The 72,089-nt window shown below is 41.6% G+C and overlaps 1 protein-coding gene, 1 non-coding gene and 1 pseudogene across 6 annotated transcripts; 1 reads left to right on the forward strand and 2 right to left on the reverse strand.

The window, feature by feature from the left end:
• The first annotated feature begins 6,441 nt into the window (after positions 1-6,441).
• Positions 6,442-6,548, forward strand: LOC119621059 (U6 spliceosomal RNA). Its single transcript, XR_005237585.1, has one exon. It is a non-coding gene; the product is annotated as a U6 spliceosomal RNA (small nuclear RNA).
• On the reverse strand, positions 6,530-51,646 carry YIPF6 (Yip1 domain family member 6). Of its 5 annotated transcripts, none has more exons than XM_073013600.1 (7): positions 51,333-51,461; positions 38,404-38,532; positions 36,957-37,035; positions 31,452-31,494; positions 28,759-28,884; positions 27,333-27,490; positions 6,530-6,686 (listed from the first exon to the last, which is right to left on the reverse strand). In XM_073013600.1, exons 1-7 carry the CDS (start codon positions 51,387-51,389, stop codon positions 6,547-6,549), a joined length of 732 nt encoding a protein of 243 aa, XP_072869701.1. In that variant the 5' UTR covers positions 51,390-51,461; the 3' UTR covers positions 6,530-6,546. The 5 variants fall into 5 exon arrangements, with proteins under 5 accessions (XP_072869701.1, XP_072869702.1, XP_072869703.1 ...); XM_073013601.1 differs by having other exon boundaries at positions 51,299-51,394; XM_007991941.3 differs by lacking the exon at positions 6,530-6,686 and adding an exon at positions 8,761-14,496.
• A 17,226-nt stretch (positions 51,647-68,872) lies between these two features.
• On the reverse strand, positions 68,873-70,067 carry LOC103232110 (nuclear distribution protein nudE-like 1 pseudogene; annotated as a pseudogene).
• Between the last annotated feature and the right edge of the window lie 2,022 nt (positions 70,068-72,089).

The following is a 72,089-nucleotide window of genomic DNA, read 5'->3' on the forward strand; positions in this document are numbered from 1 at the left end:
CCCCTTGCTTGGCTCCCTGTAATAAATGCCTCACTTTCTCTTGGTGCAAACCTCAATGTTTGGCTTTGCTGCCCCAGGTGGGCAGATCCGTGCTCACTTCTGTAACAACACTGGAAATCATCTGTGTTAGTCTGTGTCCTCTGAAAAGTAGATGTCAAGATTGGCTTAAATATGCTGGAAATGTATTAAGGAAAATCTTGTGAGAGAAGATGAGTGGGGAGCTAAGGCAGATTGGGAGAGCCATCAGACCATCATGTAGGTCTGATTCCTAGTGAAGAAGAGAGGGAAGAAGAAAAGTTGGATGGAAGCATCTCAGATTGCAGTGCGGTTCTGAAACAAAAGTGCAGCAAGGCTATTGAAGAGTCCTTAAAACCGAAACCACCCATCAGAGTAGCCCCATTATCCCAGGAATGGGCCTGTCAGTATGCCTATCCCACTTAGTCACTGCAGGGAGCAGCTCATGGGAAGCGTGACTTTGGTGAGAATGTGAGATGAATTTTAGAACACAGATGAAACATCCATTAACAGGAGAATGATTCATATAATGAGATGCTACTCGACAATTAAAAGGAACAGACTAGTGATACACACAAGGATTGGCCGCAAGAACATGCAGAGTGAAATAAATCAGACACAAAAGACCACATGAAATTCTAAAACAGGAAGAACTGATCTAAAGTGACAGAAAGTAGATAACTAAATACCTGAGGCCAGGGATTAGAAGAGAGTTATTACAAAGGGACACGAAAGACTTTTTAGAAACAAAAATATTCAATATCATGAATATGGTGGTGAAAATATTCAATATCTTACATGACTTTTAACAGTTATCAAAACTCATTAGTCTGTACATTTAAACATGACTACTCACTGTATGTAAATTATCCTTAAATTTATTCAAACAAAGAATTATGACAGAGTGCTTGCTGTACTCAATATCAAGTCTCCCTTCTTTAATAGCAATACTCCAAGTTTATTTGGGATAGCAATGCATGGAGCTAAAATAGTACATTTCTCAGCCCCCTTCCCTCCCTCCCCCATAGCTAGACATGTCCATGCGACTAAGCTCCCTAGCAATGACATGTAAGTAGAAGTGCTGTGTTTAACTTCTAAGAAGTAGCTTAAGGGGAGCTAAGTTAGCCAGAAAATAACATCCCTTTTGTCCTCCCCTACTTCTAACTGCTGCCTGGCAGGTAGGTATAATGAACTGGCCTCTCACAGCCATCTTGGACCATCAGGAAGGAAACTAATAATGAGGATGGTGGGACCAGGAATTTGGAGCTTCTTAGGTCCCAAATGACCAGAAAACCGCCATACCAGCACTGGACCTCCCACCTTTAGACTTTTTTATATGAGGGAGAAATAAGCCTCTATTTTATTTAAGCCACACTTATTTTGGATTCTTCTGTTACATGCAGCCTATATTCATCTAATTCTAATTGAATGCATTCTCTAGAACCGGATTGAGTTCAAGTCCCAGCCCTGCCACTTACCAGCTGTGTGGCCTTGGGTGAGTCATTTCACCTCTGAGTCTCTGCTTCCTCATTTGTAAAATGGTGCTAATAATATATATCTTGCAGGGCTCATATGAAGGACTCAGTGAAAGCATACACTAAATATCTAGAACATAGTTTCTCCCTTGTCAGCAGAGGAGCAGGCTTCCCCTTTCCCAGAGAAGAGTGCCAACATACAGAGTGAATGGCTTCATGGCCTATCATCTTCACCTCAACACATTAGATAAAAATGCTCCATCCTTGGGCTCTCACAGCCTTTGGCCATACCTCTTTAAAGTGTTTTCCACATTGTAGTTAAATGTATCTCTTTACCTGTCTATCTTCCCCTATTCCCCAGAGATCAAACTTCCACTATCCCTTCTACCCAGCTGATATAATTTAGATGTTTGTCCCCTCCAAATCTCATGTTGAAATGTGACCCCAAACATTTGGAGGTGAGGCCTGGTGGGAGGTTTTTGGGTCATGGGGGCAGATCCCTTATGAATGGCTTGGTGTCTTCCTCTTGATAATGAGTGAGTTCTTGTTCTATTAGTTCACATGAGACCTGGCTGTTAAAAAGAAGAAGAAGAAGAAGAAAAAAAAAAGCCTGGCAACCAGGCACAATAGCCTATGCCTGTAATCCCAACGCTTTGGGAGCTGGAGGCAGGAGGATCACTTACATCCAGGACTTCCAGACCAGCCTGGGCAACGTAGTGGAACCCCCATCTCAACAACATTTTTTTTTTTAAATTAGCCAGGCATGGAGGCATATGCCTGCAGTCCCAGCTACTTGGGAGGCTGAGGTGGGAGGATTGCTTGAGCCTGGGAAGTTAAGGCTGCTGTGAGCCATGATTGCACCTCTGCGCTCAGCCTGGGCGACACAGCAAGTGAGACTCTGTCTCAAAAAAAAAAAAAAAAAAAAAAAAAGAAGAAGGCCGGGCATGGTGGCTCATGCCTATAATCCCAGCACTTTCGGAGGCCGAGGAGAGGGTGGGAGTGGATCACCTGAGGTCAGAAGTTCAAGACCAGCCTGGCCAACATGGCAAAACCCCGTCTCTACTAAAAATACAAAAATTAGCCAGGCATAGTGGCACGTGCCTGTATTCCTAGCTTCTGGGGAGGCTGAGGTGGCAGAATCACTTGAACCCAGGAGGTGGAGGTTGCAGTGAGCTGAGATGGCGCCACTGCACTCCAGCCTAGGTGGCAGAGTGAGACTCCATCTCAAAAAAACAGAAAAAAAAAAAAAAGATCCTAGTTCCTCTCTCCTTTTCTTTTGCTCCATCTCTCACCATGTGACACACCTTCCTCTATGAGTAAGATTCCTGAGGTCTCACCAGAACCTGAGCAGATGCTGGTGTCATGCTTATACAGCCTGCAGAACTGCGAGCTAAATAAACCTATTTTCTTTATAAATTACCCAGCCTCAGGTATTCCATTACAGCAAGACAAAACAGAATACTATGCTAGTCTTCTAGAATGACACTTCTGAGTCTAATTAACTGAACAAATACTGTGCCTACTATGTACCAAGTTTTGGGCTAGATTTTGAGGACAAAGAGGTAAATTAGACATGATTCCTGTCCTTTTATATCTCATGATCTAGTAGGAGATATGGACAAGTTAGCAGGTGAGTATAATTTAACATAGTGTAGTTAAGTACAATGACAGATGTGAACTTAACCACAAGCGAATGCAAGAAAATGTCAGCTCTGTGAAAGTGGGGACTCTGTCTCGTTCACTATTAATAGGCACTCAGTAAATATTTGTTAAATGAAGGAATGAATGGTATTATGATGGCACAGAAGAGAATACCTAAGCCAGGTGAAATAGCAGAGGAGGTGAAAAGGGAGGAGAGCAATTGGCCTGCTGGATGAGGTGAGGCCCGGATGACTTTTACAGGAAAAGTGGGGTGTGGAGGGCACTTCAGAGGGACAGCAGGGAGGTGAGAAGTAGCACAGCAAGCGCTTGGGAACAAGTAGTTCGTTGTTGCGGGAGTACAGAATTCAAGGCTGGAAGAGAGGAAAGCTAGGGCCAGATGGCAGAAGGTCTTGCAATCAATGGCATAAGAGGCTTCAGTTTTGTCCCAAAGAAGATGTGAAGGTGAGAGGTGAAGCCAGCTGGACTTCCTGGGTCGAGTGGGGACTTGGAGAACTTTTCTGTCTTAGAAGAGGTTTGTAAAATGCACCAATCAGTGCTCTGTAAAAACGCACCAATCGGCACTCTGTAGCTAGCTAGAGGTTTGTAAAATGCACCAATCAGCACTCTGTAAAATGGACCAATCAGCAAGACATGGGCAGGGACAAATAAGGGAATAAAAGCTGGCCACCCCAGCCAGCAGTGGCAACCTGTTCAGGTCCCCTTCCATGCTGTGGAAACTTTGTTCTTTTGCTCTTCACAGTAAATCTTGCTGCTGCTCACTGTTTGGGTCCGTGCCACCTTTAAGAGCTGTAATACTCAGCGAGAAGGTCTGCAGCTTCATTCTTGAAGTCAGCGAGACCACAAACCCACTGGAAGGAAACAACTCTGGACACGAAGACAGTAGGGCAATTTAAACTGAAGAGAGATAGGGTCAAATATACACTTAAAGTATGTCACTCTGACAACAGTATGAGAAATGGATTTGAGCAGGGCAACATGGAAGCAGATTACTTAGCTAGTTGTTTCTACAGGCCAAAAAAGAGAAGATAAGAACCTGAACCAAACCGTGGCAGTGGGGACAGGGAGTAAGATACGGAGTTGAGAAATGTTTATTGGGTAAAATTAGCAGGATTGGTGACTGAATGGATATAAGAAACTGACGGGGGAGTTAAGGGCAATTCTCAGATTACTGACTTGGGTAACTAGGTATAGTAGTGGTTCTCCAAAATAACGAACATAGGAGGAGTAGGGTTTGGGGGACCTGCCCAGTCTAGTTGAGACGTGATGAGTTTAAAAAGTGATGGGACATTCAAGTGACTGTCCAGCAATTATTTCTGTATCATTCTAGAATCATATGTCAGAGTCATAAACTGGAGATTCCAGAGTTATCAGAACTCCTCAAGCTGATTTACTGGCTGATCCATCTGAGGATGGAGTTCACTGCCTTCAGGCACAGCTGGACTCAGGCTCAAACCTCATGAAGCTTCCCTCAGTGCCAGCTTCTCTTCTTGTGATAAACTCATTCTCTTCTGCTATTGTGATGAAAAAGTTGGCCACTGACCACCCCAGGCTTGCATCTTTACAAGTCATAATACAAAAGGAAGACAGTCTGGCTTCTTAGGTCTAGCAGAAAAAACCTAGAAAGGCCTTTGATTGGCCCAACTTGGCTTAAGTATTTATTACTTAATCACTGTGATCAAGGAAAGGAGGTAACATGGCTCAGTCTAGGTTAGTCTAGTAAGGGAGGAATTCTCCAAAGGAACTAGAAAGAAAATGAAAATGCATGCTGGGAAGAAAAAAAAACAATAGTTTGAATAGTTTGAATGGTAGTTGAAATTATGAGAGTGAATTTTGATATCTAGGGAGAATTTGTAGATTGAAAAGAGCAGAAGGCCGAGAAAACACTCAGTTTCAAGGGGCAGGTGGAAGAAGAGGGGTTCTTTAATTAAGAAATAGACTACTTTGACAATCAAGAGAGTTAGCTGTCATGGAAGACAAGAAAGAAAAGTGTTTCCAGGAGGAATAGGAGTTAACAACAGCATCAGTGCAGTAGAGTAAGGTAAGGACTTAGCAATTTTAGTGAGAGCAGCCACTCTCTGAGAATGTTCATGACATGGGCATGAAGCCAGACTGCATTTGGTTGATAAGTGAACATGAATGTAGACAAGCTTTTTCGAGAAGTTTGGATGAGAGCAGGTTGGCATCTGGATGATGGCTGGAAGGGAACACATTCCCACTCTTGGTTCTGAAGCTATAGCACCAGCCCCACTACCCTGGATTGTATTTCTCCTTGGATTCTGGATGCCTGCCTGGACTACATTAGCTGAGTTCCTGATCTCAATTTTCAATCTTTCTTCCACTCCTGCCTGCTCCAACCATTCAACATATTACCCAGGGCCATGCCTACCATTATTGCCCATGAATTTCCCATTCTTTCTTTGGCTTGATTACTTGTTCCTTCTCACCATGCCATGTAGTTGGAACTATCAAAGCTGCATCCTATTGACAGCTAGTACTGATAGCAGAGACCAGCGTCTTAGCCATTTTTGAATCCTATCTAGTGTAGTAGTAGAATGTTCAATAGCTTATTGAATGTGTGAACACTTCATCATCCATGCCTCTAGCCACTTATTCTTCTCTTCCACCTCACAAGAGGTTTCTCTCCTTTCTCTAAAGCTAAATCTACCAACTATATTCCGAATTCCAGCCCTTTTCACTTTCTTTAGGGTGTTGCTCCTTCAACAAACTCTTTTCCTTAGAGCATATCACTTTTTCTCATGAGCTCCTTCCTTTTTCACTGTTAAATATGCACATATCCACTGATGAAAAAAAAAATTGTGGGCTGGGCGTGGTGGCTCACGCCTGTAATCCCAGCAACTGGGGAGGCTGAGGCAGGAGAAGAACTTGAAACCTGGAGGCAGAGGTTGCAATGAGATCACGCCACTGCACGCCAGCCTGGGCGACAGAGCAAGACTCTATCTCAAAAAAAAAAAAAAAGAATTGTGAATTTGTGTTTTGTTTGTTTGTTTAACCTGCATTAGGTTATCATCCTTTTAGCTACTGTACTCTCACGTAGTAGAAAGAGCAGCGAACCAGAAATGAAAAACTAAGTTTTAGTCTGGTTCCTTCCAACAACGTTGGCTAAATGACTTTCCCTCTCTGAGCCTCAGTTTTTCATTGGTAAAATGAGCAAATTGAACCAATTATCGCTCACATTCTTTTAATCTCTAATGTTCTGTGCCTGATCTGAATCTACAAATAAGGAACAAAGACTGGGAGCCTCCATCTCCTACCTATCAATACTTTTGGAGTGCTTACTTAGGCAGCATATATACTAAAATCGGAACAATGGGGAGAACATTAGCATGGCCCCTGCAGAAGGATGACACACACATTCGTCAACACTTCCATGTTTTTATTTAAATAAATAAATAAAATATTTGGCTGTATGGTGTCTCACGCCTGTAATCCCAGCACTTTGGGAGGCTGAGGTGGGTGGATTGCTTGAGTTCAGGAGTTCAAGACTGGCATGGGCAACATGGTGAAACCCCGTCTCTACAAAAAATACAAAAATTAATCGGGCATGGTGGTGACAGCAGAGCAGAAAGCACCAAGGCTTTGGAGTTCATACAGACCTATGTTCACATTCCACCTCTGCCACTTACTGTGGGCAAGGTATTGAATCCAAACTTCTTCCTCTTCTGAAAAATGGAGGGAATGATCTCACAGGGTTAGTGTTAGACGAAGACAGCAATGTGAAAATCCATGGCAGGTAAGTGTTAGCTTCGTAACTTCCTCCTCCTCATCTTTCTGGCTCCTTTTCATAAGCCTATCACCCAGCACTGTGGTTGTCATCAAGACTGTGCCTGGACAGTGTTCTCTCAATATTCATCACATCTGTAAGCTCAAATTTACATTTATAGCAATGACTTCTATAATACTACCCTCCAGGTGCCAATTTTCAATGGTTTGTAGAATATCACCACTGTGACAGCCAAAGTCAGTGCCTCCACAACTGTTAGCCCACCATTCTTCCCGACTTCAGACTTACAGCTTAGAAATATATTCACACTCTTCTCTTCCCTCTACCCTCCTCCCAATCCAATTTCCCACTATGTCCCCATTTATTCCTTTGAGGTCACTTTCATCAAGATATTCCCCTTGAAGTCACCCTATTTCCCACCACAGTAAGACCTAACTTCACAATTCCCTGGTTTTCAATACCTACTCTCAATAATTTGGTCTCATCTTAGCCAACTAATTTCTTCCATTTCCCAATTCAGTTGAATTCACTTCAACTTTTGCATTCTCATTAGAAAATGAAAGATTGTATTAACATGAGGAACAACCAATTGCATCCTTGAGACTGACTTTGTAACCCAGGACATACTTCTCTGAGCCTATTTCTTTAGCTATAAGATAATCACTTTATCTACTTCGCAGTGACATAAAATAAAGGCAGCTAGGAAAATGAAGTGTCACAATGCATTGTGATTATGTACAGAACAAGGTGCCACACTCTCACACGTGCACGTGAACAGCTGTACAGACAGACCTGCTTGTTCCCTCTTATCTTTGCTCGTAAGTGTTCTCTACCACTGGGAATGCCCTTCCTCTTCTACTCTTGGATGATACAAATTCTCTCAATACTTACAGACTTCTTGTTTTTACTGATCACTCTGCTATTTTATTTGGTACCAAAAATAAAAGCCATTACATTTTTCAACTATTATGTGTGTAGGGCAATGCGGAATTTTGTTTATCCAAGTAGTTTATAAGTCAAAAGTGGGAACAGGTATAGTCCTCAGCAGAAAGCTGAAAACCCAGTTTTTCTTACCAAGCGCCTAAATTGCCTGCTTGGCCTAGCTTAGCTTCATTTAAGTGGGTAGGTATGGTTTTAATTTAGCAAAGAACCAATATAGAAAACCCTCCCCCCTCAAAAAAAATAATAAAAATAAAAATAAATAAAAAACAGGCTTTGCAGTCATAAAACCTGTGTTTGAATTCCGGTTGTACCATTCACTATGTGACTCTGGGCAATTTAACCTGAGTCCCAGATCTCTCAACTGTTTTAAATTTTTATTTATTTATCTATCTTGACACAGGGTCTCAGCCTGCCACCCAGGCTGGAGTGGCACCATCGTACCTCACAGCATCCTCCAACTCCTGAGCTCAAGCAATCTTCCCGCCTCAGCCTCCCGAGTAGCTGGGACTACAGGCACACACCACCGAGTCTGGCTAATTTTTGGTTTTTTGTTTTTTTAAAGAAACAGAGTCTCCCTATGTTGCCCAGGCTGATCTTGAACTCCTAGGCTCAAGAGATCCTGCCTCCTCAGGCTCCCAAAGCACTGGGATTACAGGTGTGAGCCTCGAAACCCAGCCAGATCCAACTTTAAGGATAACGCCTCTGATCTCAAAAGGCTGCTGTCATCAGAGGAGATACTGTTTGTAAAGCAACTAATAAAGTGCCTGGCATGGTATACAGCATTTGCTCAATGTGACTTCCCTTTCTTACTTGCTCCCTGCCCAATTTACAAAGCATTCAATATCGTCAGATGGCAATATATCTGAAATCAGATGTAGCAAATCTCTGTGCCTTCAGTACAAGAATAGGCACACACAAATTCTCTTTTTCCAGTGTTTTTATTTGCACATTAAATAGTCACAAATCTTTTTACAGATTTTTCATAGATTTATTATATATAGAAAAAAATCAAGATTAAAATGGAGTATTGAAAAGGACCAAGAAATTACCAGCAGTGATGGCAAAGTACAAAGGCTCTGAGAGAACAGAGTAAACAAGAGCAGCTCAGCCCAGCGCAGCGTGTGGCCACTTCCCACCAGGCAGAACACTTGACTTCATTAAGGCAAAGCCTTTACTCTGTTACTTTTTCCTCCCACGTAGTTTAACCCAAATAGAAAGGCATTCTATTCTCACACTACTGTTCTCTAAGGTCCTAGGAATATAACTGGTACTATAAGCAACCAGATGCATCCCTTGACTATTAATACCTGAATAGACAAGTTAAACTGTGATGCATTAACCATCCCTCTGGGAGAATTAAAAAGAGGCAGAAATTGATTCTTAAGACTGAGAAAAAGGGGTATATGTGTGTGGTGGTCGTGGAAGCGGGAGAGAAAAGAGGTTCAAGGAGGGATGAGGGCAACAAACCTAACTCCTTCCAATGTCCAACTGTTCTTATGTTCTCAGATGCTGCTGATACAGTGTTCCATTACTCCGAAAACAAATGTTATCTACATCCAGTCAGTTCTAGGGTACAAAGGCTAACGATAGGGAAAATACCTTGGGGGAGGGGTGTATTCATTTCAGGTACATAACACAATAGGGAAAATACCTATATTTGTACCTAGGGTACAAATGCTAACAATAGGAAAAATACCTTGGGGGAGGGGTATATTCATTTCAGGTACATAAAAATGGAATTCAAAATTGTGTCCTACTATGTTCTCATCTAATGTGTTATTACTATTGTAAATCAAATTACTGTGTGACCGTGGACAATTTACTTAACCTCTCAGTGCCTCAATTTTCCACAAAAAATGAGAATTGTAGCACTGGGATTACAGGAGATGCATGGGAAGCACGGAAGAATAGTGTCTGGCCAAATCAATAGAGACAGAAAGCAGACTGGAGGTTGCCAGGAGCTGGGATGAAGGGAGAATGGAACTGACTGTCGACAGACCTGGGGTTTCTTGGCGAAGTTATGAAATGATCTAAAATTAGATGGTAGTGATAGTTATGCAATTTTGTGTGTGAATATACTAAAAAACACTGAATTGTACATCTTAAATGGTGAATTTCAGCCAGGCATAGTGGCTCACGCCTGTAATCCCAGTGTTTTGGGAGGCCAAAGCAGGCAGATTGCCTGAGTCCAGGAATTCAAGACCAGCCTGGGCAACATGGTAAAACCCTATCTCTACAAAAGCTATAAAAATTAGCCAATTAGGTGTAGTGACTCATGCCTGTAGTACCAACTACTCGGGACACTGAGGTGGGAGGATTGCTTGAGCCCAGGGAGGTCGAGGCTACAATGTGCCATGATTGCTCCACTGTACTCCAGCCTGGGTGACAGGGTGAGTCCTTGCCTCACAAAAATAAAAATAAAAAAAACAAAAGGTGAATTTCATGGTAAAGTGTATCTCAATAAAGCTGTTATTTTAAAAATTCTTAAAAAAATAGAATAGTGCCTGGCACACAGTAAGTGCCAAATAAAGGTTAGCTATTATTATTAGTAATATAATTGTCATTATTATTATTTGGCCATTCTGTGGCCTAAGTAAACCCCAAGAAATTCTCTATTTTTAATAAAAGCCTACAGAATCTAGAAAAGTGTTTCTAATTTATATACATCAATTAACATTTATACATTTATCTCCATCCAAATGTCTCAGAAACAGTCTAAGAATCACAATTTCAGTGTTTTGCACTGCGCTAAAACAGCTGCATGCAATGGATATCTTATCAAATCATGACAAGCTTTAGATAAATTCTAATGACTTGATGTTACCCAAGAACTTGAACTGACGGATTTTCATTGTCTCCAGGAATGAACAGGCAGTCCAAATACTGTTAGTAGTTACATTATATAAAGTACACAATTAAATGTCTAAATACAGGCTTGCTAGCCTTCTAATCACATTTTGGGAGATACTGTTTATAAAAAGACAAATACAGTAAACAGTAAAATGCTTACTAGTCCCATGTCCTGTGACCTCACCTTGCCCAACAACAGGAAAACCCCACCACAATGAAAAGATCAAAATCAACTCATGTAATAAATCTCTTCAGGGGCAAAAGACTAAATGATTAACGGTTGACTTTTAAGACTATACCACACATTCAAATATGTTGGCGTCAATTGAGTTTTTATACTCTGAACAGCTATTAAATCCAGTCTTTACCCATCCTATTGCTAAAGAATATGACAACAGAGTCTTGGTCTCAGAAGTAGGAGCAGCAAGTGATTACTCATGATGGCAATGATGCGCCACATTCTGCAGTGATGCTCACATGCCTGAATTTCATCTGAAGCATGAAAGTTCCCAATTCCTGCAACAGGGTTTCCTTTGTTGGAGTCCCCTGTCCTTGCTGTCTTCACTTCTATAATCAGCTATGTGCCTTTGCAGCAAATCAGGAAAAGCTGTGTTGAGGGTTACAACTTCCAGACATTTAGGTCTTAACTTCCATCACAGAAAGCAATGTACTTTTTTGAATATATTAAGAAAACATTTATTCATCCCTTCAAGCCACTCACTTTCAGAAAGACAATTGAACATCCATTTTATCAACCTTCATTTAACCCTTTTCTTGTTTAGAAAAAAAAAAAAAAACTGCCAGCGCTAATTTACATAAACATGCTCTTTGAGGCTGAAGCAAATCTGATTTTCAAAGTGAAAAAAATATAAAAACTGAGTTATTTCCAAACAGAACATCAGAACTGTCTATTTCAAGAAAAGTGGATTCATCAAATGAATCTTCAGCCAACAACTGTTCGAGAATGATGTAAACATCATGTATAGGCATGCTACGTTTTCTAGGATTTGACATTTTCAGTGATCAAGAATTACTATATTTTGTAAATAGAAATACCGCTATTAAAAAAAAAAAAAGAATGCTATAAATAGAACAATGTCTTTTGCTTGCAAAGTCAATGTACCAGAATGATGTGAAAATAATAAAAGCGAAATATTTCGTGGCAAAGTTATCTTGGGGTAAATGCTACAACTACAAGTGCCACTGGCGAGTATTCTCAGGGCAAACAGAAAAAGGGTTAAATCAAGTAAAATCATTCCCTAAGTCACCCAAGAGCAAAGATCAATATCTAGAACAAGCTGTCTTAAGTCCTGATATGTACAACCCACCCACCACGTACATCTACATGAACCCCCCCCAAAGTTTTGGCCTTAGGAATTTCTGACCAAACAATTAGCCCGAGTAAAATTCAATAAACACTTTTAATTCCCCCTTGAGAAGCATGGTTACTTCTTTAATTTTACATTATAGTCATTGAGACAGATTACAAAACAACTTGGGCAGAGAGAGAGTTTTAGCAGGAAGTAAGAGAATTTCAGACATTGAGGCCGGGCGCGGTGGCTCAAGCCTGTAATCCCAGCACTTTGGGAGGCCGAGGCGGGCGGATCATGAGGTCAGGAGATCGAGACCATCCTGGCTAACGTGGTGAAACCCCATCTCTACTAAAAAAATACAAAAAAAAAAAAACTAGCCGGGCGCGGTGGCGGGCGCCTGTAGTCCCAGCTACTCGGGAGGCTGAGGCAGGAGAATGGCGTAAACCCGGGAGGCGGAGCTTGCAGTGAGCTGAGATCCGGCCACTGCACTCCAGTCTGGGCGACAGAGCAAGACTCCGTCTCAAAAAAAAAAAAAAAAAAAAAAGAAAGAGAATTTCAGACATTGGAAATGGATAATAATTTAGAACCAATTTCAAAATGAGGATCAGTTCCAAAGTATTTTCTTTACTAATTCAAGATTGAAACATTGGCTCTGTCCACACAAAGGTTTATTTTACAATTTAAAAGGTAAACTGCAATGAATAGAAATATATAAGCAAAAACTCTGGACAAGGCTGGAACCAAGGGGACCCACTTTGCAATGCTTTGTTGTTATCATTCCAAGAACCCATTTGGCCCTATGTTCACTTGGTTAATGTGGGGATGGAGAAAATAGGATTTTGGAATAATATATCTATGTGTAGGTAGTCTTTAAATACAAAATGAATAAATATTTAAATTATATGATAAAGAAAAATTGGGGAATAAGAAAGTCCTATGTTTATCAACTAATAGTATATTTACAATGAGTGTTTTCTGCCTGACACCTAATCTTTGTCTATTAGAGTTCCTCAATGTGCAATTTATAGAAGGCAACAGTTCATATTGCCTTAAAGGAGCCCTGTTTAGATCAGAATCAGCCTGTCCCAGATGCTCTGCTCCCTGAAAAACGTTCACACCTGTGTGCATAAATAGCTGAGAGTACAAGTAGGTACACATGTGCAAAATGCACTTGTCTAAAGGGGAGCTAATAGCTTGATAAAGTCTAAAATCAAGACAAAAAAATTGCTATTCCCCAACCCAAAAAACACATCTAATGAGAAAACTGCTAAGCCCACTATGAAAAGGCAGCAGCTGTAAACTCATCCCATCCCACGTCATGCTCTAAGTATCTAGCTGTCCTATTAATCAGCCATCAGAACACTAAATCCCTCCCTGTTCACATGGTTAAATGCAGACTTCTGATTTAGCTTTACTTTCTAGTTAAGAGGCCAGACTACAGAGAATATTAAAGAGCTCCTTTTAACTATACTGCATCCAAACTGCCTCATTCCACCCTAAGAGAAGGTGCCCACATGATAATATGCACTAGAGATCTACCAATCTCAGTTTCTGAGGTCTTCTTCTTGGATAAATTCCAGCATTGGAACATTCACAATTTCAGTCAAAGGAAAATTACATGTTGACTACTAACATTTTAGACTGCATATTCAAAGCTAAGGCGCAAGATTAAGACTAGAGTGCCAACCTAGATGCTGTTAAACATGGCAAAAAGGTGACTGCACAAAGGGACCAAAGAGGCTGATTCTTTAGAGGCCCTTTGCTATTTTTTTCTTTTAGCAACAAGTGTAGAATTTCCTCTGATCAAAATCTGAATATTGGTTAATGCATGTTTTCTCATTCTCCATGTATGAACCCCCTCCTAACCTCTCTCATTGCCTTTTTAAGCTTAAGAGAGAGAAATAAAAGAAAATGGATATAGACCATTTATTTTTATTTATGAAAAGAGAGGCATATTCTAATAGTCATAAGGCAATGTGTTTAAGAGCTGCACCTGAACTGGTATTCTCAAAACTGAAAATAGTTATCAACTCTATTCAACTTGTAAGATGTATCCATGTGCTTCCCAAGTCACTAGTTGTCACTCAAATGGACCACGGTGACTCCATGATGCCTTAAGGAGGCATTATATACTGTGTGTAGTATGCACATGTATTTTTAAAGAAATGCCATTAAGAGAGAAAAGAACAGCCTTTCAAACATCAGTTCCTCACATAAGTGGTGACACTGCTATATGGCTCCCTTTTAATCTTCTCACCTACTCAGTTACCAAATACCTCCAAAATTAGACAAAATAGGGCCAGAGACAAAGCTCCACGGTGAATTGCATCTTTCAGATGTGCTTTCAATTCACTGGTTTTTAGTTTCCCATTCCTGATTTACTGAGGAGTAAAGGTGAGAATCATCCAACTGATGACAAAGTAAAACAGGAAAACAGGATAAACAGCTAGGGCTCTGCGGTTTGGAGGCTGGCTATCAGCAAGGAAAGCTGTGGAGGCTAAACAAAACAAGACAAAACAAAAAGGAATGTTTAATACAGTAATATTGTCACAACTACTAACATTTACTAAACATTCATGAGCTTGGCATCATTTGGAACATAGAATTACACTAAAAGTTTAGTACACTGGTGATCCTCAGAGATAAAGGCATTCTGCAACACAGTTTTTCAGAGAGCCAAGGGCTTTTTATTTCAAGTACTAAACCATTTTGGATGGAAATCTTTCTAAAAGGAGTTTTTTACCCTTTTCTGGAAAAGTTATTAAACTATACTGAAAAGGCTTACAAAGATGTGTAAGGTTATTTGCTCCTATGGTAAATGGCCTCGTGCTGCTGTGCTTTTTGAGCTAACTGTTCTTCTGAAATATCAGCTGTTTTAAATGCCATCCTACTCTTGTCCATCTAAGAAAAACCTACTCATTATTTTACTAATCAAGCATCACCCTTCTGACCAGGTGCAGTGGCTCATGCCTATAATTCCAGCACTTTGGGAGGCCAAGGCAGGTGGATCACCAGAGGTCAGGAGTTTGAGACCAGCTTGGCCAACATGGTGAAACCCCATCTCTAATAAAAATAGAAAAATTTGCCAGGTGTGGTGGAGGGCACCCGTAATCCCAGCTACTCGGGAGGCTGAGGCAGAAGAATTGCTTGAACTCGAGAGGCAGAGGTTGCAGTGAGCCAAGATGGTGCCACTGCACTCCAGCCTGGGTGACAGAGCAAGGTCCAGTCTCAAAAAACAAAATAAAACAAAACAAACAAAACAAAGAATCATTCCTCTCACTGGGTGCTATGGCTTATGCCTGTAATCTCAGCTACTCGGGAGGCTGAGGTGGGAGAACTGATTGAAGCCAGGAGTTCAAGGCTGCAGTATGTTACGGTTGTACCACTCCACTCCAGACTGAATGACAGAGTGAAACCCCATGTCTTTTAAAAAAAAACCAAAAAAACAATAGGAGGTGGCTGGCAAGATGGCCAAATAGGAATAGCTCTGGTCTGCAGCTCCCAGTGAGATAAACGCAGAAGGCGGTGATTTGTGCATTTCCAACAGAGGTACCCGGCTCATCTCACTGGGACTGGTTAGTTAGTGGGTGCAGCCCATGGAGGGTGAACTGAAGCAGGGTGGGGCGTCGCCTCACCCAGGAAGCACAAGGGGTCGGGGAACTCCTTACCCTAGCCAAGGGAAGCCATGAGGGACTGTGCCATGAGGAACGGTGCATTTCAGCCCAGATACTACACTTTCACCACTGTCTTCACAACCCGCACACCAGGAGACTCCCTCGGGTGCCGACGCCACCAGGGCCCTAGATTTCAGGCACAAAACTGGGCAGCCATTTGGGCAGACACCAAGCTAGCTGCAGGAGTTTCTTTTCATACCCCAGTGGCATCTGGAACACCAGTGAGAGAGAAGTAGTCACTCCCTTGGAAAGGGAGTTGAAGCCAGGGAGCCAAGTGGTCTAGCTCAACGGATCCCACCCCCACAGAGCCCAGCAAGCTAAGACCCACTGGCTTGAAATTCTCACTGCCAGCACAGCAGTCTGAAGTGGACCTAGGATGCTAGAGCTTGGTGGGAGGAGGGGCGACCACCATTACTGAGGCTTGAGTAGGCGATTTTTCCCTCACAGTGTAAAGAAAGCCACAGGGAAGTTCGAACTGGCCGGAGCCCACCACAGTTCAGCAAAGCTGCTGTAGCCAGACTGCCTCTCTAGATTCCTCCTCTCTGGGCAGGGCATCTCTGAAAGAAAGGCAGCAGCCCCAATCAGGGGCTTATAGATAAAACTTCCATCTTCCTGGGACAGAGCATCTCTGAAAGAAAGGCAGCAGCCCCAGTCAGGGGCTTATAGATAAAACTCCCATCTTCCTGGGACATAGCACCTGGGCGATGGGGCAGCTGTAAGCACAGCTTCAGCGACTTAAACATTCCTGCCTGCCAGCTCTGAAGAGAGCAGTGGATCTCCTAGCCCAGTGCTTGAACTCTGCTAAAGGACAGACTGCTTCCTCAAGTGGGTCCCTGATCCCCATGCCTCCTGACTGGGAGACACCTCCCAGCAGGGGTCCACAAAAACCTCACAGAGGAGAGCTCTGGCTGGCATCTGGCAGGTGCCCCTCTGGGACGAAGCTTCCAGAGGAAGGAGCAGGCAGCAATCTTGGCTGTTCTGCAACCTCTGCTGGTGATACCCAGGCAAACAGGGTCTGGAGTGGACCTCCAGTAAACTCAAGCAGACCTGCAGCAGAGGGGCCTGACTGTTAGAAGGAAAACTAACAAACAGAAAGGAATAGCATCAACATCAAAAAAAAGGACGTCCACACAGAAACTCACCCGAAGGTCACCAACATCAAAGATCAAAGGTAGATAAATCCACGATGATGAGGAAAAACCAACACAAAAGGCCGAAAATTCCAAAAACCAGAATGTCTCTTCTCCTCCAAAGGATCACAACTCCTTGCCAGCAAGGGAACAAAACTGGATGGAGAATGAGTTTGACAAACTGACAGAAGTAGACTTCAGAAGGTGGGTAATAACAAACTCCTCTGAGCTAAAGGAGCATGTTCTAACGCAATGCAAGGAAGCTAAGAACCTTGAAAAAAGATTACAGAAATTGCTAACTAGAATAACCAGTTTAGAGAACATAAATGACCTGATGGAGCTCAAAAACACAGCACGAGAACTATGTGAAGCATATGCAAGTGTCAATAACTGAATCAATCAGGCAGAAGAAAAAACATCAGATATTGAAGATCAACTCAATGAAATAAAGCGGGAAGACAAGATTAGAGAAAAAAGAATGAAGAAGAATGAACAAAGCCTTCAAGAAATATGGGACTATGTGAAAAGACCAAACCTACCTTTGACTGGTGTACCTGAAAGTGACGGGGAGAATGTAACCAACTTGGAAAACACTCTTCAGGATATTATCCAGGAGAACTTCCCCAACCTAGCAAGGCAGGCCAACATTCAAATTCAGGAAACACAGAGACCACCACAAAGATACTCCTCAAGAAGAGCAACACCAAGACACATAATTGTCACATTCAGCAAGGTTGAAGTGAAGGAAAAAATGTTAAGGGCAGCCAGAGAGAAAAGTCAGGTTACTCACAAAGGGAAGTCCATCAGACTAACAGCAGATCTTTCAGCAGAAGCCCTATAAGAAGAAAGTGGGGGCCAATATTCAATATTCTTAAAGAAAAGAATTTTCAACCCAGAATTTCATATCCAGCAAAACTAAGCTTCATAAGTGAAGGACAAATAAAATCCTTTACAGACAAGCAAATTCTGAGAGATTTTGCCACCACCAGGCCTGCCTTACAAGAGCTCCTAAAGGAAGCACTAAACATGGAAAGGAAAAATTGGTATCAGTCACCGCAAAAACATATCAAATTGTAAAGACTATTGACACTATGAAGAAACGGCATCAACTAATGGGCAAAATAACCAGGTAGCATCATAATGACAGGATCAAATTCACATATAACAATATTAACCTTAAATGTAAATGGGCTAAATGCCCCAATTAAAAGACACAGACTGGCAAATTGGATAGAGTCAAGACCCATCCGTGTGCTGTATTCAGGAGACCCATATCACAGGCAAAGACACATATAGGCTCAAAATAAAGCGATGGAGGAATATTTATCAAACAAATGGAAAGCAAAAAAAAAAAAAAAAAAAAAAAAGGCAGGGGTTGCAATCCTAGTCTCTGATAAAACAGACTTTAAACCAACAAAGATCAAAAGAAACAAAGAAGGCCATTACATAATGGTAAAGGGATCAATTCAACAAGAAGAGCTAACTATGCTAAATATATATGCACCCAATACAGGAGCACCCAGATTAATAATGCAACTCCTTAGAGACCTACAAAGAGACTTAGACACCACACAATAATAACGGGAGACTTTAACATCCCACTGTCAACATTAGACAGATCAATGAGACAGAAAGTAAACAAGGATATCCAGGAATTGAACTCAGCTCTGCACCAAGCGGACCTAATAGACATCTACAGAACTCTCCACCCCAAATCAACAGAATATACATTCTTCTCAGCACCACATCACACTTATTCCAAAATTGACCACATAGTTGGAAGTAAAGCACTCCTCAGCAAATGTAAAAGAACAGAAATTATAACAAACTGTCTCTCAGACCACAGTGCAATCAAACTAGAACTCAATTAAGAAACTCACTCAAAACCGATCAACTACTTGGAAACTGAAAAACCTGCTCCTGAATGACTACTGGGTACATAACAAAATGAAGGCAGAAATAAAGATGTTCTTTGAAACCAATGAGAACAAAGACACAACATACCAGAATCTCTGAGACACATTTAAAGCAGTGTGTAGAGGGAAATTTATAGCACTAAATGCCCACAAGAGAAAGCAGGAAATATCTAAAATTGACACCCTAACATCACAATTAAAAGAACTAGAGAAGCAAGAGCAAACACATTCAAAAACTAGCAGAAGGCAAGAAATAACTAAGATCAGAGCAGAACTGAAGGAGACACAGACACAAAAAAAATCTTCAAAAAATCAATGAATCCAGGAGCTGGTTTTTTGAAAAGATCAACAGAATTGATAGACTGATAGCAAGACTAATAAAGAAGAAAAGAGAGAAGAATCAAATAGACACAATAAAAAATGATAAAGGGGATATCACCACCGACCCCACGGAAATACAAACTACCATCAGAGAATACTATAAACACCTCTACACAAATAAACTAGAAAATCTAGAAAAAATGGATAAATTCCTGGATACATCCTCCCTCCCAAGACTAAACCAGGAAGAAGTTGAATCCCTGAATAGACCAATAACAGGTTCTGAAATTGAGGCAATAATTAGTAACCTACCAACCAAAAAAGACCAGGACCAGATGGATTTACAGCCGAATTCTACCAGAGGTACAAGGAGGAGCTGGTACCATTCCTTTTGAAACTATTCCAATCAACAGAAAAAGAGGGAACCCTCCCTAACTCATTTTATGAGGCCAGCATCATCCTGATACCAAAGCCTGGAAGAGAGACAACAAAAAAAGAGAATTTTAGACCAATATCCCTGATGAACATAGATGCAAAAATCCTCAATAAAATATTGGCAAACCAAATCCAGCAGCACATCAAAAAGTTTATCTATCATGATCAAGTAGGCTTCATCTCTGGGATGCAAGGCTGGTTCAACATATGCAAATCAATATACACAATCCAGCATATAAACAGAACCAAAGACAAAAACCACATGATTATCTCAATAGATGCAGAAAAGGCCTTCAACAAAATGCAACAGCCCTTCATGCTAAAAACTCTCAATAAACTAGGTATTGATGGAACATATCTCAAAATAATAAGAGCTATTTATGACAAATCCACAGTCAATATCATACTGAATGGCCAAAAACTGGAAGCATTCGCTTTGAAAACTGGCACAAGACAAGGATGCCCTCTCTCACCATTCCTATTCAACATAGTGTTGGAAGGTCTGACAAGGGCAGTCAGGCAGGAGAAAGAAATATAGGGTATTCAATTAGGAAAAGAGGAAGTCAAATTGTCCCTGTTTGCAGATGACATGATTGTATATTTAGAAAACCCCATTGTCTCAGTCAAAAATCTCCTTAAGCTGATAAGCAACTTCAGCAAAATCTCAGGATACAAAATCAATGTGCAAAAATCACAAGCATTCCTATACACCAATAACAGACAAACAGAGAGCCAAATCATGAGTGAACTCCCATTCACAACTGCTCACAAAGAGAATAAAATACCTAGGAATCCAACTTACAAGGGATGTTAAGAATCTCTTCAAGGAGAACTACAAACCACTGCTCAACGAAATGAAAGAGGACACAAACAAATAGAAGAACATTCCATGCTCATGGATAGGAAGAATCAATATCGTGAAAATGGCCATACTGCCCAAGGTAATTTAGAGATTCAATGCCATCCCCATCAAGCTACCAATGATTTTCTTCACAGAATTGGAAAAGAACACTCTAAAGTTCATATGGAACCAAAAAAGAGCCCGCATTGCCAAGACAATCCTAAGCCAAAAGAACAAAGCTGGAGGCATCACACGACCTGACTTCAAACTATACTACAATGCTACAGTAAACAAAACAGCATGGTACTGGTACCAAAACAGAGCTATAGACCAATGGCACAGAACAGAGCCCTCGGAAATAATACCACACATCTCCAACCATCTGATCTTTGACAAACCTGACAAAAACAAGAAATGGGGAAAGGATTCCCTATTTAATAAAGGGTGCTGGGAAAACTGGCTAGCCATATGGAGAAAGCTGAAACTGGATCCCTTCCTCATACCTTATACAAAAATTAATTCAAGATGGATTAACGACTTAAATGTTAGACCTAAAACCATAAAAACCCTAGAAGAAAACCTAGACAATACCATTCAGGACATAGGCATGGGTAAGGACTTCATGTCTAAAACACCAAAAGCAATGGCAACAAAAGCCAAAATTGACAAATGGGATCTAATTAAACTAAAGAGCTTCTGCACAGCAAAAGAAACTACCATCACAGTGAGCAGGCAACCTACAGAATGGGAGAAAATGTTTGCAATCTACTCATCTGACAAAGGGCTAATATCCAGAATCCACAAAGAACTCAAACAAATTTACGAGGAAAAAACACCCCATCAAAAAGTGGGCTAACGATATGAACAGACACTTCTCAAAATAAGACATTTTGCAGCCAAGAGACACTTGAAAAACTGCTCATCATCACTGGCCATCAGAGAAATGCAAATGAAAACCATAATGAGATACCATCTCACACCAATTAGAATGGCAATCATTAAAAAGTCAGGAAACAACAGATGCTGGAGAGGATGTGGAGAAATAGGAACACTTTTACACTGTTGGTGGGACTGCAAACTAGTTCAACCATTGTGGAAGACAGTGTGGCGATCCCTCCAGGATCTAGAACTAGAAATACCATTTGACCTAGCCATCCCATTACTGGGTATATACCCAAAGGATTATAAATCATGCTGCTATAAAGACACATGTACACGTATGTTTATTGTGGCACTATTCACAATAGCCAAGACTTGGAACCAACCCAAATGTCCATCAATGATAGACTGGATGAAGAAAATGTGGCACATATACACCATGGAATACTTTGCAGCCATAAAAAAGGGTGAGCCCTACAAAAGTCCCTTTGTAGGGACATGGATGAAGCTGGAAACCATCATTCTCAGCAAACTATCACAAGGACAAAAAAACCAAACACCACATGTTCTCACTCATAGGTGGGAATTGAACAATGAGAACACTTGGACACAGGAAGGGGAACATCATACACTGGAGCCTGTTGTGTGGTGGGGGGAGGGGGGAGGGATAGCATTAGGAGATATACCTAACGTAAATGATGAGTTAATGGATGCAGCACACCAACATGGCACATGTATACATATGTAACAAACTTGCACGTTGTGCATATGTACCCTATGTACCCTAGAACTTAAAGTACAATAAAAAACAAAACAAACAAAAATAAATAAAATTAACATTAAAAACCAAAAAAAAAAAAAAAAAAACCAAAAAAACAAAAAACAGACCTACAAAGAGACTTATACTCCCACATAATAATAGTGGGAGACTTTAACAACACACTGTCAATATTAGACAGATCAACAAGACAGAAAATTAACAAGGATATTCAGGACTTGAACTCAGCTCTGGACCAAATGGACCTAACATGCATCTATCCCAAATCAACAGAATCTCTACCCCAAATCAACAATACACACCCCAAACCAACCCAATATGCACCCCAAATCAACAATCTCTCCACCCCAAACAGAATATACATTTTTCTCAGCACCACATCACACTTATTCTAAAATTGACCACATAATTGGAATTAAAATACTCAACAAATGCAAAAGAATGGAAATCATAACAACAGAATGAAAAGAATGGAAATCATAGTCTCTCGGACCACAGTGCAATCAAATTAGAACTCAGGATTAAGAAACTCACTCAAAACCACACAACTACATGGAAATTGAATGACCTGCTCTTGAATGACTACTGGGTAAACAACGAAGTTAAGGCAGAAATAAACAAGTTATTTGAAATTAATGAGAATAAAGACACAACATACCAGAATCTCTGGGACACAGCTAAAGCAGTGTTTAGAGGGAACTTTATAGCACTAAATGCCCATAGGACAAAGCGAGAAAGATCTAAAACTGACACCCTAACACCACAATTAAAAGAACTAGAGAAGCAAGAGCAAACACATTCAAAAACTAGCAGAAGACAAGAAATAACTAAGATCAGAGCAGAACTGAAGAAGATAGAGACATGAAAAACCCTTCAAAAAAATCAGTGAATACAGGAACTGTTTTTTTGGAAAGATTAACAAAATAGACCACTAGCCAGACTAATAAAGAAGAAAAGAGAGAAGAATCAAATAGACACAATAAAAACTGATAAATGGGAGATAACACTAACCCCACAGAAATACAAACTACCATCAGAGAATACTATAAACACCTCTACACAAATAAACTAGAAAATCTAGAAGAAATGGATAAATTCCTGGACACATCCTCCCTCCCAAGACTAAACCAGGAAGACATCAAATCCCTGAATAGACCAATAACAAGTTTTGAAGTTGAGGCAGTAATTAATAGCCTACCAACCAATAAAAGCCCAGGACCAGACAGATTCACAGCTAAATTCTACCAGAGGTACAAAGAGGAGCTGGTACCATTCCTTCTGAAACTATTCCAAACAATAGAAGAAGAGGGACTCCTCCCTAACTCATTTTATGAGGCCAGCATCACCCTGATACCAAAACCTGGCAGAGACACAACAAAAAAAGAAAATTTCAGGCCAATATCCTTGATGAACATCGATGTGAAAATCCTCAATAAAATACTTGCAAACCAAATCCTGCAGCACATCAAAAATCTTATCCACCAAGATCAACCCGGCTTAATTCCTGGGATGCAAGGCTGGTTCAACATACGCAAATCAATAAACGTAATTCATCATATAAACAGAATCAATGACAAAAACCACATGATTATCTCAATAGATGCAGAAAAGGCCTTTGATAAAATTCAACACCCCTTCATGCTAAAAACTCTCAATAAACTAGGTATTGATGGAACGTATCTCAAAATAATAAGAGCTATTTATGACAAACCCATAGCCAATATCATACTGAATGGGCAAAAGCTGGAAGCATTCCTTTTGAAAACCAGCACAAGACAAGGATGCCCTCTCTCACCACTCCTATTCAATGTAGCGTTGGAAGTTCTGGCCAGGGCGATCAGGCAAGAGAAAGAAATAAAGGGTATTCAATTAGGAAATGAGGAAGTCAAATTGTCTCTGTTTGCAGATGACATGATTGTATATTTAGAAAACCCCATCGTCTCAGCCCATAATCTCCTTAAGCTGATAAGCAACTTCAGCAAAGTCTCAGGATACAAAATCAATGTGAAAAAATTACAAGCCTTCCTATATACCAATCATAGACAAACAGAGAGCCAAATCATGAGTGAATTCCCATTCACGATTGCTACAAAGAGAATAAAATACCTAGGAATACAACTTACAAGGGATATGAAGGACCTCTTTAAGGAGAACTACAAACTACTGCTCAAGGAAATAAGACAGAACACAAACAAATGGAAAAGCTTTCCTTGTTCATGGATAGGAATAATCAATATCATGAAAATGTCCATACTGCCCAAAGTAGTTTACAGTTTCAATCCTATCCCTGTCAAGCTACCATTGACTTTCTTCATAGAAGTAGAAAAAACTACTTTAAATTTCATATGGAACCAAAAAAGCGCCCATATAGCCAAGACGATCCTAAGCAAAAAGAACAAAGCTGGAGGCATCACTCTATCTGACCTCCAACTATACTACAAGGCTGTACTAACCAAAACAGCACAGTACTGGTACCAAAACAGATATATACACCAATGGAACAGAGACATCAGAAATAATGCCGCCCATCCAAAACCATCTGATCTTTGACAAGCCTGATAAAAACAAGCAATGGGGAAAGGATTCCCTATTTAATAAATGGTGCTGGAAAAACTGGCTAGCCATATGCAGAAAACTGAAACTGGACCCTTTCCTTATACCTTATACAAAAATTAACTCAAGATGGATAAAAGACTTAAATGTAAAACCTAAAACCATAAAAACCCTACAAGAAAACCTAGATAGTACCATTCAGGACACAAGCATAGGCAAAGACTTCATGTCTAAAACACCAAAAGCAACGGCAACAAAAGCCAAAATTGACAAATGGGATCTAATTAAACTAAAGAGCTTCTGCACAGCAAAAGAAACTATTATGAGAGTGAACAGGCAACCTACAGAATGGGAGAAAATTTTTGCAATCTACCCATCTGACAAAGGGCTAATATCCAGAACCTACAAAGAACTTAAACAAATTTACAAGACAAAAATCAAACAACCCCATCAAAAAGTGGGCAAAGGACATGAACAGATACTTCTCAAAAGAAGACATTTATGTGGTCAACAAACATGAAAGCTCATCATCACTGGTCATCAGAGAAATGCAAATCAAAACCACAATGAGATACCATCTCACGCCAGTTAGGATGGCAATCATTAAAAACTCAGGAAACAACAGATGCTGGAGAGGATGTGAAGAAATAGGAACATTTTTCCACTGTTAGTGGGACTGTAAATTAGTTCAAGCATTGTGGAAGACAGTGTGGCGATTCCTCAAGGATCTAGAACCAGAAATACCATTTGACCCAGTAATCCCATTACTGGGTGATACTATACAGACACATGCACACCTACGTTTATTGCTGTACTGTTCACAATAGCAAAGACTTGGAACCAACCCAAATGCCCATGAATGATAGACTGGATAAAGAAAATATGGCACATGTACACCATGGAATACTATGCACCCATATAAAAGGATAAGTTCATGTCCTTTGCAGGGACATGTATGAAGCTGGAAACTATCATTCTCAGCCAACTACCACATGAACAGAAAACCAAACACCACATGTTCTCATTCATAAGTGGGGGTTGAACAATGAGAACACATAGACACAGGGAGAGGTACGTCACACACCAGGGCCTGTCGGGGGTTGGGGGGCTAGAGGAGGGGTAGCATTAGGAGAAATACCAAATGTAGATGATGGGTTGATGGGTGCAGCAAACCACCATGGCACATGTATACCTATGTAAAAAACCTGCATGTTCTGCACATGTGTCCCAGAACTTAAAGTATAATAATAATATAAAAACATATATATATATATATTAGCCAAATAAATAAATGAAAATAATCAGCCGGGTACGGTGGCTCATGTCTATAATCCCAGTACTTTGAGAGGCCAAGGCGGGTGGATCACCTGAAGTCGGGAGTTTGAGAACAGCCTGGCCAACATGGTGAAACCCCATCTCTACTAAAAACACAAAAATTAATCAGGTGTGGTGGCACACAGCTGTAATCCCAGCTACTCGGGAGGCTGAGGCAGGAGAACTGCTTGAACCCAGGAGGTGGAGGTTACAGTGAGCCGAGATAGTGCCACTGCACTCCAGCCTGGGCGACAGAGTGAGACTCCGTCTCAAATACTAATCATCATCATCACCATCACACCTCTGGGAAATCTTTCCTGAATAATCATGTTCCCATGTATAAATCTCCATCTCCCACCTAGAACACCTATTGCCTTTAAGTGCTTTCATGTCGGGCTGCTCTGTTAGATTTTGAACTCCAAGGACAAAGACCATGCCTAAAATTATGCCTGACACATAGTTTGTGACTAATGTTTGCTGAATTAAAGTTGCTCTCTCCTATGATTCTACTTCGTGATCACCTGTGAGCCTGGATACTGGATAACTAAGTAAGTATAATTACATGTATGGTAATTATGAGATTCTCAGTGAGAGAATGAGGGCCTGTCCCCATGGGAAAAGCACCCAAGCTTAATATACAGTCTTTGGAATATCAATTCTGGCTCTCTCAGACCTTTGTTGGATTACTTGTTAGCTTTCAACCATGTTCCAGAGCAATGAGATGTTACTACACTTAAAAATATTAAGCAGTCTGTCTATCCATTAAAGCAGAAGCTAGTGAACACTTCTAAATTTAAGCTGGAATCTTAAGAGAACTTTAGGAATGTAAAAACAATGAGCACATAGCATTCATTATCATTGCTATAGGCCCTTCCTAGTCTTTAGCAAAATGTTCTACTGAAGCAGAAAAGTGCTATATAATGATGCTTACAATCTACACTGAAAGGCAGTATAGTACAGTTCTTAAAGGTTCATGACTGCCTGGTTTGCAATTTGACTCTTACTCACTAGTAATGCAACCTAGGGCAAGCTGCCGAACTTCTCTGTAACTGTTCTTCATCTATAAGATGGGACTAATAATAGTATTTCTTAAACGGTGCCTGGCCTTTGATAAGCAATCCATAAATGCTATTATTTTTATTTTAATTACTTTGTCAGGAAAAGATCCCAGTCATTTCACAAGTCACCTAATGCCTTTTATATACCAGGACTGGGCTAAATGTAGTGTAATCCACTCTCCCAACCTTTTTTTTTTTTTTAAGAAAGAAAAAAGATGTGACTCTCCATACCTTATAAGTCCAGATATCCAACTCAGATAAGATAGACAGCAGCCCCATCGTTGCCTACTCAGGAAAGAGGGTTCTATGGATAATACTGTCAAGAATCGTATTACTCACATCTAACTTTGGACTTATACTGCTCCTCATCTGGTCTTCATCTTTAAATCATGTTTTTGTTTGTTCTGTTATTGTGGAAATAAGTATATACTTACCAACTATAGACCAGGCAAACATCACAATCACCACAAAAAGCCGAACCATGAAGTTTACAGGTCCTGGATCAGCCAAAAGTACCAGCCGGCAAATCAGCATTGCTACTGTCAAGGGAAGTATACAGTAACCCAGTACACAGAGGCTCTGAAAAAAAGATCTTAAAAACAAAATACATTAATAAAGATCATAAATACAGCTGATGGGTGTTATGACACAGCTTATTACATAGATTTCTCTATATAATGGACTGTTTCCTCCTTCTTGGTACATAACATCTACATCCTAACACTAATTATTAAGTACATGCTTTTGGCTGGGTGTGGTGGCTTACGCCTATAATACCAACACTTTGGGAGGCCAAGGTGGGTGGATCACCTGAGGTCAGGAGTTTGAGACCAGCCTGGCCAACATGGTGAAACCCCATCTCTACTAAAAATGCAAAAAAATTAGCCGGGCATTGTGGCGGGTGCCTGTAATCCCAGCTACTCAGGAGGCTGAGGCAGGAAAATCGCTTGAACCCGGGAGGTGGAGGTTGCAGTGAGCTGAGTTCGTGCCACTGCACTCCAGCCTGGGTGACAGAGCAAGACTCCATCTCAAAAAAAAAAAAAAAAAAAATTAAGTACATGCTTTAATTTTCTTTCCCTATACTCTTCCTCCTCTCCTCTCAGATCCCTTAAAAGTCAATCATCTAACACCAGATGATCTGCTCTAGTTCCTACAGATATCTTTCTCTGAACCTCTAAGATGGTGGTTCTTAATCCTTTCTAGTTTATAGACCTATTATACTTGAGAATTTGTTGAAAGCTATGGACCACTTGCCCCCCAAAACGTATATACTCTTCTTACACAAAAAAGTCTGCCTATGATTTCAGGGCCTGGAGAGGGTATCTGAAGCTTATTAAAGGACCTCAGATAATTTAAGACAATTTAACTCAACAAGGTTATCTCTGTCCAGTAGTAGTGGTTTTAAGAACACTTCTCTTTGGCCCTTATTTAGTTCGATTTTTCTTTTTAAAAAAATATCAGGCCAGGTATGGTGACTCATGCCTGTAATCCCAGCATTTTGGGAGGCCAAGGTGGGAGGATCACTTGAACCCAGGAGTTCAAAACCAGCCTAGGCAATACAGTGGGACCCCATCTCTAAAAAAAAAAATTTTTTTTTAATTAGCCAGGCATAGTAGCACATGCCTGTAGTCCCAGCTACTCAGGATGCTGGGGCAGGAGGATCCCAGCTACTTGGGACGCTGAGCCTGGGAGACAGAGGCTGCAGTAAGTCATGATCACACCACTGCACTCCAGCCTGGGTGACAGACTGAGACCCTGTCTCAAAAAAAAAAAAAAAAAAAATCTAACTAGCCTGTCTTCCTTAATCTAAGATATACTACCTGGCAAGGGGGAAAAACAATGCATTTTAATAATACTCACATGTTCCCTCCAAGAAGCTTTGAGTTGAGGGTGATGGTAACTGCACCAAACCAGACAATGACAAACACCTCTGCAAACTGGGGCCCTCCATCTTTTTCACTATCTACAGAGTCTCTTTGCAGCATTCTGAGAAAAGGAAACAGCATAAGAATTGCTTAATCTTTTACTTAGGGCAACACAGTTAAGGCATGGGTTCTCAAACTTTGAATCAGATTGCTGTGCTATAACCTCACCCGAAGATCTGTAATATGTAGGTTGTACTAAAAGGAAAATGACACAAGTGTTTGGCAAGGCTCCCTTACTGCAAATTCCAAATGCCTCAGGACTACAAGGGGTGCTCCATTTGACCTTGTTGAATTACTGAAGACCTTTTTTTTTAAGCGGTGGTTATAAACTGAAGGGTCAAATGTACCTCACAGATATGAGGTTTTGGGCTTATATAATATTTAAGATGATTTTGAATTTAAGTTGACATTATTTTATTTCACATAAGAATATGAATTTCTAGATCTTCTTGAAAAAATGATTAGACTTTCTAACACTGAGCCTGCATTCCAACACTGCAACAATTAAATGTAGCTGACATAAGTGCAAAGGGCTTACAGTCACCATATCACTACTACGTGCATTTAGGTTACTACTCTAGCCTTTAGACATATCTGAATTTGCAATTCTTGGGTTAAGGTTTCAGTTGAGATATTTAAAAACGGAAATAGGCCAGGTATGGTGGCTCAGCCTGTAATCTCAGCACTTTGGGAGGCCAAGGCAGGCAGATCGCTTGAGGCCAGGAATTCGAGACCAGCCTGGGCAACATGACGAAATCCCCGTCTCTACAAAAAATAAAAAAATTAGCTGGCCGTGGTGGTACATGCCTATAGTTGTAGCTACTAGGAAGGCTGAGCTGGGAGAATCACTTGAGCCTGGGAGGTTGAGGCTACAGTGAGCTGTAATCACACCGCCGACTCTGCCTAGGTAACCGAGTGAGAGTGCCTCAAAACAAAATAAAAATAATAAACAAAAATGGAAATGGTCTATAAACCTTTTTAGTTGTTGATTTTTAAAAAAATCAAAACATACAGATTATTACTAAAGGGTTTTGCTTTGGAATTGAGTAGTTGAACAACCACTTAACTATTCTTTCTTTGTCTAAGAATTTTACAGATGTAAACTGTTTTGAATATTTGGACTTGGTGTTATTACCAAGAAAAATAGTAATTGTAAGCTCACAACCTCTTCTTATTAAACAGTATAGAGAAGTCACACTGTAAGTCTTTCTTGCCCTGCTATGCTACTTGGCAGTACGCACAGGCTTTTGTATTCTATGCTATGCATATTCCATTCCAAGTCCTGACAACCAGATGCAACGAATGGCCAGCACTCATCACTTGTTGCCTGGAATCCCTATTGCTTCAGCATGGTATGATGGAAAGAATATTAACTAGCCTGGAAAGCAAGAGACCCAGATACTGATCCTAATTCTGTCACTAGATATGTCACTTGATGTCCTGGGACTCCAGTTTTCTCTGCAACTAAGTGGGGTTAAACTACGTAATCTATAAGGTTAATCTTTCAAAAGTAAAAAAATATATATATATGCTCAGGACATCTAATATAAACCCCTCCATCAAGGCATTAGGCTGCATCCCTTGACATAGTTACTAAAAGCATAAAAAATAGTACTCAACATTATTACCTAAATTAATATATGCTCAATTTAAATTTAAAAAATTAGAGAAGTCAGCAAGAAACTTAGTGAATTTAGACCCACAAAGGGTTAAGCCTGGAAAGGACCCTCAATCATCTCCCTTTACAGATATGGAAGAGGAGACCCAGAGTGACTAGGTGGGAAGAGATGTGTAATGAACCCTAGAGGTACAGAGTAGATAGTGAGGAAACCTGAGGTTGAATCTCAGGTCTACCACTGATTATGTGATCTTGGTTAAATCCTCAACCTTTGTGAACCTGAGCTTATTTGTCAAAAAAAAAAAAAAAAAAAAAAAAAAGAAAATAATTTTAATTCTTGCTATGTGGCTAAAGTAAGAGAAAGTATTTCAAAGTTTTCTGCAAACTGGGAAAAATTATACAAACATTGGTTATTAGTAGCCCAAAGTCACATAGCTAGCTGACAGTAGAGTCAGAATGCGAACTCCGAACTGAATTCCAGGGCAGTATTTTTTCCCACTCTATCAATGGTTATATTCCTCTCTCTAGTGTAACCTTTCTCTCCTTCCTCTGTCCTCTTCCTTTACATACAACGTGTATGAAAAAGTACAATGCTCTGAAACACGATCTTGCTTTTCACTACTACTTCTGATTTATTCTCATTCTCATTCATATTTTTAGTAAGATTACAGAGAATTACGTTTGCAAACAAAGGGTGCTTAAACCTTAATTCACTTAGTTTAATAATGGGGAGGAACAAGAGAGTAAATAAGTAAATAAATATTTGTTGAATAGACATGGTTAAAACAGACTAAAATGTCATTGGTTAAGGAAGGTGAGCCTAATTTCATCATTTTTTAATTGATTTGGAAAGTGACGTTAGAGGCTTAAATACCTAAGGAGTACAACATGTCCAACATGTCATACAAGTCCTAAATGAAATATTCAATCAAAATCCCCTACAATTTTGAAAATCCACAAAAAAGTCTAGTCTAGCTCAAAGGACAAAGAAAGAAAATGCAAGTACTTACAATGCGAGTGTCACACAAAGGATCAAAGGGCCCCACAAATCCCCTAGGAGACAAGAAAAGACAGAAGCAAAGGTAATATTTTCTATCTTTATTCCAGTATCTACCTCTCTCCCTCCTGGAATTCAGACATCAAGGCTCTCTTTGCCTGCCTAAGCCTTCCTACCTCTCCTCTCCCACTACCTGCCCTCCCTGTCCCCTAATCCTGAATGCACTTCTTTACATAGACTTTAAGTTTTGTTTACTTCATATCCCACAAATCACCCTTCCCTCCTCCCCATCTACTAAGCCACATACTGGCATCCTATAATTAAAGACCAATGGACAAACAATCAGAAGACCTAGGTTCCCTACCCCATACTCTTAAGAAAAAAGACTATAGCCAAGGCACTTTACCGATCAGAGACTGCACTAGACAAGGCAAGTATAATCATGCTCAGTTCACAAATACAAAAAATGAAGCTGAGAAGGAAATGACTTGCCTAGTTTTATATGTGGAGGTGGGACCAGAACCTAAGGCTACTGATTTTTTTTTTTTTTTTTTTTTTTTTGAGATGGAGTTTGGCTTTTGTTGCCCAGGCTAGAGTGCAATGGCGCAATCTCAGCTCATAGCATCCTCTGTCTCCCGGGTTCAAGCGATTCTCCTGCCTCAGCCTTCCAAGTAGCTGGAATTACAGGCACCCGCCACCATACTTGGCTAATTTTTGTGTTTTTAGTAGAAACAGGGTTTCACCATGTTGGCTAGGATGGTTTTCAACTCCTGACCTCAGGCGATTCGCCTACCTTGGCCTCCCAAAGTGCTGGGGTTACAGACGTGAGCCACCGCACCTGGCCTGATTCTTTTTTTTTTTTTTTTTTTTTTTTTTGAGACAGGGCCTCACTCTGTTGCCCAGGCTAGAGTGCAGTGGTGCGATCGTGGCTCACTGCAGCCTTAACCTCCCAGGCTCAGGTGATCCTCCTACCTCAGCCTCCTGAGTAGTTGGGACTACAGGCACATGCTACCACACCCAGCTAATTTGTATTTTTTGTAAAGATGGAGTTTTGCCGTGTTGCCCAGGCTAGTCTTAAACTCCTGGCCTCAAGTGATCCACCCGCCTCAGCCTCGCAAAGTGCTGGGATTACAGGCATGAGCCACAACACCCGGCCTGGTCTTTTGAGTCTTCGACCAAAGTTGTTGCCACTCTGTCGTACTGCTTCCCTTTTATAATTAGTATACTGAATTAATACAGAGTTGCTGTTCTTCTAGGCAACAAAACAGCCCAGTATTGGTAATTTCACAAGGTTAAACTTTAACAAATAACATATGAAGGCTTTCTGAAAACTGCAAAAGGCTATGAAGGCTCTGCCAGCATCAGGTCTAGCAAACATGGTCCTCAATCAAAAGCTGCAGGCTGGGTGCGGTGGCTCATGCTTGTAATCCTAGCACTTTGGGAGGCTGAGGCGGGTAGATGGCCTGAGCTCAGGAGTTTGAGACCTGCCTGGGCAACATGATGAAATCCCATCTCTATTAAATACAAAATATTCACTGGGCATGGTGGCACGTGCCTGTAATCCCAGCTACTCAGGAGGCTGAGGCATGGGAATTGCTTGAACCCAGGTGGCAGAGGTTGCAGTGAGCCAAGATCGTGCCACTGCACTCCAGCCTGGGTGACAGTGCAAGACTCCGTCTCCAAAACAAACAAACCAACAAAAACAGCTACCGAGTGATTTGGTCAGGTTCGGTAGCTCATGCCTGTAATCCCAGCACTTTGGGAAGCTGAGGCGGGAAGACCACTTAAGGTCAGGAGTTTGAGACGAGCCTGGCCAACATGGTGAAACCCCGTCTCTAACTAAAAATACAAAAAAATGAGCCAGTTGTGGTGGCACATACCAGTTATCTCAGCTACTCGGGAGGCTGAGGCAGGAGAATCGCTCAAACCCAGGAGGCAGAGGTTGCAGTGAGCCAAGATCACAACCTCCACTCACTACACTTCAGCCTGGGTGACAGAGCAAGACTCTGTCTCAAAAAAACAAACAAAATAAGCTTCTGAGTGATTTGTATGCCAACAGTTTAGTAGCACACAGCTTAGAGCACAATTACCTTCCTCAATTCATTCCAAAAAGGCACATATCCCACATCTAACTTTAACCTCACATGTATATAACCTTACCCAAGAGACGTACGCAAATTTATATACTTAATATTATTTATTTTTTAATTATGTAAGTAATTTTGACACCATTGTGGAAAGTTTGGAAAAGACATAAAAAACCATAATCCTACCACTTCTAATAAAACTGCTACTAATTTCATTACTTTTTTTTTTTAATTGCTCAACTTAAAAACTGAATTCAAGTGTACTGTCATGTGCCACATAATGACATTTTGGTCAATGACAGTGGTCCCATAAGATTATAATGGAGCTAAAAAATTCCTATCACCTAGTGACATCTAGTACAACACATTACTCACGTGTCTGTGGTGATGCTGGTATAAACAAACCTACTATGTTGCCAGTCATATAAAAATATAGCACAATTATGTACACTACATAATACTCTACTTGATAATGATAAAAAATGACTATGCTACTGTGGTTTAAGTGTTTACTATGGTATACTTTTCATTGTTACGTTGAAGCATACTTCTACCTAAAAAGTTCAGCCTGGGTAACAGAGCAAGACCCTGTCTCTAAAAACACGTGTTTTTTGTTTGTTTGTTTGTTTTTTCTTTCTTTGCTTTGTTTTGAGACAGAGTTTCCCTCTTTTCACCCAGGCTGGAGTGCAATGGCGCAATCTTAGCTCACTGCAACCTCCACCTCCCGGGTTCAAGCAATTCTCCCGCCTCAGCCTCCCGAGTAGCTGGGACTACAGGCGTCTGCCACCACACTCAGCTAATTTTTGTATTTGTAATAGAGACAGGGTTTCACCATGTTGGCCAGGCTGACCTGGAACTCCTGACCTCAGGTGTTCCACCCACCTTGGCCTGCCAAAGTGCTGGGATTAGAAGCGTGAACCATCGTGCCCGGACAAAAAAATTTTTAAAAATTAGCTGGGCATGGTGTCACAGGCTCCAGGCATGGGAGCCTGAGGTGGGAGAATGGCTTGAGCCTAGACATTTGAGGCCATAGTGAGCTATAATCACGCCACTGCATTCCAGCCTGAGTGACAGAGCAAGATCATGTCTCTAAAAAAAGAAAAAAGTTAACCATAACACAGTCTCAGGCAGGTCCTTCGGGAGATATTCCAGAAGAAGGCATTGTTATAATCGAAGATGGCAGTTTCATGCGTGTTCATGCCCCAGAAGACCTTCCAATAGTATAGATACAGAGGTGGAGGACAATTGTACTGATGATCCAGTTCTGATCCTGTGAAGGCCTAGACCAATGTGTTTGCATTTGTCTTCGTTTTTAACAAAAAAGTTGAAAAAATAAAACATTGGCTGGGCACAGTGGCTCCTGCCTGTAATCCCAGCACTTTAGGAGGCTGAGGTGGGCAGATTGCTTGAGGCCAGGAGTTTGAGACAAGCCTGGGCAACATAGGGAGACCCCCATCTCTACAAAATATTTAAAAACTAGCCAGGCGTGGTGGCACATGCCTACAGTCCCAGCTACTCAGGAGACTGTGGCAGAAGGACTGCTTGAGCCCAGGAGTTTGAGGCTGCAGTGAGCTATGATTATGCCATTGCATCTCCGCCTTGGTAACAGAGTGAGACGCTGTCTGTTTTGACAGAACTCTGATAAAGAAAGCAGTCATCAGACTAAATGATAGGCTTGAAAATGAAACTGTCAATAAAGGTACTAATAATTTGTTAAATGTTTATGGGTATTTACTATTATATTAACATTTAGGCCAGGGGTGGTGGTTCTCGCCTGTAATCCCGGCACTCTGGGAGGCCAAGGCAGGTGGACCATTTCAGGTCAGCAGTTCGAGACCAGCCTGGCCAACATGGCAAAATCCGTCTCTACTAACAATACAAAAATTAGCCGGATGTGGTGGCGGGCACCTGTAATCCCAGCTATTCCAGAGGCTGAGGCAGAAGAATCGCTTGAACCCTGGAGGCAGAAGTTGCAGTAAGCTGAGATTGTGCCATTGCACTCCAGCCTGGGCAACAGAGCAAGACTCCATCTCAAAAAACTAACAAACAAAAATTTAAACATTTGTCTTTCCCTTGGAGATCATTAATTCTTTATGTGTCAGCAGCTTCCAGGAATATTATGCAATATATGTAAATATTATAAATTAGCATCCTCCAGAAATGCATTTTGTAGTAACCACTAGAGCATTTTTAAAAATTTATATGGGCCGGGCGCGGTGGCTCAAGCCTGTAATCCCAGCACTTTGGGAGGCCGAGACGGGTGGATCATGAGGTCAGGAGATCGAGACCATCCTGGCTAACACGGTGAAACCCCGTCTCTACTAAAAATACAAAAAACTAGCCAGGCGAGGTGGCGGGCACCTGTAGTCCCAGCCACTCGGGAGGCTGAGGCAGGAGAATGGCGTGAACCCAGGAGGCGGAGCTTGCAGTGAGCTGAGATCTGGCCACTGCACTCCAGCCTGGGTGACAGAGCGAGACTCCATCTCAAAAAAAAATAAAAAATAAATTAAGAAAAATTTATATGTATGCTATATATTTTATATATATATATATATATATATTTTTTTTTTTTTTTGAGACAGGTCTCGCTCTATCACCCAGGCTAGGGTGCAGTGGTGCAGTCATGACTCACTACAGCCTTGATCTCCTGGGCTCAAGCAATCCTCCCACCTCAGCCTCCCAAGCAGCTAGGACTACAGGCATGCGCTATCAGGCTTGGCTAGTTTTTTAATTTTTAGTAGAAATGAGGTCTTGCCATGTTGCCCAGGCTGGTCTCAAACCCCTGAGTTCAAACAATCCTCCTGCTTCAGCCTCCCAAGTGCTGGTATTACACATATGAGCCACCATGTCTGGACACTGTATATTTATTGATGAGGTATATTTATTGATGAGGTATATTTATTGATGAGGGCAATATAATAAGCAAAATCTTTCAGTCTCTGAGATTCCAATCTAAATTTTTAATTTCTGCCTGTAATCCTAGCACTTTGGGAGGCTGAGGCAGGTGGATCACCTGAGGTCGGGAGTTGGAGACCAGCCTGGCCAACATGGTGAAACCCGTCTCTACTAAAAATACAAAAAAATTAGCTGGGCGTGGTGGCAGGCACCTTTAATCTCAGCTACTCAGGAGGCTGAGGCATGAAAATTACTTGAACCCGGGGGGCGGAGGTTGCAGTGAGCCAAGATCACACCACGGCACTCTAGCCTGGGAGTCAGAGTGAGACTCTGTCTCAAAAAAAATAAAAATAAAAATAAAATAAAATAAATGTTTAATTTCTGCCAGAAGTTTGATTTACATATCATTTACATATTTTTTTCATCCTACAAAATGATGTCAGTTTTATTACCACAGAGCCTTTGCCTCATAAAGTACTTATGATAAGGCACGGTGAGATAGATTAAGCAAACCCTTAAAAACTTCATATACTTACAATCTCTCAAAAGAGTATTACTTTTCCTTGGGTACAAAACATGCATGAATTTTTTCCCAACAGCTTTTAGATCACGCATCTGAAAAACAGAAACAACCTGTTGTATTGTGATGACCAAGGTTGTCAGCAGCCTTACTTAATTTGCTAAAATTTCTTTTATTTCAATCTCCTGTGAACTCTTCATTGAATTTTGCAGATAATTCCAGTTCAACTCCTTCACTACACAAACAAACCAGAGAGGTAGGGTATGCTTTTTCTATTAACTTCTTAAGCCAACTTTTAACACTTTTCCACATCTTTTTTGATCTGTTCTGTTTTGATGTTGAAAACAAATCCATAAAAAAGAAACACAGCCCTCCCAATAGGCTGCTTGAAGAAACTAAAACAATTGCACTATAAAAAGCTGCTCTACAAAACACAGTATGCGACATTCAGTTCATAGAAGATGAGGTCTCAAGGGTCAATTAGCCTGCTCTCTAGCTACCACATTCTTTGCAATATATGAAATAAATTTCTAACATTCCCAATTTAATTGGTAAACAAATCCTAGAAGCCAGATTAAAAAAAAAAATCACGAAACTGGAGGAAGGGTTCAGTAATACAAATACAACCTCTCAAAGTACCACTGAGCTAATTCTGTTTTAGTTTTTTCACCTAGAACTTTATCCATGTTATTAAACACTTTGTAAACATAATTTTTAATAGTTGTTTAGCATCCCATCACAAAGATACAACATAATTTACCTAACCAATACCTCATCTATGGTTCATTTATTTCTAGCTTTCCCCTATTACAAAGAATGCTATAATAAACATCTTTGTATATTGACACTTTCATGTTGAAAATTTTTGTTTTACATTTTAAAACTTTCCTTATACTATATTTGGAGAAGTATGATAATATATTGGTTTAAAAAGATTTGGACATTTTAAGATTTTTTTTTTTTTTTTTTTTTTTTTTTTTTGAGACAGAGTCTCGCTCTGTTGCCCAGGCCAGAGTACAGTGGTGTGATCTCCGCTCACTGCAACCTCCACCTCCCAGGTTCAAGCGATTCTCCTGCCTCAGTCTCCCAAGCAGCTGGGATTACAGGCGTGCGCCACCATGTCCGGCTAATTTTTGTATTTTTAGTAGAGATGGGGTTTCACCATGTGGGTCAGGTTGGTCTTGAACTCCTGAACTCAGGTGATCCGCCCGCCTTGGCCTCCCAAAGGGCTGAGATTACAGGCGCGAGTCACCATACCTTGCGGTTTTAAGATTCTTAATATGCATGATAACCAAACTGCTCTCCAAAAAGGCTGTACCAAATTATTCTCTAGAATAAAATATTAAACTTCAGTATATAAAACATATTCAAAACCAGTGAACCAAATGAAAATATTGCAAAGTACTATCAGTTACTTAGTCCCAGGATACTGAACAGAAGTTCTCTCAACTAGTCTAACTTACGATTGTATTGCGAACAGATTCATTTAATGTGGAGCTGTCAAACTCCCGGATGCGAGATTTCATAGGAATGGTGATTTCTCCTTCTACGGGGATGTCTTGTGAGATGGATATATCTGAAAGGCCTGCAAACTGAGAGGAGTCACGGGGAAAAAAGTAAGCCTGTAATAAACTGTAGCATTCCTCATATATAACATCATTTCCTAGAGAGTTAGGGCCATGTATTTTGTAGGGTTTTACATAGGAAAGTAGGTGTTAGCTCAACAGACATTACACAATGCAGTTAACAATAATTCTCAAATTTATTTCTTTAAAGATTAAACATAATGAAAAAACTAAAGTAAATGTCATAGACACCTTCTTGCCCACCAACATTTAGCATAAAATCTTCACATGGCGCAAGCTAGCAAAATTGAGATAATAATTGTAAAGTTATTAAAAAGTGACCTTTTAGCAATCACTGTCTTAGAATGGCTGCATTTCTGTTGCACTTCTGCTCCCCAGCAGGCTCTAGTGGCCTCTGCTGGCTAAAAATGAGCATTACATGAACCATAAAAGCAAGTGGGAGGAAAAGGGAAATAGCAAAATATACCTTGATTACACTCTTTATAGGTTACCTGGCAATTACAGAGCAAATACAATTTTCAAAGTGAATAAAGAATGTGAACTTTTAAATTCATACTCATCTGCTAAATTTTATTACAACCGAAACTCGAATCTACAAATTCCTAAGAAAATAGAGGCAATGCCTTCTCATACAGTTTTTGGACCAGTAGGCACAATTTTTAGTGGGCAACAGTTGCAGATAGAGGAAACACAACACAGTATACTGAAATTTTAGAAAGAATGAGGATGTTCACAGAATTTGTAAAGGGTTGGGTGCGGTGGCTCATGCCTGTAATCCCAGTACTTTGGGAGGCCAAGGTGAGCAGATCACCTGAGGTCGGGAATTTGAGACCAGCCTGACCAACATGGAGAAATCCCATCTCTACTAAAAAAACAAAATTAGCTGGGCGTGGTGGCGCATGCCTGTAATCCAAGCTACTCGGGAGGCTGAGGCAGGAGAATCGCTTGAACCCAGGAGGTGAAGGTTGCAGTGAGCCGAGATCACACCATTGCACTCCAGCCTGGGCACCAAGAACAAAACTCCATCATAAATAAATAAATAAAATGAAATAAAATAAATTTCTTAACCACATTCATATTTCTTAACTATAAGAAACATTCCATAGGATTTTTTTTAAAGGTTTCCTATAGAGGAAAGAAAGGAATAGGATAGAGCAGACAGGGAGAGAAACTAGGCTTTTTTCAATACATATTGTTCGTATAAATGACTTGCAATCATATAAACAGTTCACACAATTATGAAACAAAATTAAAATTTGAAGGAAGCAATCCCTGAAACTGAGAGAAAAATTAAACCAATGAAACTACCACGTATTGAAATAAACACACAACCACAAAGATAGCACCTATTTCAAGTGACTATATAACACTGTAATTTGACTTCTAAGATCTAGGAAGCTGGAAAGACCATTCCCCAAGTAGAACAATGAGAAAAGGCTAGATACTTTACTTTATTATAACTTTCCCTGAATTCATCTGAGACCTGAGTTGTAGGGAGACCAAGTAGCCTGGATGAAATCTAAAGAACGCCAGGTGCTTCCACGAAGAGACATCAGCAGTGGCTCAACGGTAGCAAAGCATGAGGAGAAGACAATGCTGCACACCACACCACACAGATGAGTGAGAATTCAACTAAAATTTTAAATAAATTGCTAAAGTCCAAGTATGGAAGAGCACAAGAGTACAGAACCCCTAGAAGCAACAGGCGCAAGGGGAGTTCACACCCTCTTGCAGGCTCTTCTCTAGAAAAAAGCCCCTAGAGAGAAAGAGCCTTAAAGCCACTTGGACAAAAACAAGTTGCTTTCAGAACACAGGCAACAACTCACTGAAGCTGGTGAAAGGGAAAAGGAAAAGCTCTCTACTACTAAGGGATGGACAAGAAACCATCCTGGGCCCAGACCGTTAAGAGTTTCCTTCAGGTAGGAGGGGGACAGGATCACCAAGAAAGTGCCACCCAGGAGACCCAGGGACACATGGTATGCCTAAGGCAGAGACTAGACTATGACAACAAAGAATCCCCTTTCCCTGGCCCCTATCACCAGGCTAGCAAGTATGGAGCAATAAACAACAGCAGTCTACTGCTGGAGGAAGGGCTAGAGCTTAGAAAGAGATTCACCATGAGATGCAAGGGCAAAGACAGAAGCTGAGTATAGAACATGAACATTAATAAAAACATTGGGGCTGGGTGCAGTGGCTCATGCCTGTAATCCCAACACTGGGAGGCTGAGGTAGGAGAATTGCTTGAGGCCAGGAGTTTGAGACTAGTCCGGGTAATATAGTGAGACCCCCATCTCTACAAAAAAATGTTTTTAAAAAATCAGTTGGGCATGGTGGCATGCAACTGTGGTCCCAGCTACTGAGGAGGCTAAAGTGGGAGGATCACTTGAGCCCAGGAGGCCAAGGCTGCAGTAAGCTATGATCACGCCATTGCACTCCAGCCTGGGTAACAGAGTGAGACGCTGTCTCAAAAACAAAACAAAACAAAACAACAACAAAAAACAAAACACTGGGACAACATAGTACCCCTACCCCTAAACACAAGGTAACAGCAGAGGAATCTGAAGCTGGTGATGCACTGAAGGTACCCATAGCAACAACGAAAAAAGAACAAATGAAGCTCAACTCCTGACTAGACTGACTTAACCCCTACTGACTGACAACTCAGTAGCAGAGGTGTGCCACTTCTGGCAGTGTATACATGATGTCTAGCGTTCAATATCAATAACAAATTATCTCCCCCATATTCACATAAAAAAACAACCCACTACGAGACAAAGCAATCAACAAAACCAGACTCTGAGATGACCAAGATGTTAGAATTATCAGAAAAGAAATTTAAGATTACTATGTTTAATATGCAAAAGGCTCTAGTAGAAAAGGTACATGCATGAATGGTGATGAATTTCTGCAAAGAGATGGAAACTGTAAGAATCAGATGGCAATGCTAGAAATACATGAACATAGTAACAGATGAAGGATGCCTTTGCCAGCCTTATCAGTTAACTCAATACCAAAGATTTCAGAGCTAGGTCAGTCAAAATTATCCAAACTAAAACAAAAAGAGAAGAGTAAAAGAACAAAAGATAAAAGAATAGAGTATGTAGGAACTATGGGAAAACATTAAATGGTCTTATTATGTAAATAATTGGAATCCCAGAAGAATAGAAAGATAACGGCTCTGAAGAGATATAGGCCAACTGCAGTGGCTGATGCCTGTAATCCTAGCACTTTGGGAGGCCGAGGCAGACAGAATGCTTGAGCCCACGAATTCCAGACCAGCCTGGGCAACATGGTGAAACTCCATCTCTACAAAAAAATATTTAAAAATTAGCCAGGAGTGGTGGCACACACCTGTAGTCCCAGTTACTTGGGAGGCTATGGTGGGAGGATCACCTGAGCCCAGGAGTTCAAGGCTTGCAGAGCCCAAGATCATGCCACTGAACTCCAGAGACTCTGTCTCAAAAAAAAAAAAAAAAAGAATAGCTGAAAATTTTCCAAAAATAATGAGATATCAAATGACAGATGCAAGCTTAAGAGAACCCCAATCAAGATGAATACCAAACTACAAAATGAAAAAATCCACAAACCTAGACACAAACTACTGAAAACCAAAGAAAGAGAAAATCTTGAAAGTAACCAAAGAGAAAGGCATTGAATTCATAGGAACAAAGATAAGAATTATAATAAAAGGCCGAGCATGGTGGCTCACACCTGTAATCCCAGCATTTTGGGAGGCTGAGGTAGGCAGATCACCTGAGGTCAGGAGTTCAAGACCAGCCTGGCCAACATGGTGAAATCCCATCTCTACTAAAAATACAAAAAGAATAGCTGGGCATGGTGGCAGGTGCCTGTAATCCCTGCTACTTGGGAGGCCGAGACAGGAATCACTTGAACTCGGCAGGCGGAGGTTGCAGTGAGCCAAGATCACGCCACTGCACTCCAGCCTAAGTGACAGGGTAGGACTCCACCTCAAAAAAAAAAAAAAAAAAAGAAAAGCCATCCCTAAAAAAATATAAACAAACAAATAAAGAAAGACATCTCACCAGAAACTATGCAAACCAAAAGAAAATGGAGGGACACTTCTGGAGGGCTAAAAGAATAAAACTATTAACACAGAATTCTAAACCCAGCAATACCTATTAAAAACAAAGGCAAAGTAAAAACGCTTTCAGACAAGCAAAAGCTAAAATATATTCTACAAGAAATGCTAAAGGAAGTTCTTCAGAAAGAAGGAATATGATATCAGAAGGAAACTTGGATTTACATAAATAAATGATCTCCCAAAGTGGTTAAAATGAAGGCAAATATGACATTTCTTCCTATTTTTAATTATTCTAAAAGATAATTGCCTAAAGCAGGGGTCACCAACTTTCTGTAAAGGGTCAAACAGTAAATATTTCAGGTTTTAAGAGTCATATGGTTTCTGCTGCAACTGCTGAACTCTGCATTGTAGCATGAAAGCAGCTAAAGATAACACACAAATAAATAAGTGTAGCTCTGTTCCCAGAAAACTATACTTAGAAAAACAGGCAGTGGGCCAATTTTTAAATTATAAAAATATAATTTAGGAGATAATTGGAAATTTGAACCCTAATAAGATATATTAAGAAATTATTAATTTTTTACACGATTATTGTGGTTATGTTCTCTCTAAAAGCAGAATTCTAATTTGGGAACTGTGGCACACACCTATAGTTCCAGCTAGTTGGGAGACTGAGGTGAGAGTGTCCCTTGAGGCCAGAAGTTGAAGGCTGCGGGTGCTACGATCATGACTGTGAACAGCCACTGCACTCCAGCCTGAGCAACATAGCAAGATGACAACTCTAAAATAATACAAAATCAGAAAGAAAAAAAAAAAATCCTTATTTATTTATTTATTTATTTATTTATTTATTTATTTATTTATTTTTTCGCAACAAGGTCTTGCTCTGTCATCCAGGTTGGATTGCAGTAACATGATCATAGCTTACAGCAGCCTCAATCTCCCAGGCTCAAGCAATTGTCCCATCTCAGCCTTTCAAGTAGCTGGGACTGTAAGTGGTGCCACCACACCAGGCTAGTTTTTAAATTTTTGGTAGAGACAGGGTTTTGTCATGTTGCCCAGGTTGATCTCGAACCTCTGGGCTCAAGCAATCTGCCCATCTCGGCCTCCCAAAGTGCTGGGATTACAGGTATGAGCCACCGTGCCCAGCCAGAATCCTTATCTTTTAGAGATACATACCACATATTTACTAATGTAATGATGCCTGAGATTTGCCTCAAAATAATACAGAAAGTAGGTAGGGCTGTAGAAGAAAGAAGATTCATCGTAAGTAGATAATTGTTGAAGGTGTATATGGGGATCCAATTTACCTTTTTTTTTTTTTTTTGAAATGGAGTCTCACTCTGTTGCCCAGGCTAGAGTGCAGTGGTGTGATCTCAGCTCACTGCAGCCTCTGCCTACAGGGTTCAAGCAATTCTCCTGCCTCAGCGCCTTAGTAGCTGGGACTACAGGTGCACACTACCATGCAAGCTATTTCTTCTTTTTTTGTATTTTTAGTAGAGATAGGGTTTCACCATGTTGGCCAGGCTGGTCTCAAACTCCTGGCCTCAAGTGATCTGTCCACTTCAGCCTCCCAAAGTGTTGGGATTACAGGCATGAGCCACTGCACCCAGCCTGGATCCCGATTTAAACAAACACCAAAAAGGACTTTACCTTTTTAGAAAACTGCGAGGTGAACAGATAGTTTTGTTATGTATGATAACAAAGAAAAAGTCCTTACCTGTTAGAGAAACATAGTGAAGTATTTACAGATGAAGATGATATGTCTGGGCTTTGCTTTAAAATACTCAGAAAAGATTATGAAAGATAAGAAAAGACTGAAGAACCATTACAGATTGGAAGAAATGAAGGAAAAATAACAACTAAATGCAATGCGGGATCCTAGATAAGATCTTGGAACAAAAAAAGCCATTAGTGGAAAACCTGCTAAAATTCAAACATGGTCTATAGGTAATGGTGTTATACCAATGTTAATTTCTTGGTTCTGATCAGTGTACTATGCTTATATACAATGTTAGCATTAGAGGAATCTGGGCGAAGGGAATACAGGCACTCTCTCTACTATTTTTGCACTTTTCTATATGTCTAAAATTAGTTTTAAATAAAAAGACTGAAAAAACATGTGGTGAGACCAATAAAATAATAGCAGAATGTTGACAGGTACATGAGGTTCTTTATACTACTTTTCATTTTATTTATACATTTGAAAGCTTCTGTAATAAAATTTAAAAATATATTGCTCCCTTGTTTCTGCTATTCTCTCAAACTACTCTCCTTCTCTTGCTTGATCACACTTTTCACTTTCCCATTTAATCCTCTGTAATCTGGCACTGGCCTTCTCACCATTTCACTGACATTGTGCTCTCTGATAGTAGCCTCACATAATCAAGAAATACAAGGATCTTCATTCAATCCTCACCCTCTTTTAATACTCTGCAGCATGTAATGCGTAAACCAACCCATTTTGTTTGTTTTGAGACGAAGTCTCGCCCTGTCACCCAGGCTGGAGTGTAGTGGCATGATCTCGGCTCACTGCAACCTCCGTTTCCTGGGTCCAAGCGATTCTCTTGTCTCAGCCTCCCAAGTAGTTGGGATTACAGGCACACACCACCACGTCCGGGTAATTTTTGTATTTTTAGTAGAGACAGGGTTTTGCCATGTTGGCCAGGCTGGTCTCAAACTACTGACCTCAAGTGATCTGCCCGCCTTGACCTCACAAAGTGCTGGGATTACAGATGCGAGTCACCGCACCCAGCCAAAACCAACACTTTTTGAAGCCATATTTTCTCTTCACTACTATAACACTGCCCTTTCAAGTGCGAGGATTGCTTGTTTTCAGTTTCCCTGTTGCCTGCTACTGCTAGGAGAAGCAGGGTAGTACAGTAGAAAAAAACAGGCTTTAAAGTCAAACAGGGATCTCACATGGAAACAACACTGCTATAAAAATAAATAACACCTATACAGCACCTGGCACATACCCAATGCTCAACATGGTATTTGGAGAATACTGATTAAGAGTGCAGGCCAAATAGCCTGAGTTCAAATCCCAGCTCCATCATGTACTATCCATGTGACAATGAGCAGGTTACTTAGCCTCTCTGTGCTTCAGTTTCCTCCTCTGTAAAATTGAGATAATGGTACCATCATCACAGGGTTATTGTGAGGAAGAAATGTATTAATACAGGAACACAATAGGGGCTGGATAAATGTTAGCTCAAGTTCAAGATTCCCATGGAGTCAATTCCAGTTCTATCACTATTGTATAATAAAGAATTTAGCTGGCCTTTGTCCCCTGTTCTTGAGAGTTAGCCTCTAAACTTAGAATTTCCTGAATGATAGAGGAGTATTTTTGATATTCACAGGGGCTCTGGTAGTTTATGCTAACAGGTGAGTCATAGTAGACCCTTACGTAGTTTGTGCTCTGGAGATGACTCAGGACGGGGGCTAACCACGTCAGAAACACCGCACATATAACTAGAGGTCTGGGGCTTTAAGTCACAACATATAAGCCCAAACTTTGGGGAGTGGTGGGACCCTGAAGACTGAGTTCTATTATCCGAGCAATGATCCAATTAATCATGCCTACATAATGAAACCCCAATAAAAACTATAGACACATGAGTGAACTTCCCTGATTGGCAATACTCTGCATATTGTCACATACCAGCAAACCAGGAGGGTAACATGTCCTGAATCCACAGGGACAAGACAAGGAATCTTTGTGTTTGGGACTCTGTCAGACCTCGCCCTGTGTATCTCTCTCTTTTGCACATTTGGATTTGTATCCCTTTGCTATAATAAAATTGTAATTTTAAGTAGAGTGCTGCTCTGAGTTCTATGAGTCATTCTAGTGAATTATGAAACCTGAAGGGAGGGCCAGGTGCCATGGCTCATGCCTGTAATCCCAGCAATTTGAGAGGCCAAGATGGGCGGATCACTTGAGGTCAGGAGTTCAAGACCAGCCTGGTCAACATGGTGAAACCCCATCTGTACCAAAAATACAAAAGTTAGCCGGGCATGGTGGCATGTGCCTGTAGTCCCAGATACTTGGGAGGCTGAGGCAGAGGCTGCAGTGAGCTGAGATTGTGCAAAAAAAAAAAAAAAAAAAAAAAAAAAATCTGAGGGGAACGTGGAGATCCCTGAATTTGTAGCTACTTGCTCTGAAGTGAGGATTGTCCTGGGAACCCCCAAAATTGTGGCTGGTGTCTGAAGAGCAGTCTTATAGAGGACTGTGCTTTTAACCTGTGCAGTTTGGCCTAACTCCAGGTAGTTGGTATCAGAAGTCACTGTAGTCACTGAGGTGCCATGTGATCCCCTACTCTCTCCCCTTTATCTCTTCAAGAATTAGCAACAATGTTGCATGAGCTGAGTCAGGAACTATGGCCCTCCAGCTCCATGTATAAAAGACAGGACTTTCAGGGCCTCAGCTAATGGACCTTGCTCTCTGTCTAGCCCTCAGCAGGAAAGGCGACTTGGATCCATGCCCCTCCCCTTTCCCATCAGCAGGCAGGCTCTTGCACATATATAGGTGTGCTCACAAAAACACACATGCACACTGCTCTGCCTGGCTTGGGCCAGTAAGGGGAACAGGTAGAGGCAGGGCCAAAAACACACAATAAAAACAGGGACTGCAACCCTAAAAAAAATAGCTGGGAGCAAATGGGTTATACTATTGACCAAAATCCTGGAAAAAGGAACCAACAAGGGGAATCATGAAGCAAGAATCAGCTCAAAGAGGCTTGGCTCCCAGGAGTGGATGAAGGGATAGCCAGTGGGCATGGTCTCCAGCCAGCCCTTCACCTGGGGCCAGCTTCCTCACAGCCTGAGATCTTCCAAAGATCCCAGATTGTAGTTTGAGACCAGCCTGGCCAACATGGTGAAACCCCATCTCTACTAAAAATACAAAAATTTTCTGGGCATGGTGGTGCATGCCTGTGATCCCAGCTACTCGGGGAGGTTGAGGCAGGAGAATCACTTGAACCTGGGAGGCAGAGGTTGCAGTGAGCCAAGGTGGCACCATTGCACTCTAGCCCTGGGTGACAAGAGCAAAACTCTGTCTCAAAAAAAAAAAAAAAAAGACCCCAGACCGCAGCCATTATTACAGCCTACCTTTTCTTCCTGCCCGCTAAATACAGGCATTACCCAAGATTCTGTCTTTGTAACCCTGTGCAGATGACTCCTAAAGCAACATCTCTAGGCATGACCTCTTCTGAGCCCTGAAGTACAGGTTTTAAAGTCCAATTGCCTGTTGGATATCTATCGAATGGCCTGCCAGTATCGCAAACTAAACATGTCCCAAACTGAATTAATCAACTTTTAAGGCCCTCATCCAGCTAACCCTCCTTGTATATTATCTATTTTTGTTCAGAGTGTCACTATACTCTTGGGTGTCTACAACCATACTCTTCAAAATGTGGTACCGGGAGCAGCAGCAGCAGCATCACCAGGGAATCTGTTAGAAATGCGAAATCTCGGGCCCTATCCCAAACCAACTGAATCAGAACCTGCAAATTAACAAGATTCCCCAGATGACTGCTAGCACACTAAAGTTTGCAAAATACTGATCTAAGACAAATCCTCCTTCACATACTACAAACCCTCGTGGATTCTGCCTTGTCTGAAATCCTCTTGTCTCCTGCCACTGCTGTTGTCCAGATCCCTATCATTTCTTCCCAAAACTACTGCAACAGCTTCACTGGCCTTCTAGATTCCAGATATTCCCCCACTGTAACTTACCCTCTATTATGTTGTCCAATTCATGATTTCAAATGCTTCCCTCCTCAAAAATTTCCACTGGCTCCTTGTAGCCCATTAAGCCTCCCAGGTTAGTAGTCAATAATAAGAAATAATACTTATTGCAATATTATATGCCAGACATTCTATTAAGTGTGTTAATTTATCCAATGTGTTAACTCATTCCACCTAACAACCCTATGAATTAAGTATTGTTATATCTCTATTTTACAGATGGGGAAACTGAAGCAAGGAGGGGTTTGGTAATTTCCCCAATATCCCGCTACTTAAGTGGCAGTGCTTAGAATCAAACCTAAGCAAACCGACTCCAGAGTACACATTCCAAATCACCACTGTTCCATACTGCCTTCCTAACTCAGTAGGCTTACATCTGAAGGCTTATCTCCTAATAAATCCCTGTGCTTCAGCCAAAGTGATCTACATGTTGTTCTATATATATATTAGCACCTTCCAACATCTGTGCCTTTGTTCACAAGAGGCTGTGTAGCACAAATGGATATAGTCTGGGCTTCAGAGTCAGATCTAGGTTCAAATATCAGGCATGGGCACTAACTGGATGTAGACCCTAGGGAAATCATCAAACGTCCCTGCATCTCATATCCTCATCTGCACATAAAATGTAGTTAAAAGCCACCTAACTGAAATGATTGCTGTAAAGTTTAGCAAATACGCAAAGGATGTCTAGCACAATATCTAGCATGTAGCAGGTGCTCAGTTATTGATAGCTCTTATGCTCACCTGCAATTTCAAATCCTACCCATCCTTTGAAGTCCTTTCAAATATAACTTCCACCGTGTAGCTTGGTCACCCCAACTGGACATGACAGCATTTTCCTTTAAATTTCTGTAATATTCTTTGTGTAACCTTCTCTTATAGACTGCCTTATTTTAGCATTGTGTACTTGTCTTATCCCTACAACTTAGACTGGTAGCACTATTGAGGTAGGCCCTTTGCATTCCCTACAGCAACTAGCACAGTGCATTACTCATTGTGGGAGTTCACTAAACATTTGTTGAATGGAAGCAGACTGCATATTGAGTAATGAGTGATTAGAACCACTGAAGTTAACTGGGGGAAAACTTCACAGAAGAGGGGTGGAGAAGTTTAAATGAAAGAGAGAAACTAAAAACTACTAAGCACCTATGACAATGTCTTAGTAGGCACTATGTGTATATGATCTCATTTAGTACTCTTCGCTAATTCAGTGATGTGTTCCTATCACCATTTTCCAAATGAGGAAACTAGGGTTCAGCCTGATTTTACTCAAGGTCATAATAGAACTTAACACAACTTACTCTTATTGCCATATCCCCAGTGTCGAAAGGAGTGCCTGGAACATAGTAATGGATGCTCAATAAATATTTGTTGAGTGAATGAAAAGGTGAACAAATGGAGAGAGTAAGCAGCAGAGCTAGGACTAGAATCAAGTTCACTGATCTCCTAGCTCAGTTCACTATGTTAAGTTGCTAATTCAAAACAGAAGAAAGGGGGCCGGGCACAGTGGCTCACACCTGTGTCCCAGCACTTTGGGAGGCCGAGGCAGGCAGATCACCTGAGGTCAGGAGTTCAAGACTAGCCTGGCCAACATGGTGAAACCCCATCTCTACTAAAAATACAAAAATTAGCTGGATGTAGTGGCAGGCACCTGTAATCCCAGCTACTCGGGAGGCTGAGGCAGGAGAATTGCTTAAATCCCAGAGGCGGAGGTTGCAGTGAGCAGAGATTGTGCCATTGCACTCCAGCCTGGGCAACAAGAGCAAAACTCCGCCTCAAAAAAGAAAAAGAAAAAAAAAAAAAAAAAAAAAGAGGAAAGAGAAGAACCATTTAGTGAGCAACTACTATATAACCAAACACATTGAGAAGAGGGACAGGAGCAGAATGTTGACCTCATTATACTCCTCAGTTGATGGTACTGATAGTATTAGACATATTACATAAATTATGCCATTTGATCTTTCTAAAAACTCTTTTAAGCCAGGTATTTTTATCTCCATTTTACAGATGAAGAAACACCCTCCACAAAATGACTTGCCCAAACTCACAAAGTGGGTGGATTCTATCCCAGGTAAAGTTTAACTCCAAAGCCTGTGTTCTTAAAATACTTGTCCACACTTTGGGCTTGCAATGGAAATTCTATCCCTTGCAGAGACAGGAGCAAGAGAGTATGGTGAAGTTGGCCGGGCACAGTGGCTCACGCCTGTAATCCCAACACTTTGGAAGGCCGAGGCAGGAGGATAGCTTGAGCCCAGGAGTTCGAGACCAGCCTGAGCAACATGGCAAAACCCCATCTCTACAAAAACTACAAAAAATTAGCCGGGTGTGGTGGCATGCACCTGTGGTCCTAGCTACTAGGGAGGCTGAGGTGGGAGGATCACGTGAGCCTGGGAGGCAGAGGTTGCAGTGAGCAGAGACCGTGCCACTGCCCTCCAGCCTGGGTGACAGAATAAAACCGTCTCGATTAAAAAAAAAAAAAAAAAAAAAGTAAAAAATAAGAAAGGAGAACAAGTATGGTGAAGAGAATGGCAAGGAGCTGCGACAGGAATGGCAGGGGTTAAACCTGGCCTACTGGAGTCACGGAACAAGTCAATACTAAAGTTATAAGCAATAAAACGTTAATGTCCCATGGGAAGCAATCTCTCATTATTCCTTCAACAAAGGTTGGTGACAGGTTTTGATAAAAATGAGGGGACAGCAGAAGAAAAGATAACTTAAGAAATCACCTAAAGTTCGCCATTTAACACAATGTAGGGGACGATGACGAGCCCTGGGAGGATGGGAAAGGAAAGATCGGAGTTTCACAAAAAGACCTGGAAGGAACCAGGAGGGCATGGGGCAAAATGGTTAGCGCAAAGAACAGGTGCAGCGTTGGGACTGGTTCTGGCGTCGGGTACAGGAAGGGTCTGCCGGGCGGAAGGGGATCCAGCTCTCAGGCCACGAGCCCGTTCCCCGACTTCTTTAGGGGGCACTCTGCCTCACCCTCGGTCCCTTTTGTCGCAGATCCCAAGCTCACCAGGGGCCTGGGCGATGCTGTCCCCGGGTCTCCTGGAGACTCCTCCGCTTCCGCCATCTTGGCCCTCCTTCTCCCGGGTCGCTCCCACAGGTCTTTGCGGAGCCTGCGACGTGGAGGCCACGGCCGGTCAGCGCGTCATCGCGTGCGGCCGCGTCACCTAATGGCGCCTGGCAATGGCCGGCGGCCCCGGCCCTTCGCTCTCCCCCCGTCCTCGGGGTGTCAGGGACAGCTCCGCATCGCCTTGTCTCGCTTCTTCCGGGCCACGGGTCCCGCTAGACACGCTCCGCCTTTAACACTCAAGCCAGATTCTCAGACCGTTCCCTCGCTCTCGCTACCACTGCTGCCTTCTCCACCCCACCGACCCCCCCGCCCATTTCCCGCTCTCAGGAGTTAGCTTGGAGTGCCAGACCCTCTATCACGGCGATTCTAGGAGAGAGCCTGCCTCTTCCTACCCTTCCCCGGCCGCCGAGCGACTTCAAGTTTCCGTGTCCCGGAATGAAGGGTTCAAGCCCCAACCTACTGCTCCCTCCGCCGCCGCCCCTGCCCCGCTGACTCTGCGCCTCTCCTTCTGCTCCCAAGCCTCTTCCCACTTCCTTGACTTTTATAAACCTCTCTACTGCCTCCACACTGACCCTCCAGGATTACTTTTCTCGGGCACCCACCCTGGGGGTGGGCGGGCAAGAAGCTTCGTTGACCAAACTTGTTAATCCCACTTCAAAAGTTGCTAAACACAGTGGTTCATGCCTGTAATCTCAGCACTTTGGGAGGCCGAGGCGGATGGATCACAAGGTCAGGAGATCGAGACCATCCTGGCTACATGGTGAAACCCCGTCTCTACTAAAAATACAAAAAAATTAGCCGGGCGTGGTGGTGGGCGCCTGTAGTCCCAGCTACTCGGGAGGCTGAGGCAGGAGAATGGCGTGAACCCGGGAGGCGGAGCTTGCAGTGAGCCCAGATCGCTCCACTGCACTCCAGCCTGGGCAACAGCGAGACTCCGTCTCAAAAAAAAAAAAAAAAAAAAAATGTTGCTAAACCATTTGGCGCAAGTACTGAAAATGTTCAGGGTCTAAAAGAGAGTAACTATTGTGAGAATAACTTAAACAAAAAATACTCTGCATGTCCCAACCTCTTTTCCTTATCTCATCCTTTTGGACTTTCACGGTATTTCTGGTCCCAGTTTACGTTGGCCCCAGGCTAAAATGTAGTCAGACCATGCAGCCATTGTTGACAGCATCAGCATCCAGGATGCCTGAGTACCCTTTGGTGGTGTTAAGCATTTGACCAACAACACAGGGGATGGGTGTGAAATAAAAATGTTTTATATAATACACACACACACACACACTAGGCAATCCAAGTAGTAAACTTAAGAAGGAAGAATGTGGAATGTGGAGGGACAAAATTCCAAACGAATGGAGGTTTTTTTTTTTTTTTTTTTTTTTGGTGTTTGTTGTTTTGTTTTATTTACGATAATTCCCCTTCTGACCAAGTACAATTTTAGTACTTGCACAAATACTGGTGGAAGTGATATTAAAATTTAAGCCAGTAGATATGAAATCTTTTTGTAATTGCAAGGGAATATCATCTACAAATGCCCCAACTCCAGCCTCAGCCTCTCACCTCATCCTCCCACCCTATGATTACCAGACCACCACATCCCATCCCACTTCCCTGAGGCCATTGATAATGTCTGCTATTTCCTTGCCAACCTCCAAAATTAGCTATCTCTCCCTAGCCACAAGCCCCTAGCTTCTACCCCTTCTAACCTCATCTATTGGTCCTCTTGGCCACGTATTTCAAGGTAGCCTTGGTGCCAGGTTAAGAGGAGGACAGGCCGGCCGGCGCGGCGGCTCACACCTGTAATCCCAGCACTTTGGGAGGCCAAGGAGGGTGGATCACGAGGTCAGGAGATGGAGACCATCCTGGCTAACACGGTGAAACCCCATCTCTACTAAAAATACAAAAATTTTTCTGGCGTGGTGGCGTGTGCCTGTAGTCCCAGCTACTTGAGAGGCTGAGGGACGGGAATCTCTTGAATCCTGGAGGAGGAGATTGCAGTGAGCTGAGATCACACCACTACACTCCAGCCTGGGTGACAGAGCAAGAATCCATCTCCACAAAAATAAATAAATACAGGCATACATACATATAAAAAGCAAGATGCAGACAGTTTGTATGATATGCTATCAACTGGGTAAAAATGTAAGGGCAATAGATAGATATCCATACATTGTACTTGAATATTCACAGACTGTGTCCAGAAGGCTACACCAAAAGCTGGTAACTGCCTGTGGGGAGAGAAACTGGCAATAGGGGTGGATTGACTTGCAAGTGAAGACTATTCATTGTATGTGAAGCAGTTTGAAATTTTAAACGTATACATGTATTAGTTTTTTAAAAGTTGCCAAATATCTCCCCTCTTCTCGCACCCTCAAAGTGCTGGACCCAGATGGTTTCATAGGCTATTCATTCAAGCCTTCGCAGAGCAGATAACTCCTACACTGTATAAATTGTTCAAGAGAGAAGAAAAGGCAAAGTTTACAAATTTATTCTAGGGACCTAGCATAAACATGGTACCACATCTGAAAAAGATAGTACTAAAAAGAAAACTATATATCATCTTGCTTGTAAATATATATCTACAGGCCAGGCATGGTTAGATTAAGGCTCACACCTATAATCTCAGCACTTTGGGAATCCAAGAGAGGAGTATCACTTGAGCCCAGGAGTTCGAGATTAGCCTGGGCAACACAGGAAGACCCTGTCTCTACAAAAAAGTAAAAATAAAAACTTGCTGAGAGGCCGGGCACGGTGGCTCACGTCTGTAATCTCAGCACTTTGGGAGGCCGAGGCAAGCAAATTGCCTGAGCTCAGGAGTACAAGACCAGCCTGGGCAACATGGTGAAACCCCGTCTCTACTCAAATACCAAAAAAATTTTAAAAAATAAAAATTAGCTGGGCATGGTGGGGTGCGCCTGTAGTCCCAGCTACTCAGGAGGCTGAGGCAGGAGAATTGCTTGAACCCAGGAGGTGGAGGTTGCAGTGACCCGAGATCATGCCACTGCACTCCAGCCTGGTGACAGAGCAAGACTCCATCTCTAAAAAAAAAAAAAAATTAGCCGAGAATGGTGGCACACACCTGTGGTCTCAGCTACTTGGGAGGCTGAGGTGGAAAGATTGCTTGAACGAGGGAGGCAAGGCTGCAGTAAGCTATAATCATGCCACTGCACACCAGCCTGGGTGACAGAGCAAGACCCTGTCTCAAAACAAAATTTTTAAAAATATATATATGTACACACACACACACACATGCATACACACAAACACTTTAAACAAACTGTTAGCAAATAAAATATGACAACTTAATGTGACAAAAAATATCTGTCTCAAAACCAACATCATGATATACCTGGTATTCACATTAAATCCAGGAACAAGGCAAGAATACTTTTTCTCCCCCCTGTTATTTAGCACTGTTCTGCAAGTGCCTGAAAATGTCCTTAGATTCTTCCTCGCCTTGGGACAAAGGCCGGCTCCATTCTCCCTGAGGCCATTGGTCCCACTGAATACTCTCACCTATTAACACTAGCTTAAACCTCAGTCTCCAATACACAAGCAACCCTACAGCCCTACAAACTCCACATGCGTTTCCCACTTTCAGCATTTTCTTTTCTTGGCGCTTGCCTTTCCCGAAGTATAGCACTTCTCTGTATAAATATAGCTCTTATCTGTGCACTTAACCCTTCCTAGTGTAACCATAGCTTTTCTTCAGTCTCAAAAAATTACTGACAGATCCTTCCCTAACCTCTTTATTTACCTCCACCTCTTTCCCTTCTCCATTCCTGCCTTGGTCCAACCCAATTCCCTACCCTTACCCCATTCCCTAGTCCTTTCCCACTTCCCTGAAGATTTCCCTAACCAATCTCCCTAACTCCTCTACCATGTACCTCATCCCTGGGCTTTTTCAGCACCCTGACTAAAGATTGCGTTGCCACTGGGCTAGGAGGAGGTCAAGTTATAAAGCGATTGGGGATGCAGTCAGTATTCAGGTTCCCTGGGTTCCTTTTCAGGGTACACATATCGGTTCCCTGTTAACAAACAGGGTAAGAGATAATTATGAGATGAAGTAGAGTGCCCTATATTTTTGCATTAGGCAATTCACAAAAACTCCAAAGTACCTCTGAAGGTAAAATAATGTGATACACATAAACAAATTCACAGAATAGGAATTGCCATAATATTTTTTTTTTTTCTTGAGATGGAGTCTCACTCTGTCGCCCAGACTGGAGTGCTATGGTACAATCTCAGCCACTGCAACTTCTGCCACCACTCAGGCGCAAGCAATTCTCCTGTCTCAGCCTTCTGAGTACCTGGGATTACAGGCACCCACCACCACACCCTGCTGATTTTTGTATTTTTAGTAGAGACAGAGTTTCACCATGTTGGCCAGGCGGGCCTTGAACTCCTGACCTTAGGTGATCTGCCTGTCTCAACCTCCCAAAGTGCTGGGATTACAGGCATGAGCCACCACGCCAGGCCTATTTTTTCAATTACAAGTATATCTAGCAACATTTATAATTGTGTATGCCCACATAAATTACTCTCTTTCAAACCATGAACATTTTCAGTAGAGCAGTTAACGTTTGCTTTCTTTTTTTTTAAATTATGTATTTTTGAGACAGAGTCTCACTCTGTCACCCAGGCTGGAGGGCAGTGGCACGATCTCTGCTCACTACAACTTCAAACTGCCAAGTTCAAGAAATCCTCCTGCCCCAGCTTCCTGAGTAGCTGGGACTACAGGCACATGCCACCACACCCGGCTAATTTTTTGTATTTTTAGTAGAGACAGGGATTTGCCATGTTGCTCAGGTTGGTCTCCAACTCCTGACCTCATACAATCCATCCACCTTAGCCTCCCAAAGTGCTAGGATTACAGGCCTGAGCCACATGAGCCACACAGTGAGACTCTGTCTCAAAAAGAAAGAAAGAAAGAAAGAAAGAAAGAAAGAAAGAAATTTAATCCCCAATGTGGCAATGCTGGGAGATAGGACCTGGTGGGAAGTGTTTGGGCCATCGCAGTGGATTCCTCATGAGTAGATTAATACCCTCTCTCAGGGGCTCTTGAGTTCTCACTCTATTAAGTCTCACAAGAGCTGGTTGTTAAAAAGAGCCTGTCACCTCCCCACCCTTGCTTCCTCTTTTGTCATGTGATCTCTTTACACACACTGTCTTTCCTTCTGCTTTTCACAGTGAATTGAAGCAGCCTGAAGCCCTCATCTGATGCAGAAACTCAATCTTGAACTTTCCAGTCACCAGAATCATGAGTCAAATAAACCTCTTTTCTTTATAAACTACCCGGTCTCGGGTATTCCATTATAACAACACTAAATGGACTAAGATATATGTGTGTGGTACATTAAACAAGAAAAGCAGCTTATAAAAATACTATTTAAGTAAACAGAAGGACTAATGAACACACAAGAATTCAATTTCCCCCCAGTATCCATGTCCCCCTTATTATTTAACAGACCTGTACTTTTGTTCAGGCCCAGGAAATAAATCACAATTGATTCAAATCAATCATGACGATCCTGTTCTCCAATTTCCCAGCTTTACCCACAGGAATGACCATATGATCCAGTTTTGGATAATGAGAATAAAACACAAGTTATGTGGGTAGGTTTCTGAGAAAGCAATTATTTTATTAAGTAGAGGACACACATTCAGCTTGCATGGCTTACTCCTGTCAATCTTCTTGTCTTGAATATAGACGTGATGTCTGGAGATGCAAGAATGCAACAACCATCTTGCCACCAAAAGAAGAAAAAGATGAGAACAAAAGTCCAAGTGATAAGGATGCCCTTTTCATGTTCTGTGAACTATGAAGAAAAGAAAAGAAAAGAAAAGAAAAAAAAAAGAAAAGAAAAGCAGGACAGGCATAGTGGCTCATTCATATCAGCAATTTGGGAGGCCAAGGCGGGCAGATCACTTGAGATTTGGAGTTTGAGACCTGCCTGGCCAACATAGAGAAATCCTGTCTCTAGTAAAAGTACAAAAAATAAGCATAAATGAGCCAGGCTTGGTGGCAGGGGCCTATAATCCCAGCTACTTGGGAGACTGAGGCAGGAGAATCACTTGAACTCGGGAGGCAGAGGTTGTGGTGAGCCAAGATTGTGCCACTGCACTCTAACCTGAGGCGACAGAGTGAGACTCCGTCTCAAAAAAACTAAACTAAACTAAAATAAAAATAAAAGTTGAGGGGTGGAGCAGGGGAGGATATATCAGGCCAGGCGAGGTGGCTCACGCCTGTAATCCCAGCACTTTGGGAGGCTGAGGTGGGCAAATCACTTGAGGTCAGGCCAACACGGCCTGGCCAACATGGTGAAACCCCGTCTCTAATAAAAATAGAAAAATCAGCCAGGTGTGGTGCCAGGCACCTGTAATCCCAGCTACTCAGGAGACTGAGACAGGAGAATTGCTTGAACCCGGGAGGTGGATCTCAGTGAGCTGAGATGCTGAGATGCTGTCTCAATTAAAGAAAAAAAAAAGGGCATATACCATATGAGAAAGTAAAATGCTAAAAATAAAGTAAAATATATCTTATTGCTGCAGTTGTCTGTCTATTCCTGGATTTCCTCCAGAACGCACAGCCTGAGACAAGGACTTTCATGTTAGTGTTGATATTGGAAAGTCATCCCATGTAACAGGAACGGGGAACATGAAAGATTGAAGCAGAAAAGGAGGGAAAGTCGTTAAAAGAATATATTTCCAGCTGGGCACCTGGGGGTCAATCCCACTGAGGAGCCATGTAGAATGTAGTTCAGAGTTGTCCACTGGAGGGACAGAAGAGTAGGAATCTCTCTACAGCTCCTGTATCCCATTGGTCAGCAGTCACTACTTGCAGTGTTAATTTCCTTTCACCTCCAGACTTGTGCATGCTTCAGAATATTAGAACAGGTTCCCACAGGCAAGAAGAAGCCTGTGGACTTCTGTGAGATAAAGCACAGTGTAGGCAAAGTACTGTCAGGTTGAACCTGCCTACAGAGTGGTGGGTGGAAAGAATACAAGGCAGGGCTTGAAAGGTATTTGATGCCTACTCTAAACGCAAGGGGACAGTCATCTGAAAAATAGTGATGGTAGTAGGAGTGTCAAGGAAGCAATTTTACTTTCATTTTATCTTTACTTTTTATATTTACATTTTCAAAGAGGCAGCTTGATGTAGTGAATAAGCACACAAACTCTGGAACCAGACTATCTGGGTTTGAAACTAAACTCCATCATTAGTAAATCGTGTCATTTTGGACAAGTTACTAAATCTCTCCATGCCTCAGTTTCATCATCGGTAAAATGGAGATAACAATAGCTGCCTAATAGAGTTTTGAGGACTGAGTTAAATGTTAGCTATTAATATTTACAATAGAAATACATGTTTGGCCGGGGCGGTGGCTCACGCCTGTAATCCCAGCACTTTGGGAGCCGAGGTGGGCAGATCATCTGAGAAACCGGGTTGGTTTCGAGACCAGCCCTGCCAACATGGGGAAACCCCGTCTCTACTAAAAATACAAAAATTAACCAGACATGGTTGTGTGTGCCTGTAATCCCAGCTACTCAGGAGGCTGAGGCAGGAGAATTGCTTAAACTCAGGAGACAGAGGTTGCAATTAGCCAAGATCGAGCCACTGCACTCCAGCCTGGGTAACAGAGCAAGACTCCATCTCAATCAATCAATCAATCAATCAATCAATCAATATTAAAAAAAAAAAAAAAAGGAAACACATGTCTGCTGCCCATCCCCACCCGATTTTGCCCTTCCAGACTCTCATCTATTCCCTCACTGGAGACAGAAGATCTTTTATTTTCTATTATTTATAACTTCAGAATTTGGCCCCTGTTCTTTCTTTCCCATTAACTTGAGTGACCTGTGTGAGAGATAGACAGACAGATACCACACAAGGGTGGTAGGACAAGAACTTTTACTTTTTCTTACATAAAAATTTTACACAAAAAAATTACATTCCTTGTAAAAATTGAGAACACATAGTTATGTAAAAATATGAAGTTAAGTGTTCTGTGTCTGTTAGAATGTGTTTTGTTTTGTTTTTTGTTTTTGTGTGTGTATGTTTTTTGAGACAGAGGCTCTCTCTGTTGCCCAGACTGGAGTGCAGTGGTGTTATCTCAGCTCACTGCAACCGCCACCTCCCAGGTTCAGGTGATTATCATGCGGCAGCCTACCGAGTAGCTGAGATTACAGGCGCATGCCACCACACCCGGCTAATTTTTGTATTTTTAGCAGAGACGGGGTTTCACCTTGTTGGCCAGGCTGGTCTTGAACTCCGGACCTCAAGTTATCCTCCTGCCTTGGCCTCCCAAACGGCTGGGATTACAGGTGTGAACCACTGCGCCTGGCCAGAATGTTTTTGTTTTTGAGTAAGACAAAATCAACCCACACTGCCAGTGATGGATTGGTGAGAGCAAGGCCCGTGAATAGAGAATTGAGATGGGGAGTGTTGGGGTCAGGCAGTTGGAAGGTGACATAAAACTATTCTGTCAACAAAGTCAGGCCAAGGGGCTGAGGGAAGCTGAGGCGTGAGATGGAACTTGGATAAACTGAGTGGTGAATGCTCGTATGTAGCTAGCCAATGGGAGATGTTCCTTCCTCTACTGTTTTCTGTTGTTCCTTCTGCTTTTTTTTCTGGTCCTTCACTACCTCGCTTCTTGGCAGCAATGCCTCCCCTTTGTGTAACTGAAAAAAAGGTAAACATAAGGCCACTGTGGACGAATGTATGGTCAATGTTTGTTCTGAATGAGTTCATCTAAAAAGTGCACTTCTGAAAAGCAAACAAAACCTACGCAATTAGGTTGCCATTGAAATGACACACAGTGCAAAGAGCAATGTGTCTATTGTACTACACACTCATACTTTCCACCCCTCCCCCATCACTTTCTTGAGAAGGACGAGCCTAACAAGGAAAGAGGAAGAATAGCAAAGGAAAGGACACCCTTAGGAGTGGGCAACAGCAACTCAATACTTCCCATGCTTCCCATGTTAAAGTTTGAAGTAAACTTAAATATAAAAAACACCACACGAGGTGTTTTTGATGTAGCGAATAAGCATACAAATTCCACAGGTGCGGTGGCTCATGCCTGCAATCCCAGCACTTTGGGAGGCTGAGGCAGGCAGCTCACTTGAGACAAGAGTTCAAGACCAACCTGGGCAACATGGCAAAACCCCATATCTACAAAAAAATACAAAAATTAACCGGGCCTGGTGGTAGGTGCCTGAAGTCCCAGCTACTTGGGGGGCTGAGACAGGAGGATTGCTTGAGCCCAGGAGGTGGAGGCTGCAGTGAGTCCACTGCCCTCCAGCCTAAGCAGCAGAGCAACTCAAGAAAGAAAGAAAGAAAGAGAAAAAAGAAAGAAAGAAAAGAAAAAGAGAGAGAGAGAAAGAGATATAAAAAAGAAAAGGAAAAGGAAAGAAAAAGGAAGGAAAGATGAACCACAAGGAATCATTTTAAAGTTTCCTCTCTAATAAGATTGGGAACAGAGACTCCTGCGAGTGGACAAGACCAAGGGCAGCAGAGGCCACTGAGTTCCTAACACACTGCAGTCCCTTAGGATGAGTAGATGACTCTCTAATATCTGAACTACTTGGATGCAGATGTATGTATGTATGTGTGTGTGTATTTATTTATTTATTTTTTGAGGCTCACTGCAGCCTCAAACTCAGGCCTTCAAGTGCTTCTCTTGCCTTGGCCTCCCAAAGTGCTGGGATTACAGGTGTGAGCCACTGCTCCCAGCCTACACAAATTTAAAATATAGTTAATTCTTCAGTCCAGCCCTCCAGATTATTTCCTACCTCTGTCTATGTGTGGATTCTCAGAAAAGCACAAATCTTTAATGTATGTGAAACGAGGTCTAAGAAAAAGCAAGCGATAAAAGCTCAGGGAAGGAGACAAGACCATCTCACTCCTACACTTTGATCCTACTGAGACCTACAATCCACTGATTTGCCACAGTTTTACTGTCTGTCATCCCCCTGATGTCCACTTTTCTCTCCTTATTCAGTTTAAACTCCACTGGCAATCACCACAATCATTTCTTTGCAACATTCTCAACTCCCTTACCCCTCTTTTGCTTTTATTGCACTCATTTGGCAAGAGCACAGACCTGGTTAAACCCAACACTCTATATACTTGGTGTTTGCATCGTCAGCTAAATGTTATCAGAGCAAAACATACAACTTAGCTGACTGGTCTCACTTTAAGGGACCACAAAGCTTCATAGACCTTTAATGCTGCCTGGTGATCACACAAATTTCTTAAGTCCATTTACTTGCCCACTCACCTAAAGATTATATCATACCTTCTTTCTCCTCAAAACTTCAATGTCTCGTCTCCAATCCTGAATTTCAGATGAAAACTTTGCCCCCTAATTCACTGAGAAAATAAAAGCAGTCCAAAGAGACCTTCTATTGACCACACATGTACCCACTTGTTAGTATCCATAAGCACATTCTCTGCCATTGCTCCTCACAATCATCTGTATTATCTAAGTCACTTATACACTAGGTTTGATCCCATATCTTCCTACTCAAGGATAACATCTCAAGAGTAAAAGGAAAAGTTCACATACATGAAATGACTGCATTTAAGTCTCCTAGCAGATTAAAAATATTAACTAACATCTGCATGAACTCTACTATTTTACAAACTAATTTCACATACATTATTGTACCTTATCTTCACAAAATTTCTATGAGGTAGGTTTTATTCTTGTTTCCATTTTGCAAGAAAATGAGACTCTAAAGAGGTAAATTATTTGCTCCAAATTGCTCGGAAATTTGGTTAGTGGTAAAGATGGAATTGAAATTTAGGCCAAGAATAATAATGGAAAATTGGTTTTTATTTTTAATTTACATGAGAGTGTTATGTACAAATCTGTGCAAATAAGCTTGAAAGCGTCAAACAGTCTTTTCTAAGACTGTTTCTTAGAAAAATTTAAGTGTTCAAACTGACCCAAGAGAATTTAGGAAACCTCATCAGAACAATGACTATGTAAAAATACATTTAAAACTGTCAGAGAATCAGGCTGGCGCCATGACTTGCTCCTGTAATCCCAGCACTTTGGGAGGCCGAGGCGGGCGAATCACTTGAGGTCAGGAGTTCGAGACCAGCCTGGCCAAAATAGCAAAACCATGTCTCTACTAAAAATACAAAGCTTAGCCAGGTGGGGTGGCACATGCCCATAATCCCAGCTACCCCATAGGCTGAGGCAGGAGAATCGCTTGAACCCAGGAAGCAGAGGTTGCAGTGAGCCGAGATCGTGCCAGTGCACTCCAGCCTGGGCTTCAGAGTGAGACTCCATTTCAAAAACAAACAAACAAACAACTATCAGAGAAGCAATCCTCTAAATCAAAAGTTGACAAATATTTTCTGTAAAAGGCTAGCTAGTAAATGTTTTAGGTTATGTAGACGATCAATTGTCTCTGTTGCACATTATTCTTTGTTTTATGTCTTTTTGTTTTGGGTTTTTACAGACCTTAAAAATGCAGAAACCAGTCTGACACGGTTGTTCCTGCCTGTAATCCCAGTACTTTGGGAGGTCGAGGCAGGAGGATCACTTGAGCCCAGAAGTTCGAGGCCAGCCTGGGTAACATGGAGAAACCCCATCTCTACAAAAAGTTTAAAAATTAGCCTGGCATGGTTTCACACACCTGTAGTCCCAGCTACTCTGGAGGCTGAAGTGGGTGGACCACTTGAGCCCAGGAGTTCAAGGTTACAGTGAGTTATGACAGTGCCACTGCACCCTAGCCTGTGCAGCAGAATGAGATCTTGTCTCAAAAACAAACCAGCAAACAAACAAAAACAAAAACAAAACAAAGCAAAAAAAAAAAAAAAAAAAACCCTATGCTGTTTAGTTTCCAAATATTTGGGAATTTTTCAAGGTATCATTTTGTTATCAACTTCTTATTTAGTTTCCTTCTGGTTTGAGAACATATTTTGTGTGGCTTATATTCTTTTAAATTTGTTAAGTTTTGTTTTATGACTTAGAATATAGTCTGTGTTGGTGAATGATTCAAGTGCACTTGGAAAGAATGTCTCTTCTGCTGTTGTTGGGTGGAGTGTTACCAATTAGGTCAAGTTGGTTGATAATGTACTTCATGTTATCTATGTTCTTACAGATTTTCTGCCTACTTGTTCTATCAATTACTGAGAGAGGAGTGCTATATATATATTATATATAGTACTAATATACATAGTACACATTATATATATATAAAAATATATATACAAATATATATATATAAATATATATAAACATATATATATAAATATATGTATTTTGTAGAGACAGGGCCTCATTATATTGCGTAGTCTTGTCTCAACTCCTAGGCTCAAGTGATCCTCCCACCTCAGGCCTTCCAAAGTGCTTGAATTACAGGTAAGCCACCTTACCCAGCCATGTTGCTGCTTTTTAAACAGTCAGTTTAAAAAGCAGCAACATGGCTAGAGTTCAGTGGTGCAATTGTAGCTCACTGCAGCCTTCAAGTCATTCTCCCACCTCAGCCTCCTGAGTAGCCGGGATCACAGGTACGCACCACCATATTCGGCTAATTATTAAGTCTTTTGTTATTATTTTATTTAAGACTTGTTATTTTATTTAAATAATAAGAAATAAAAGTCTTTCTATTCACACACGTAATTACCCTTTCTAATGCTTTTCATTTCTGTGTATTCTGTGTGTAGATCCAGGTTTCCAACTGGTGTCATTTGTCTACCACTTGAAGAAATTTTAAAAGTATTTTTTTGTAGTGTGGGTCTACTGGAAATGAATTATTTCAGTGGTTTTATGCCTGAAAATAGCTTTATTAAAACTTCAGTGGGGCCAGGCATGGTGGCTCACATCTATAATCCCCGCACTTTGGGAGGCCAAGGCGGGTGGATTGCTTGAGCTCAGGAGTTTGAGACCAGCCAGGGAAACACAGTGAAACTCCATCTCTACAAAAAATACAAAAAATTAGCCAGGCATAGTGACTGTGGTCCCAGATACTCCAGAGGCTGAGGTGGGAGGATCACCTGAGCCCAGGGAGGTTGAGGCTGCAGTAAGCTGTGATCACGCCACTGAACTCTAGCCTGGCTGACAGAGTGAGACCCTGTCTCAAAAGAAAGAAAAGAATAAAGAAAAGAAAAGAAAAGAAAGAGAAAAGAAAAGAAAAAGAAAAAGAAACTTCAGGGCCAAGTGTGGTGGCCCACGCTTGTAATCCCAGCATATTGGGAGGCAAAGGTGGGAAGATTGCTTGAGCCAGGAGTTTGAGATCAGTTTGGGCAGGATGGCAAGAACCTGTCTCTGCAAAAAACTTAATAATTAGCCAAATATGGTGGTGCGTACCTGTCCCAGCTACTCAGGAAGCTGAGGTGGGAGAATGACTTGAACCCAGGAAGTTAAGGCTGCAGTGAGCTACAATTGAACCATTGAACTCTAGCCTACACAACAGAATGAGACCTTGTCTCAAAAAACAAATTAATTCTGAGTCTGATGCCTTCCCTGGAAAACCTAAGCGAATAAATAAAACTTCAGGGATTTTGTAACAGCTTTATTGCAATATAATTCACATGTACTATGATTCACTCCTTTCAAGTACTACAATTGAATTATATTTGATATATTCACAGAGATATGCATCTATCACCACAATCAATATTATAACACTTTCATTGTCCCAGACAAGAACTCTGCACCCCTTAGCCATCATCCTCAAATCCCCCATTGCCCACCACCAGCGCTGGGCAACCACTAACCTACATTTGCTTGTTCTGCACATTTTATATAAATAGAATCATAAAATATGTGGGCTTCTTTCACTTAGCATAGTGTTTTCAAGTTTCATCCATGCTGTAGCATGAATGTAGTATTTAATTCCTTTTTACAGCTGAATAATATTCCATTGTACAGACATGCCATGTTTTGCTTATCCATTCATCAATTCATGGACATTTGGTTATTTCCATTATTCAGTAATGCTGCTGTGAACTTTTGCATGTAGTACATGGACATAAGTTTTCATTGCTCTTGAGTATGTATCTAGGAGTGAAATTGCTGGGTCTTATGGTTACTCCGTATTTAACCTTTTGAGGAACTTTCAAGCCATTTACCAAAATATCTATGCCATTTTACATTTCCACTAGCAATGTATGAGGCCTTCAATTTTTTTCACATCCTTACCAACATTTGTTATTACATATATTTTTAATTATAGCTGTCCCCTAGTGGGTGTGAAGTGATATATAATTTTGGATTTGATTTGCATTTCACATATGTCACAGATATCACAATTACACGGTGTTGAGCATCTTTTCATTTCCTTAATGACAATTTATGTAGCTTCTTTGGAGAGATATCTATTCAAATCCTCTACCTATTTTTAAATTGAGTTATTTGTCTTTTTATTGTTGAGTTTTTAAGAGTTCCTTATATATTATAGATACAAGTTTCTTGTCAGAAATACACTTTGCAAATATTTTCTCTCATTTTGTGGGTTGCTTTTTCAACTTCTTTATGGTATCTATCTTAGTTCATTTTCTGTTGCTATAACAATGCCACAGACTGGGTAATTTATAAAGAAAATAAGTGTATTTAGTTCATGGTTCTGGAGGCTAGGGAGTCCAAGAGCATTGCACCAGCATTTGGTGAGGGCCTTCTTACTGTGTCATAACATGGCAGAGGGCATCACATGGCTAGAGGACAAGAGCAAGAGGCCACAGAAAGCTTGCTTTTATAGCAAAGCCACTCTCATGATAACAAGCCCACTCCCATGATAGTGATACTAATCCATCCATGAGGGAAAAAGGATTAAGTTCCCAACACATAGGCTAGGCACAGTGGCTGACACCTGGAATTCCAGGTGAGCCCAGTGAGCCATAGTGGCACCACTGCACTCCAGCCTGGGCGACAGAGTGAGATTCTGTCTCAAAAAAAAAAAAAAAAAGTTTCTGACACATAAACTTTTGAGAGACACATAGAAAACATGGCAGTATTTGTTGATGCATGAATATTTCTAATTTCATGCATCAAAGGATGCATGGTGAATAAATTATTATTGGTTATCTTTTGTTGCTTGTGCTTTTGGTATCATACCTAACCTAAGGTCATGAAGATTTGCAGTTACATTTTCCTCTGAAAATTTTATAGTTTTAGCACTTACTTTTAGGTTTATTATCCATTTTGAGTTAACTTTCATATATGGTATAATATAAGGTCTAAGTTCAACTTTTGCAGCTGCATATTCTGTTATTCCAACATCATGTGTTGAAAACACTACTCATTCCCCCCGTGAATTGTTTTGGTATCCTTGTTGAAATCAATTGACCATCAAAGTAAAGGTTTATTTCTGAACTCTCAATTAAATTCCATTGATCTATATGTCTATTCTTATGCCAATACAACACAGTTTTGTTTGTTGTACTTTTGTAGTGAATTTTAAAATCAGAAAGTGTGGATTCTCCAACTCTGTTCCTCTTTTTTTTCCTATGAAATTTATTGTATCTACACTAAAAGACTTCTTCTGAGGGGAAGTATTTTTTTAACCATGTTATGATCCTACACAGCTGCCCAGAGTAGGATACTATCATAAGTCATTAACATGCCATATAAGTTCTAAATAAATAAAATCTACAAAATATAAGTTATGTACAAATGTCTTAGTCATGTTTACAAACCTACGTATTAGGTTGGTGTGAAAGTAATTGCCCTTAAATCTCTTGCTTCATATTTTAAACTCTGTACAGATACCAACAACATTCCTTTTCATGAAGTTCACGGTCTAAAAATGCATTTCATTTATTAAAAGTAATGGCAAAACCGCAATTACTTTTGCACCAACCCAGTACAATAAAGCAAATGTAAGCACTAAATGCAGCATGAGAATGATCAAGCGATGCCCAGAGACAACCACTTTTGGTGAGTCTGCCCCCCAGGAGCCGGCACCAGCCAGCCCTGGAGTCAGGCCGTTCAACCCTTCCAAAATCAACTGGGCTGGCCCTTAGAGGAGAAAAAAGGTCTGAAGATGTCATAGACCTGAAGGACTGGAAAGCTGGTGAGAGGTTGCCTGCCAGCCTTCCACCCTGCAAGTCTGAGGCACATGGAGAAGAAGACAGCACAGAGGCTTAGCCTGTGTGCCTAGGCCCCAGAGGCTCCTGCCATCTGGGGCTCCAACAGGCATTTTGCTGCTTTGGGAGGCAAGTCTGTGGAATGGTAACTGCTTAAGTAAAATCAGAAGGTCCAGAAAATGTTTCCTAATTCAGTAACCTTCCTGACTCTGCCAGAAACAGGCCCAAATAGTGAGGGGTGGAGTTGGGGGACACATGATCATGAGCACTGACGATGCTTCAGTGGGATCTCAGGAAGAAGGCACACATTGACCTGATTTGGTGGAGAACTTCTAGAAGATTTGCAATGTCTTAAACACAACTAAATCCTATCAGTACAGCAAAGTGGGGGCTATGAGGCAGGTGTGATGAAAGGGTACTTCTCCATCCAGTGACCAAGTAATACACATATGTATCACCTTGTGACCCACACAAGTGCGATCATGTGAAACCAACTTCACTATGGTAAGAAGAGAAAATAGCCAGCATTGATATTGTGCAGAGTCCTGGGACTGGGCAGGGCCCAGTGGCCACTGCTGTATGCAGCCTGCCCCCTGCCAGCCGTGGGAAGGCAGTTGGAGGGGCATGGGGCTGGGCCCCGGCACCAAGGAGTGAGGCATGGGTGTATTGGGTTGTTGGAGGAGGGCAAGAGCCCCCACTTGGAGGCCAAGCATTCTCACTGAAAGGCAGCATACCCAGTGCTGGCAACAGGCATGAGGAGCGCAGACCAGGAGAAGGAGGAGCTGGATTAAAGCTGTTTACTGCATTGTGAACAACGTAGGAAATGTGACTTTTTCTTTTCTTTTCTTTTCTTTTTTTTTTTTTTTTTATGAGACAGTCTTATTCTGTCGCCTAGGCTGGAGTGCAGTGGCACGATCTCAGCTCACTGCAACCTCCGCCTCCTGGGTTCAAGCGATTCTCCTGCCTCAGCCTCCCCAGTAGCTGGGACGACAGGCATGTGCCACCACGCTGGGCTCATTACTGTATTTTTAGTAGAGATGGGATTTCACCATGTTGCCCAGGCTGGTCTCGAACTCCTGGCCTCAAGTGATCTGACTTCCTTGGCCTCCCAAAGTGCTGGGATTACAGGCACGAGCCACCACGCCTGGCCTTTGTTTTGTTTTGTTTTTGTTTTTGTTTTTGAGACAGAGTCTCATTCTGTCACCCAGGCTGGAGTGCAGTGGTGCGATCTGGGCTCACTGCAACCTCCGCTTCCTGGGTTCAAGTGATTCTTGTGCCTCAGCCTCTTGAGTAGCTGGCATTACAGGTGCCCACCACCATGCCCAGCAAATTTTTGTAATTATAGCAGAGATGGGGTTTCACCATGTTGGCCAGGCTGGTCTCGAGCTCCTGACCTTAAGTCATCTGCCTGCCTCGGCCTCCCAAACTGCTGGGATTACAGGTGTGAGCCACCATGCCTGGCTGGAAATGTGACTTTTTCTTGCCCTTCATCTGATTGGGAGAATGGTGTGCAACTGGTATTCAGCACCACATTGTTAACATTTCCTGAAATACAGGACTTTCACGTTTGGTCCTTTGCAAAATTTCTGCAAGCTGTTAATTAGGATTGTAAAGTCCCTGTTTTTCCTAAGAGATCGCCCATGGTGGTTAATGCTGATAGCCCAGCAGAAGGAGTTAGTGGACTGGTAGGAAAACCACTTAGTGTAGTTTTCGGGAAGGAAAACTGTTTTATTTTCCTTTGCCAACAGGAGTGGCTGGCAAAAAGAGTCATCCTTGGACAGCGGAATCTATCTTTTCACCATCTAGAGTTGGAGAAGTAGGAGCCAACTTTCTGGTTATTTCCTTTCCTGAACTGCTAGTTCTTGCCCTTAAATACCTTGCTTCATCTTTTAACCTCTGTACAGAGACCGACAACATTCCTTTTCATGAAGTTCACTTTCTAAAAATGCATTTCATTCAATGGCTTGATTTAGCCTTTGTTCTTAGTCTTCCAGAGAAGGCCGGTGCAGTGGCTCACACCTGTAATCCCAGCACTTTGGGAGGCTGAGGCGGGTGGATTACTTGAGGTCAGGAGTTCGAGACCAGCCTGGTCAACATGGTGACTCTCGGAGGTGGAAGTTGCAGTGAGCCAAGATCTCACCACTGCACTCCAGCCTGGGCAACAGAGCAAGACTCTGTCTCAAAATAAACCAAAAATACAAACAAACAAACAAAAAAAAGTCTTTTAGTGAAACTATTATTGCCCTTTTTGCTTGCTCCAGGTCATCATTGGCCTGTTCCAGCTCCCTCACATACTTAAGCAACCACACCTTAATGGCCCACCTCTGACTTAAATCATCTAATACTGAGACCTGCTTGTAGCTCTGTGCATGTTGATGTTCTGGTTTCTCCTTTAATGCCTCCACTTCATATTTCAGTCTTTGGCTATAAAGTTGCAAGTTTCTATTTCTTTGTTCAGGCTGTGCTAATTGTGCTGCCAAGTCTGCTTCTAAATCTCTGCTTCCTTCCTGAAATTCAACTAACTCATCTCAAGCTTCCTGGAAGCTATGTTTATACTTCAAGGACATTTCCTTCCAATAAGTAGTTTCATCCTTTAGACTTGAAAAATCTGGTATATGTTCATCATCCATGATCAAAAAAGTGTCTGATGTGTCAAAAGTACACGTTCACCACCGCTTGACCCATGTCTCTGCTCCACTGGTTTGGCCAGGCTGACCCAGCTGCTCAGCTTCATTCCCCTCCACAGCTCTGAGCTCCACTCCATTCTGTTCCTCTTTCTTGAGGTCGTTTAGCTATTCTGGGTCCCTTGAATTTTCATATGAATTTTAAAATCAGCAAATAAATTTCTGGAAAAAAAGTTGACTGAGTTTTTTTTTTTTTTTTTTTTAATGTGTGTGTATTTCTTGCAGAAATTGGGGTCTCATTTTGTTGCCCAGGCTGGTCTCAAACTCCTGGCCTCAATCAATCCTCTCACCTGCGGCCTCCCAAAGTGCTGAGACAACAGGGGTGAGCCACCGTCCCCAGCCCTGACTGGGATTTTGGTACTGATTACATTGCCTCTGTAGATGAATTTGAGGAGAATTGCTATCTTAAAAATATTAGATCTTGGGCCGGACGCAGTGGCTCATGCCTGTAATCCCAGCACTTTGGGAGGCCAAGGCAGGAAGATCACCTGAGGTCAGGAGTTCGAGGCCAGCCTGGCCAACATGGCAAAACTCCATCTCTACTAAAAATACAAAAATTAGCCAGGCATGGTGGCGGATGCCTGTAATTCCAGCTACTCGGGAGGTTGAGGCAAGAGAATCGCTTGAAGAGAATCTCTGCCAGGGGGCAGAGGTTGCAGTAAGACAAGATAACGCCACTACATGCTAGCCTGGTGATAGAGCGAGACTCCATCTCAAAAAAAAAAAAAAAAAAAGAAATTAAGTCTTTCCAATACATGAGCAGGGTATATCTACCTTTCACTTTATTTAGATCTTTAATTTCTTTGAACAATGTTTTATAATTTTTAGAGTATGATTTCTATTTATTTATTTTTGTTAAATGTATTTCTTAGTATTTTATTATTTTTGAAGCTTTTTTAATGGGATACCTTCTTAATTCAATTTTTGGATTGCACGTTACATGTGTATAGAAATATAACTGCTTTCTGTATATTGAGTTTGTATCTTACAAACTGGTTGACTTTTTTTTTTTTTTTTTTTTTTTTTTTTAGTTCTAATAGTTTTTTGTAGGCCAGTCGTGGTGGCTCACACCTGGAATCCCAGCACTTTGGTAGGCCAAAATGGAAGGATTGCTTGAAGCGTTCAAGGCTGGCCTGGGCAACAAAGCGAGACCACATCCTTACAAAAAAATTAAAAAATTATTTGGCCGTGGTGGCACACCTCTGTAATCCCAGCTACCCAAGAGGCTGAGTTAGAAGGATTACTTGAGCCCAGGAGTTTGAGGCTGCAACGAGCCGGGATCGCACCACTGCTCTCCAGTGTGGCCACTGCACTCCAGCCTGGATGACAGTGAGACCCCATCTCTAAAGAAAAACAGATTTTTGTGAGTTCCTTATGATTTTTTTGTAAGAGACAGGGTCTCACTATGTTGCCCAGCCTGGAGTACAATGGCTATTCACAGATGTGATCATGATGTACTACAGCCTTGAATTCCTTGGCTCATGTGATCCTCCTGCCTCAGCCTTCCAAGTCGCCAGGACTACAGGTGTGTGCCACTGTGCTCACATGGATTCACTAAGACTTTTTCTTTTTTCTTTTCTTTTTTTTTTTTTTGAGATGGAGTTTCTCTCTTGTTGCCCAGGCTGGAGTGCAATGGTGCCATCTTGGCTCACTGCAACCTCCATCTCCCAGTTCAAGCAATTCTCCTGCCTCAGCCTCCCAAGTAGCTGGGATTACAGGCATGTGCCACCACGCCCGGCTAATTTTGTATTTTTAGTAGAGACGGGGTTTCTCCATGTTGGTCAGCCTGGCCTTGAACTCCCAACCTCAGGTAATCCGACCACCTTGGCCTCCCAAAGTGCTGGGGTTACAGGTGTGCACCATCACGCCCAGCTAATTTTTATTTATTTATTTTTTGGAATTTTAGTAGAGACAGAGTTTCACCATGTTGGTCAGGCTGGTCTCGAACTCCTGACCTCAAGTGATCCA

Source organism: Chlorocebus sabaeus, chromosome X, assembly GCF_047675955.1.
Source record: "Chlorocebus sabaeus isolate Y175 chromosome X, mChlSab1.0.hap1, whole genome shotgun sequence".
Lineage (NCBI taxonomy): Eukaryota > Metazoa > Chordata > Mammalia > Primates > Cercopithecidae > Chlorocebus > Chlorocebus sabaeus.

What these genes read in the sequence shown, in the direction of transcription:
- YIPF6 (XM_073013600.1), bottom strand. Translation starts at nt 51,389, where the DNA reads ATGGCGGAAGCGGAGGAGTCTCCAGGAGACCCGGGGACAGCATCGCCC. An exon ending in TAATACTCTTTTGAGAGATT is followed by an intron (nt 31,495 to 36,956) that starts GTAAGTATATGA and finishes CTTGTCTCCTAG; the next exon opens with GGGATTTGTGGGGCCCTTTG. An exon ending in GTTTGCCTGGTCTATAGTTG is followed by an intron (nt 6,687 to 27,332) that starts GTAAGTATATAC and finishes TATTTTTTGTAG; the next exon opens with AGACGGGGTTTCACCATGTT.